This window comes from Bos taurus, chromosome Y, assembly GCF_002263795.3.
Source record: "Bos taurus isolate L1 Dominette 01449 registration number 42190680 breed Hereford chromosome Y, ARS-UCD2.0, whole genome shotgun sequence".
NCBI classification, from domain to species: Eukaryota; Metazoa; Chordata; class Mammalia; order Artiodactyla; family Bovidae; genus Bos; species Bos taurus.
The window spans coordinates 9412675-9481937 of NC_082638.1; the positions used below are offsets into that span (position 1 = coordinate 9412675).

A 69263-nucleotide genomic window follows, 5' to 3' on the forward strand; every position below is an offset into this window, starting at 1 on the left:
TGGCACCCCTGCGTATCCCTTGGATACTCAGGGAGAGCTCTCAGTTATTGCCAGTCCCAGGGGACACAGGAGTGTGCGGTTCGGACTGCGGAGCAGGAACCCGTGCTTGGAATTTCCAGAGCCAGGTCAATGACAGCGCCTGGGGCTAGCCCGGCCACATGCAAAACCCTGTCCCTCCCTGGAGCAGAATCTGGCCACGTGGGGGCGCTGGAGCAGCACAGGAACCCCGGAAGATGCCCTCCGGTCTGGGGGCGTGTCCATAAGAGTGCCGCCCACTACCCTGTCGGCCATTGGTCTAGATTTGGGCCAGCAGTCTGTGCATGGCTCACAGCCTAGGCCCCCGCCTGTTCGCCGGATCTCCTAGGGCCCGTTCACCCCGTCCTGCGTTTCTGGCACCCCTTTCTTCGGCCTCACGCCAACACCCCCACACAGCAGCCCCCGCCTTCTGACAATCCCCCTCACTCCCCGCCCCCAAAAGAGCTAGTCGGTCCCACAGGTTTACTGCAGCCTGGGCCGCCATTACGCCCCACTTGTTGTGCTCTTATGTCGCGTCCCTTCGCCTCTGCCCCAGCTCGGGGTCACCGCCAAGGCCAAGAGGAACGTGAGAGGCGGTCAGAGGAAGGCGGGAGCGTCCCGGGACCCCGCACCTTCCAAGCTGTGAGCCCAGGTACTCAGGGGGCAGGGCCCCGCCCCCACCCCCCCTCCCCCACCCCGCAGCCTGCCGTCGTGATGCAGTGCGCAGCTGGGACCTTGTCACCAGCAGTTGTCACGCCAGGCCAAGAGGCCACCCTCTTCAGGGTGGAGGCGGTGGAGGAGGGCGAGGCCCTGGTGGACGGAGACGTGGCGGGGATCGGGCGGGAGTTCCAGCTGCTTGCGGAAGACATCGTGGAGGAGGTGGAGGTTGTGGCGGATGAGGAGCAGGAACAGCGGCCCTCCCAGGAGCTAGAGGAGAAGACGGTGGAGGAGCAGGGCCAGGAAAGGCCCGGAGGCCCTTGTGAGCGCCAGGAGCTGGATGCCCTGCAGGCACTGGCCGCCCTGCAGGTAGAACTGAGCTCTGAGCGTGAGCAAAACCGCAGGGCTTACGTTCAGTTCATGCGCAAGAACCATCAGAGGAGGAAGCGTCACTTGGCTCGGAGGAGCACCATCATCCAGGGCATCCCTGGCTTCTGGGCCAAAGCTGTATCCTTTGCGCTGCTCCTTGGGGTCCGCTGCTCAGGAGGACGAGGAAGGGGAGAAGGGGCAGGAGCAGGCGGAGGGGGTGGAGGCGAGGGCACAGGAAGGGCGCCGGAGGCCACTGAAGGAAATGCGGTCCTGGGCAATTGGCAGGCTCCAAAGGCACAGCCGAGTAGGGCCTGGGCAGGGCCACAGGTGGACGTGTCGCAGCCATGCCTTTGAGTGTCTCCTTCAGGCCTGCATCTGAGGAGGCGCAGCCCCCGAGGCCTCTAAGTCAACATTGACCAGAGACGGTACACAAGAGCAGCGTTCGCAGACAGTTATTGGTGTAAATGTGGGTGATCCCGGCACATTGCTGGGGCATGTGAGTCATTCACACACACACGCACACACGCACACGCACACGCACACACACACACACGTACACATAAACACACACACACATACCCAAGAAGCCCTTTACTTTCAGACACGGTTTGTCACAAGGACTGCAAGTCTGACCGTATAAGCAGTGACAGGCCACTACCCAGCATACACAGGTCTGGAGGAGCAGAGTAGCGGTCAGAAACAGTCCCTGCTTGGGGAATGCAGATGCACACCATCCCAAGGGGCCCAGAGCCATGAGCGTGTCTGATGGTATGGCAGGTCCTGAGGATATCAGCAGTGGCCGGGCAAGAGGCAGTGCCCGCCAAGCTCCTTGCAGATGCGTGTTCCAGTATCCTTGTTCCACCCCAGACTAGGGCTGATGCTCCTGGCTCTTCTTGGCCGGCATGTGGCCTGAATGGCTCCTTGACCTAAAGCAGATTATGAGCCACCCTCAAGTCTCCGTCCTGATCAGCGACCAAGATCAAGACTTTCTCGGCTACATGATGGACTTGAAGGTCAGTGAGGGAGACTGAGGAAGGGTGGGTATGGGACCTGGCGGGGAGTGGGAGGAACGTGTTAGCCATGTTCCTGTGCTGTGAGACTTTGGAGAGGCATCGGGGAAGCTGATCATGCCTGCCTTGGAGGCAAGCTGAGGCCCCTAGAAGCTTGCACCTTTTCCCTCCTCGCTATCCTGGCAGGTGCAGGTGCGGAGCCATCCGCCGTCCCGCTGCAAGCTGATCTTTTCCTTTCGGGACAACCCCTACTTCTTGAACTCGGTGATCATTAAGGAGTATTACCTTGACATCACTGGTAAAAGGTGGCTCCCGGGGTGATGAGTGTGGGTGTGCAAGCGTGTGGATGATGCACCTGCGGTGTCCACCCCAGTCTCCCCTGTCTGTCTGCAGGGTACAGGGCACGTCGATCCACTCCAGTCCACTGGTTCTGGGACTTTGAACGGGGAGCCCCCAGCCGCAGGCTGGACACCAGGAGCCTTAACTTTCTCAACTGGCTGTCAGGCCACAACGGCCCAGAATCGAACAGGATTGCTGAGGTGGGGTTGCTTTGGGCTTGCACACAGTTGGTGGTTGATGTTGGAGTTCTTGGCTGCTCATGGGAGGGTTGGGAGCCTGGTCAGCCCCTGGCTGACCTTGCTCGTGTTGCCTGCAGATCATCAGCGAAGACGTGTGGGACGATCCCCTGAAGTACTACCTCAGGGAGGAAGGTTCGTCCATGAGAGACAACTGACAGAAGCACATGTGGTGATGGGGTCTGGAGGTAGGCCCCGTAGGGACAGCCGAATAGTAGCTGGGGCACAGTACTTTCTTTCGCAAGTGGGGATGCTCAGGCTCATGCAAACTGGCTGCAGAGCCAGAGCCTGAGTCAAGCATGTAGCAGGTGACTTGCTGAGACTGGGGGCTGGGGGGGACTCGGTGTGTCCGAGAGCGCAGTAAGTCCCCCTCCAGTCAGCTGTGGTGGCAGCGCGAGAGTCCTAGGTGATACGACTAGAGGCAGGGTGAATTAAGTGCCTGTGTCAGAATCATCTGTCCTTGGGTCCTGCCATTCCCCCGGCGTCCTTCCTCTCACTGAGTTTGAGAATGCCTGGGCCCTTCACTTCCGCCCCTTAACCTAGGATGGCCTGTCATTGAAAGGGCGTCCTGTCCAGGGCCCCAGTGCACCTGTGCGCTGACTTTGGGATCTTGTGTGAATTTCCACATCCAATACTCTGATCTCACCAGCACCACACCTGCTGAGCTTGAAGTTGCTTCAGGGAAAATCCGGACGTCTCTGGGAGGAGGTGGACAGGGAGCCCCAAGGGCAGGACATGGTGCCTAGTGACACCATCTCCGTCATTGCTGGACACGGGTCTTCGGCTCCTGAAACCCCTGTGTTCCCTGTTTGCGTCCGTGTCCACGTGCCAAGCATGTGTGTGTGTACACGCGTGTGCTTGTGTCACCTGTCTTTATGCGGGGGTGTGTGTGTGTGTCCGGCCCAGGGCGGACGCAGAGATGAAGGCGGCGGGAGAGGAGGTGACGAGCGACCAGAAGAGGAGGCACGAGGCGTCCCCAGGCTGACGGAGGTTGGTCACCGACTCTCCGCATGACCGTATCCGGGATGGGAATGAGGAAAAGATGGCCAGTGATACCTGCGGACCATGGCTCGAGAAATCCGCAATTAGACCAAATCCAAAACACGCTCGCCACTTCTAACTTGTGGTTGTGTGTGCTTGGACCAGGGAGAGGGAAGTGCATGGTCTGAGGATTCCGCGAGGGCAAATCAGGTGGGGCGGGGCTTTGAAACCGCTGCCTGAGGAGCCCTCAGTCCATGGGGACGTGGGCCGGCCTCTGGAAATGGTGGGCGAGGGTACGGCTGGACCCGGGGTGGAGAGGAGGCCAAGTTCCTGTAGAGAAGAGCAGAGACCCGAAGGAGAAAGAGGCACAGATTGCCTGCTGCACTGGGGACTTGTTCCACACACGGAAGAAGGAGACCCGGGAGGGCCCTGGGCCAGTGCTGCCCAGGATCGGCCCATCGGCCCGCACGCTGTCTCCACGAGGGTGGCACACACTGGCATGATGCGAAACACAACGCAAGATGTGCTAAGCTAGGCTGTCCGTGCAAAGCCACAGGCACGCGAGGAGAGACAGGGTGTGAGCGTGGCAGACGTCCAGGCATTTCCAGCCTCCTCGGCAGGGCAGAAAGGCGAGGGAGGCGCAGGTGTGGGTGTACGTGTGCGTCCCTCTGCCGGAGTGTGCCTGTGAGGGAGGGAAGAGGGAGGAAGCAAGGACGGTGGGCTACTTGCATGTGCCAAGGGACCTCGGGAGAATGGCAGACAGGGAAGCCCCTGGGGGCGGTTGAGAGCCTGCTGGTGGACTTCAGGGCCCAGGGGCTAGGCATTAGCGGCCCTGCCAAAGACACCCCATGGGTCATGCTCCAAGTCCTGACGTGAATTCCTTCCTTCCTCTGGGGTCTTGCCCCCGGCTGTGGGGGTGGGGGGGGGCAGAGGGGCTAAGGGGCGCGTCTGCCCCAGACGGAGGTTTCTGGCAGCGTCGCTGGAGCAGAATCTCTGATTCTGTCGTAGGGCATCTGCACCAGATGACACTCAGAGGCACCCTGCCTTCCAGGTGACCGTCTTGGATGTCCCCGGGCCCAAGCGGGGACTGGCTTCCTTGGCATGTGGGCTGTGTAGGCAAGCAGGGATGCCTGACTGTCGGGAATTCTAGCTGGGCCTAATGAGAGCAACTGAAAGAGAGTCTTGGCATTTAGCAAAGCAGTGAGGCCCGGGTGGTACAAGGCCTCTTGGTGCCTTTGAGGTAGCAAAGCTGCTTTCTGCCCAGGGAGGCATGAGCTGTGGGCCCAGACAGGGCCGGGTGCCCAGGGCAGCATCGGTTCAGGGACTGAGTGCGTCTGGGTAGTGTTAAAGAGAAGGGACGGCGTGTAGGGTTGCCGCCTTACCTTTACGGCCTCAGGTTCCGTGCCTTGTATCGGAAGAGTGCCTGTATCCACGTGCTCCTTCTTCACAAGATTGGATCAGACCCAGGCCTGTCACAGTCTCTTGGGGCCCTTGCAGGCCCGGGCGTCTCTTTGGCCTTTTCCTGCTACAGGGAGACAGGGAGACAGGTGCACTCAGCAAGCTACACAGGTGGGAAGCACAGGGGCCTCACTCGGAGTGTTGTGGGCCCTGACGGCTGGTGGGCTAGCAACAGGGCCACGCCATTGACAAGGAACGACCTAGATAGATGCACACGGAGAAAGCGGTTCTCCAAGTCAGCGGAGGCCAGCGCTCCTTGTTTTCTGGTTCCCTGAGGGAAGGCACAGACAATGGATCCGGCCAACGTGACTGGTACTGTGAAGCTGTCCAAGGTGATGGGAGAAGGCAGAACACAGGCGCCTGTCACTCAGCTGGCCACAGCGAGCAAATCCTGGGTCCTGCCCTTGCCCAAACCCCCGACAAATACTCCTGAGCGCACATCTCGGTTCCTGCACCGAACCAGGCCAGGTCCTGCACTTCTTCAAGCCCCCGACCGACACTCCTGGGCCAGCATCGGACTCTCAGGCTTGTTCCTGGCCTTAGTCAAGCCCCCGGAACACATTCCTGAGCCCACAACGCGCTCTGTACCCCTGAACTACGGTGTGTCCTCCCCTTGTTCAAGCCCCCAGGAAACACTACTGAGCCCGCATCTCACTCGCTGCATTGAACCTGGCTGGCTCCTTGTCTTGTTCAAGCCCCCGACAGATACTCCGGAACCCACATCTCGGTCCCTGCACTGATCCCGGCTGGGTGCTGCCCTTGTTCCCGACCCCGACAAATACTCCTGAGCCCACATCTCGGGCCCTGCACTGAATCGGGTGGGCCCTGCCCATCTTCCAGCCCCGACAAACTCTCCTGAGCCCACATCCCGGTCCCTGCACTGAAGCAGGCTGGGTGCTTCCCATGTTCAAGCCCCGACAAGCACTCCTGAGCCCACATCTCGGTCCATGCAACTGAATCGGGTCGGCCCTGCCCATGCCCAAGCTCTTTGTAGAACGCATATATCGTGTGTCAGGACTATAGGATGGCTGGTTTAGCTTGATCCTCTTGCTGCTCCAGGCCCCACAGGCTTGGGCCACAGGGCAGGCTGGGATGTGTTCTCACATGGAGAACAGAACCACTTTGAAAGGGCCTCCATAGGGTCGATGGCAGCCGTGCATGTCTCCGACACCGGTGAGTCGTGGGACTTAACGGGGAGCTGTCCTTAGCGTCTCCCTGGCCGGCATTCGCACAAGGTTCAGGGGGGGGTCCCTCATGCCAGCAGAGCGGGCCTCGTTTCTCCCTCTGCGCACAGTGTGGCCACGGCACCTCAGGCTTGTGCAGCTTTCACGTCGGCCCAGCGAGGGAGGGAGGGTCGCCCGTCCCCTTCTGCGCTTCAGCAGTGACCGCCCACTGTTGGCTTTCAAGGTCGAGAAAGCACTCTCCGAACGTGTGGACTAAAACCCTCTGAACTCCCACCGGTGAAACTCACTCAGGACGAGAAGGGCTTGCCTTCACGCCAAGGATAAGCGTCTCTTCTGAGCGCTGGTGTCCACAGAGTTGCAGACGGCAACAGCACTACTTAGAGAGACGGAGACACACAGACACCAGCGCCTGCTACACACGCGGAAGGATTGCCCAACACAGTGCTATGCCAGAAGCAAAGATACAGAGACACAGAGCGAGCGCTGTACACTAAGGCGCTGGTGTTCCCGAACAGTGGAGATCCACTGTAGCACTGTAGGTGGGGTTCTTCCCTACTCCCCTAGCATCCGGACAGCAGCAGGCTCTCTGTCCCTTGAAGAAAAGTATCCAGCCCCTTGGCACCCCTGCGTATCCCTTGGATACTCAGGGAGAGCTCTCAGTTATTGCCAGTCCCAGGGGACACAGGAGTGTGCGGTTCGGACTGCGGAGCAGGAACCCGTGCTTGGAATTTCCAGAGCCAGGTCAATGACAGCGCCTGGGGCTAGCCCGGCCACATGCAAAACCCTGTCCCTCCCTGGAGCAGAATCTGGCCACGTGGGGGCGCTGGAGCAGCACAGGAACCCCGGAAGATGCCCTCCGGTCTGGGGGCGTGTCCATAAGAGTGCCGCCCACTACCCTGTCGGCCATTGGTCTAGATTTGGGCCAGCAGTCTGTGCATGGCTCACAGCCTAGGCCCCCGCCTGTTCGCCGGATCTCCTAGGGCCCGTTCACCCCGTCCTGCGTTTCTGGCACCCCTTTCTTCGGCCTCACGCCAACACCCCCACACAGCAGCCCCCGCCTTCTGACAATCCCCCTCACTCCCCGCCCCCAAAAGAGCTAGTCGGTCCCACAGGTTTACTGCAGCCTGGGCCGCCATTACGCCCCACTTGTTGTGCTCTTATGTCGCGTCCCTTCGCCTCTGCCCCAGCTCGGGGTCACCGCCAAGGCCAAGAGGAACGTGAGAGGCGGTCAGAGGAAGGCGGGAGCGTCCCGGGACCCCGCACCTTCCAAGCTGTGAGCCCAGGTACTCAGGGGGCAGGGCCCCGCCCCCACCCCCCCTCCCCCACCCCGCAGCCTGCCGTCGTGATGCAGTGCGCAGCTGGGACCTTGTCACCAGCAGTTGTCACGCCAGGCCAAGAGGCCACCCTCTTCAGGGTGGAGGCGGTGGAGGAGGGCGAGGCCCTGGTGGACGGAGACGTGGCGGGGATGGGGCGGGAGTTCCAGCTGCTTGCGGAAGACATCGTGGAGGAGGTGGAGGTTGTGGCGGATGAGGAGCAGGAACAGCGGCCCTCCCAGGAGCTAGAGGAGAAGACGGTGGAGGAGCAGGGCCAGGAAAGGCCCGGAGGCCCTTGTGAGCGCCAGGAGCTGGATGCCCTGCAGGCACTGGCCGCCCTGCAGGTAGAACTGAGCTCTGAGCGTGAGCAAAACCGCAGGGCTTACGTTCAGTTCATGCGCAAGAACCATCAGAGGAGGAAGCGTCACTTGGCTCGGAGGAGCGCCATCATCCAGGGCATCCCTGGCTTCTGGGCCAAAGCTGTATCCTTTGCGCTGCTCCTTGGGGTCCGCTGCTCAGGAGGACGAGGAAGGGGAGAAGGGGCAGGAGCAGGCGGAGGGGGTGGAGGCGAGGGCACAGGAAGGGCGCCGGAGGCCACTGAAGGAAATGCGGTCCTGGGCAGTTGGCAGGCTCCAAAGGCACAGCCGAGTAGGGCCTGGGCAGGGCCACAGGTGGACGTGTCGCAGCCATGCCTTTGAGTGTCTCCTTCAGGCCTGCATCTGAGGAGGCGCAGCCCCAGAGGCCTCTAAGTCAACATTGACCAGAGACGGTACACAAGAGCAGCGTTCGCAGACAGTTATTGGTGTAAATGTGGGTGATCCCGGCACATTGCTGGGGCATGTGAGTCATTCACACACACACGCACACACGCACACGCACACGCACACACACACACACGTACACATAAACACACACACACATACCCAAGAAGCCCTTTACTTTCAGACACGGTTTGTCACAAGGACTGCAAGTCTGACCGTATAAGCAGTGACAGGCCACTACCCAGCATACACAGGTCTGGAGGAGCAGAGTAGCGGTCAGAAACAGCCCCTGCTTGGGGAATGCAGATGCACACCATCCCAAGGGGCCCAGAGCCATGAGCGTGTCTGATGGTATGGCAGGTCCTGAGGATATCAGCAGTGGCCGGGCAAGAGGCAGTGCCCGCCAAGCTCCTTGCAGATGCGTGTTCCAGTATCCTTGTTCCACCCCAGACTAGGGCTGATGCTCCTGGCTCTTCTTGGCCGGCATGTGGCCTGAATGGCTCCTTGACCTAAAGCAGATTATGAGCCACCCTCAAGTCTCCGTCCTGATCAGCGACCAAGATCAAGACTTTCTCGGCTACATGATGGACTTGAAGGTCAGTGAGGGAGACTGAGGAAGGGTGGGTATGGGACCTGGCGGGGAGTGGGAGGAACGTGTTAGCCATGTTCCTGTGCTGTGAGACTTTGGAGAGGCATCGGGGAAGCTGATCATGCCTGCCTTGGAGGCAAGCTGAGGCCCCTAGAAGCTTGCACCTTTTCCCTCCTCGCTATCCTGGCAGGTGCAGGTGCGGAGCCATCCGCCGTCCCGCTGCAAGCTGATCTTTTCCTTTCGGGACAACCCCTACTTCTTGAACTCGGTGATCATTAAGGAGTATTACCTTGACATCACTGGTAAAAGGTGGCTCCCGGGGTGATGAGTGTGGGTGTGCAAGCGTGTGGATGATGCACCTGCGGTGTCCACCCCAGTCTCCCCTGTCTGTCTGCAGGGTACAGGGCACGTCGATCCACTCCAGTCCACTGGTTCTGGGACTTTGAACGGGGAGCCCCCAGCCGCAGGCTGGACACCAGGAGCCTTAACTTTCTCAACTGGCTGTCAGGCCACAACGGCCCAGAATCGAACAGGATTGCTGAGGTGGGGTTGCTTTGGGCTTGCACACAGTTGGTGGTTGATGTTGGAGTTCTTGGCTGCTCATGGGAGGGTTGGGAGCCTGGTCAGCCCCTGGCTGACCTTGCTCGTGTTGCCTGCAGATCATCAGCGAAGACGTGTGGGACGATCCCCTGAAGTACTACCTCAGGGAGGAAGGTTCGTCCATGAGAGACAACTGACAGAAACACATGTGGTGATGGGGTCTGGAGGTAGGCCCCGTAGGGACAGCCGAATAGTAGCTGGGACACAGTACTTTCTTTCGCAAATGGGGATGCTCAGGCTCATGCAAACTGGCTGCAGAGCCAGAGCCTGAGTCAAGCATGCAGCAGGTGACTTGCTGAGACTGGGGGCTGGGGGGGACTCGGTGTGTCCGAGAGCGCAGTAAGTCCCCCTCCAGTCAGCTGTGGTGGCAGCGCGAGAGTCCTAGGTGATACGACTAGAGGCAGGGTGAATTAAGTGCCTGTGTCAGAATCATCTGTCCTTGGGTCCTGCCATTCCCCCGGCGTCCTTCCTCTCACTGAGTTTGAGAATGCCTGGGCCCTTCACTTCCGCCCCTTAACCTAGGATGGCCTGTCATTGAAAGGGCGTCCTGTCCAGGGCCCCAGTGCACCTGTGCGCTGACTTTGGGATCTTGTGTGAATTTCCACATCCAATACTCTGATCTCACCAGCACCACACCTGCTGAGCTTGAAGTTGCTTCAGGGAAAATCCGGACGTCTCTGGGAGGAGGTGGACAGGGAGCCCCAAGGGCAGGACATGGTGCCTAGTGACACCATCTCCGTCATTGCTGGACACGGGTCTTCGGCTCCTGAAACCCCTGTGTTCCCTGTTTGCGTCCGTGTCCACGTGCCAAGCATGTGTGTGTGTACACGCGTGTGCTTGTGTCACCTGTCTTTATGCGGGGGTGTGTGTGTGTGTCCGGCCCAGGGCGGACGCAGAGATGAAGGCGACGGGAGAGGAGGTGACGAGCGACCAGAAGAGGAGGCACGAGGCGTCCCCAGGCTGACGGAGGTTGGTCACCGACTCTCCGCATGACCGTATCCGGGATGGGAATGAGGAAAAGATGGCCAGTGATACCTGCGGACCGTGGCTCGAGAAATCCGCAATTAGACCAAATCCAAAACACGCTCGCCACTTCTAACTTGTGGTTGTGTGTGCTTGGACCAGGGAGAGGGAAGTGCATGGTCTGAGGATTCCGCGAGGGCAAATCAGGTGGGGCGGGGCTTTGAAACCGCTGCCTGAGGAGCCCTCAGTCCATGGGGACGTGGGCCGGCCTCTGGAAATGGTGGGCGAGGGTACGGCTGGACCCGGGGTGGAGAGGAGGCCAAGTTCCTGTAGAGAAGAGCAGAGACCCGAAGGAGAAAGAGGCACAGATTGCCTGCTGCACTGGGGACTTGTTCCACACACGGAAGAAGGAGACCCGGGAGGGCCCTGGGCCAGTGCTGCCCAGGATCGGCCCATCGGCCCGCACGCTGTCTCCACGAGGGTGGCACACACTGGCATGATGCGAAACACAACGCAAGATGTGCTAAGCTAGGCTGTCCGTGCAAAACCACAGGCACGCGAGGAGAGACAGAGTGTGAGCGTGGCAGACGTCCAGGCATTTCCAGCCTCCTCGGCAGGGCAGAAAGGCGAGGGAGGCGCAGGTGTGGGTGTACGTGTGCGTCCCTCTGCTGGAGTGTGCCTGTGAGGGAGGGAAGAGGGAGGAAGCAAGGACGGTGGGCTACTTGCATGTGCCAAGGGACCTCGGGAGAATGGCAGACAGGGAAGCCCCTGGGGGCGGTTGAGAGCCTGCTGGTGGATTTCAGGGCCCAGGGGCTAGGCATTAGCGGCCCTGCCAAAGACACCCCATGGGTCGTGCTCCAAGTCCTGACGTGAATTCCTTCCTTCCTCTGGGGTCTTGCCCCCGGCTGTGGGGGTGGGGGGTGGGGGGGGCCAGAGGGGCTAAGGGGCGCGTCTGCCCCAGACGGAGGTTTCTGGCAGCGTCGCTGGAGCAGAATCTCTGATTCTGTCGTAGGGCATCTGCACCAGATGACACTCAGAGGCACCCTGCCTTCCAGGTGACCGTCTTGGATGTCCCCGGGCCCAAGCGGGGACTGGCTTCCTTGGCATGTGGGCTGTGTAGGCAAGCAGGGATGCCTGACTGTCGGGAATTCTAGCTGGGCCTAATGAGAGCAACTGAAAGAGAGTCTTGGCATTTAGCAAAGCAGTGAGGCCCGGGTGGTACAAGGCCTCTTGGTGCCTTTGAGGTAGCAAAGCTGCTTTCTGCCCAGGGAGGCATGAGCTGTGGGCCCAGACAGGGCCGGGTGCCCAGGGCAGCATCGGTTCAGGGACTGAGTGCGTCTGGGTAGTGTTAAAGAGAAGGGACGGCGTGTAGGGTTGCCGCCTTACCTTTACGGCCTCAGGTTCCGTGCCTTGTATCGGAAGAGTGCCTGTATCCACGTGCTCCTTCTTCACAAGACTGGATCAGACCCAGGCCTGTCACAGTCTCTTGGGGCCCTTGCAGGCCCGGGCGTCTCTTTGGCCTTTTCCTGCTACAGGGAGACAGGGAGACAGGTGCACTCAGCAAGCTACACAGGTGGGAAGCACAGGGGCCTCACTCGGAGTGTTGTGGGCCCTGACGGCTGGTGGGCTAGCAACAGGGCCACGCCATTGACAAGGAACGACCTAGATAGATGCACACGGAGAAAGCGGTTCTCCAAGTCAGCGGAGGCCAGCGCTCCTTGTTTTCTGGTTCCCTGAGGGAAGGCACAGACAATGGATCCGGCCAACGTGACTGGTACTGTGAAGCTGTCCAAGGTGATGGGAGAAGGCAGAACACAGGCGCCTGTCACTCAGCTGGCCACAGCGAGCAAATCCTGGGTCCTGCCCTTGCCCAAACCCCCGACAAATACTCCTGAGCGCACATCTCGGTTCCCTGCACCGAACCAGGCCAGGTCCTGCACTTCTTCAAGCCCCCGACCGACACTCCTGGGCCAGCATCGGACTCTCAGGCTTGTTCCTGGCCTTAGTCAAGCCCCCGGAACACATTCCTGAGCCCACAACGCGCTCTGTACCCCTGAACTACGGTGTGTCCTCCCCTTGTTCAAGCCCCCAGGAAACACTACTGAGCCCGCATCTCACTCGCTGCATTGAACCTGGCTGGCTCCTTGTCTTGTTCAAGCCCCCGACAGATACTCCGGAACCCACATCCCGGTCCCTGCACTGAAGCAGCCTGGGTGCTTCCCATGTTCAAGCCCCGACAAGCACTCCTGAGCCCACATCTCGGGCCCTGCACCGACGCAGTCTGGGTCCTGCCCTTGTTCAAGCCGCTGAACAAATACCCCTGAGCCGGCTTCTCTGTCCCTGCCGTGAACCAGGCCAGGAGCTGCAAGTGTTGAAGCCACTGACCAACACTTCTGGGCCTGCCTCTGATTCTCAGGCTGGTTCCTGGCCTGAGGTAAGCCCCCAGCAAACAGTATTGAGCCCACAGCTGGCTCCCTGCTCCTGAACTCAACTAAGGTGTGTCCTCCCCTTGTTAAACCACCCTCCCCCCCCCCCCCACCCCCCAGGAAACACCACTGTGCCCGCATCTCACTCGCTGCATTGAACCAGGCTGGGTCCTGCGCTTGTTCAAACCCCCGACAAATCCTCCTGAGCCCACCCCTCGGTCCCTGCACTGAACCAGGCTGGATCCTCCCTTTGTTCAAGCCCCTGACAAACACACCTGACACCACCTCTCGGTCCCGTCATCGAGCCAGGCTGGGTCCTGCCCATGATCAAGCAGCCGATAAACACTCCTTGGAGCACATCTCGGTCCCTGCACTGATCCAGGCTGGATCCTGCCCTTGTTCATCCCGACAGACACTCCCGAGGCCACAGCACAGTCCCTGTCATGACCCAGGCTGGGTCCTGCCTTTGTTCAAGCCCCTGACAAACACTCTTGAGCCCACATCTCGGTCCATGCAACTGAATCGGGTCGGCCCTGCCCATGCCCAGGCTCTTTGTAGAACGCATATATCGTGTGTCAGGACTATAGGATGGCTGGTTTAGCTTGATCCTCTTGCTGCTCCAGGCCCCACAGGCTTGGGCCACAGGGCAGGCTGGGATGTGTTCTCACATGGAGAACAGAACCACTTTGAAAGGGCCTCCATAGGGTCGATGGCAGCCGTGCATGTCTCCGACACCGGTGAGTCGTGGGACTTAACGGGGAGCTGTCCTTAGCGTCTCCCTGGCCGGCATTCGCACAAGGTTCAGGGGGGGGTCCCTCATGCCAGCAGAGCGGGCCTCGTTTCTCCCTCTGCGCACAGTGTGGCCACGGCACCTCAGGCTTGTGCAGCTTTCACGTCGGCCCAGCGAGGGAGGGAGGGTCGCCCGTCCCCTTCTGCGCTTCACCAGTGACCGCCCACTGTTGGCTTTCAAGGTCGAGAAAGCACTCTCCGAACGTGTGGACTAAAACCCTCTGAACTCCCACCGGTGAAACTCACTCAGGACGAGAAGGGCTTGCCTTCACGCCAAGGATAAGCGTCTCTTCTGAGCGCTGGTGTCCACAGAGTTGCAGACGGCAACAGCACTACTTAGAGAGACGGAGACACACAGACACCAGCGCCTGCTACACACGCGGAAGGACTGCCCAACACAGTGCTATGCCAGAAGCAAAGATACAGAGACACAGAGCGAGCGCTGTACACTAAGGCGCTGGTGTTCCCGAACAGTGGAGATCCACTGTAGCACTGTAGGTGGGGTTCTTCCCTACTCCCCTAGCATCCGGACAGCAGCAGGCTCTCTGTCCCTTGAAGAAAAGTATCCAGCCCCTTGGCACCCCTGCGTATCCCTTGGATACTCAGGGAGAGCTCTCAGTTATTGCCAGTCCCAGGGGACACAGGAGTGTGCGGTTCGGACTGCGGAGCAGGAACCCGTGCTTGGAATTTCCAGAGCCAGGTCAATGACAGCGCCTGGGGCTAGCCCGGCCACATGCAAAACCCTGTCCCTCCCTGGAGCAGAATCTGGCCACGTGGGGGCGCTGGAGCAGCACAGGAACCCCGGAAGATGCCCTCCGGTCTGGGGGCGTGTCCATAAGAGTGCCGCCCACTACCCTGTCGGCCATTGGTCTAGATTTGGGCCAGCAGTCTGTGCATGGCTCACAGCCTAGGCCCCCGCCTGTTCGCCGGATCTCCTAGGGCCCGTTCACCCCGTCCTGCGTTTCTGGCACCCCTTTCTTCGGCCTCACGCCAACACCCCCACACAGCAGCCCCCGCCTTCTGACAATCCCCCTCACTCCCCGCCCCCAAAAGAGCTAGTCGGTCCCACAGGTTTACTGCAGCCTGGGCCGCCATTACGCCCCACTTGTTGTGCTCTTATGTCGCGTCCCTTCGCCTCTGCCCCAGCTCGGGGTCACCGCCAAGGCCAAGAGGAACGTGAGAGGCGGTCAGAGGAAGGCGGGAGCGTCCCGGGACCCCGCACCTTCCAAGTTGTGAGCCCAGGTACTCAGGGGGCAGGGCCCCGCCCCCACCCCCCCTCCCCCACCCCGCAGCCTGCCGTCGTGATGCAGTGCGCAGCTGGGACCTTGTCACCAGCAGTTGTCACGCCAGGCCAAGAGGCCACCCTCTTCAGGGTGGAGGCGGTGGAGGAGGGTGAGGCCCTGGTGGACGGAGACGTGGCGGGGATCGGGCGGGAGTTCCAGCTGCTTGCGGAAGACATCGTGGAGGAGGTGGAGGTTGTGGCGGATGAGGAGCAGGAACAGCGGCCCTCCCAGGAGCTAGAGGAGAAGACGGTGGAGGAGCAGGGCCAGGAAAGGCCCGGAGGCCCTTGTGAGCGCCAGGAGCTGGATGCCCTGCAGGCACTGGCCGCCCTGCAGGTAGAACTGAGCTCTGAGCGTGAGCAAAACCGCAGGGCTTACGTTCAGTTCATGCGCAAGAACCATCAGAGGAGGAAGCGTCACTTGGCTCGGAGGAGCACCATCATCCAGGGCATCCCTGGCTTCTGGGCCAAAGCTGTATCCTTTGCGCTGCTCCTTGGGGTCCGCTGCTCAGGAGGACGAGGAAGGGGAGAAGGGGCAGGAGCAGGCGGAGGGGGTGGAGGCGAGGGCACAGGAAGGGCGCCGGAGGCCACTGAAGGAAATGCGGTCCTGGGCAATTGGCAGGCTCCAAAGGCACAGCCGAGTAGGGCCTGGGCAGGGCCACAGGTGGACGTGTCGCAGCCATGCCTTTGAGTGTCTCCTTCAGGCCTGCATCTGAGGAGGCGCAGCCCCCGAGGCCTCTAAGTCAACATTGACCAGAGACGGTACACAAGAGCAGCGTTCGCAGACAGTTATTGGTGTAAATGTGGGTGATCCCGGCACATTGCTGGGGCATGTGAGTCATTCACACACACACGCACACACGCACACGCACACGCACACACACACACACGTACACATAAACACACACACACATACCCAAGAAGCCCTTTACTTTCAGACACGGTTTGTCACAAGGACTGCAAGTCTGACCGTATAAGCAGTGACAGGCCACTACCCAGCATACACAGGTCTGGAGGAGCAGAGTAGCGGTCAGAAACAGCCCCTGCTTGGGGAATGCAGATGCACACCATCCCAAGGGGCCCAGAGCCATGAGCGTGTCTGATGGTATGGCAGGTCCTGAGGATATCAGCAGTGGCCGGGCAAGAGGCAGTGCCCGCCAAGCTCCTTGCAGATGCGTGTTCCAGTATCCTTGTTCCACCCCAGACTAGGGCTGATGCTCCTGGCTCTTCTTGGCCGGCATGTGGCCTGAATGGCTCCTTGACCTAAAGCAGATTATGAGCCACCCTCAAGTCTCCGTCCTGATCAGCGACCAAGATCAAGACTTTCTCGGCTACATGATGGACTTGAAGGTCAGTGAGGGAGACTGAGGAAGGGTGGGTATGGGACCTGGCGGGGAGTGGGAGGAACGTGTTAGCCATGTTCCTGTGCTGTGAGACTTTGGAGAGGCATCGGGGAAGCTGATCATGCCTGCCTTGGAGGCAAGCTGAGGCCCCTAGAAGCTTGCACCTTTTCCCTCCTCGCTATCCTGGCAGGTGCAGGTGCGGAGCCATCCGCCGTCCCGCTGCAAGCTGATCTTTTCCTTTCGGGACAACCCCTACTTCTTGAACTCGGTGATCATTAAGGAGTATTACCTTGACATCACTGGTAAAAGGTGGCTCCCGGGGTGATGAGTGTGGGTGTGCAAGCGTGTGGATGATGCACATGCGGTGTCCACCCCAGTCTCCCCTGTCTGTCTGCAGGGTACAGGGCACGTCGATCCACTCCAGTCCACTGGTTCTGGGACTTTGAACGGGGAGCCCCCAGCCGCAGGCTGGACACCAGGAGCCTTAACTTTCTCAACTGGCTGTCAGGCCACAACGGCCCAGAATCGAACAGGATTGCTGAGGTGGGGTTGCTTTGGGCTTGCACACAGTTGGTGGTTGATGTTGGAGTTCTTGGCTGCTCATGGGAGGGTTGGGAGCCTGGTCAGCCCCTGGCTGACCTTGCTCGTGTTGCCTGCAGATCATCAGCGAAGACGTGTGGGACGATCCCCTGAAGTACTACCTCAGGGAGGAAGGTTCGTCCGTGAGAGACAACTGACAGAAACACATGTGGTGATGGGGTCTGGAGGTAGGCCCCGTAGGGACAGCCGAATAGTAGCTGGGGCACAGTACTTTCTTTCGCAAGTGGGGATGCTCAGGCTCATGCAAACTGGCTGCAGAGCCAGAGCCTGAGTCAAGCATGTAGCAGGTGACTTGCTGAGACTGGGGGCTGGGGGGGACTCGGTGTGTCCGAGAGCGCAGTAAGTCCCCCTCCAGTCAGCTGTGGTGGCAGCGCGAGAGTCCTAGGTGATACGACTAGAGGCAGGGTGAATTAAGTGCCTGTGTCAGAATCATCTGTCCTTGGGTCCTGCCATTCCCCCGGCGTCCTTCCTCTCACTGAGTTTGAGAATGCCTGGGCCCTTCACTTCCGCCCCTTAACCTAGGATGGCCTGTCATTGAAAGGGCGTCCTGTCCAGGGCCCCAGTGCACCTGTGCGCTGACTTTGGGATCTTGTGTGAATTTCCAGATCCAATACTCTGATCTCACCAGCACCACACCTGCTGAGCTTAAAGTTGCTTCAGGGAAAATCCGGACGTCTCTGGGAGGAGGTGGACAGGGAGCCCCAAGGGCAGGACATGGTGCCTAGTGACACCATCTCCGTCATTGCTGGACACGGGTCTTCGGCTCCTGAAACCCCTGTGTTCCCTGTTTGCGTCCGTGTCCACGTGCCAAGCATGTGTGTGTGTACACGCGTGTGCTTGTGTCACCTGTCTTTATGCGGGGGTGTGTGTGTGTGTCCGGCCCAGGGCGGACGCAGAGATGAAGGCGGCGGGAGAGGAGGTGACGAGCGACCAGAAGAGGAGGCACGAGGCGTCCCCAGGCTGACGGAGGTTGGTCACCGACTCTCCGCATGACCGTATCCGGGATGGGAATGAGGAAAAGATGGCCAGTGATACCTGCGGACCGTGGCTCGAGAAATCCGCAATTAGACCAAATCCAAAACACGCTCGCCACTTCTAACTTGTGGTTGTTTGTGCTTGGACCAGGGAGAGGGAAGTGCATGGTCTGAGGATTCCGCGAGGGCAAATCAGGTGGGGCGGGGCTTTGAAACCGCTGCCTGAGGAGCCCTCAGTCCATGGGGACGTGGGCCGGCCTCTGGAAATGGTGGGCGAGGGTACGGCTGGACCCGGGGTGGAGAGGAGGCCAAGTTCCTGTAGAGAAGAGCAGAGACCCGAAGGAGAAAGAGGCACAGATTGCCTGCTGCACTGGGGACTTGTTCCACACACGGAAGAAGGAGACCCGGGAGGGCCCTGGGCCAGTGCTGCCCAGGATCGGCCCATCGGCCCGCACGCTGTCTCCACGAGGGTGGCACACACTGGCATGATGCGAAACACAACGCAAGATGTGCTAAGCTAGGCTGTCCGTGCAAAACCACAGGCACGCGAGGAGAGACAGGGTGTGAGCGTGGCAGACGTCCAGGCATTTCCAGCCTCCTCGGCAGGGCAGAAAGGCGAGGGAGGCGCAGGTGTGGGTGTACGTGTGCGTCCCTCTGCCGGAGTGTGCCTGTGAGGGAGGGAAGAGGGAGGAAGCAAGGACGGTGGGCTACTTGCATGTGCCAAGGGACCTCGGGAGAATGGCAGACAGGGAAGCCCCTGGGGGCGGTTGAGAGCCTGCTGGTGGATTTCAGGGCCCAGGGGCTAGGCATTAGCGGCCCTGCCAAAGACACCCCATGGGTCGTGCTCCAAGTCCTGACGTGAATTCCTTCCTTCCTCTGGGGTCTTGCCCCCGGCTGTGGGGGTGGGGGGTGGGGGGTGCCAGAGGGGCTAAGGGGCGCGTCTGCCCCAGACGGAGGTTTCTGGCAGCGTCGCTGGAGCAGAATCTCTGATTCTGTCGTAGGGCATCTGCACCAGATGACACTCAGAGGCACCCTGCCTTCCAGGTGACCGTCTTGGATGTCCCCGGGCCCAAGCGGGGACTGGCTTCCTTGGCATGTGGGCTGTGTAGGCAAGCAGGGATGCCTGACTGTCGGGAATTCTAGCTGGGCCTAATGAGAGCAACTGAAAGAGAGTCTTGGCATTTAGCAAAGCAGTGAGGCCCGGGTGGTACAAGGCCTCTTGGTGCCTTTGAGGTAGCAAAGCTGCTTTCTGCCCAGGGAGGCATGAGCTGTGGGCCCAGACAGGGCCGGGTGCCCAGGGCAGCATCGGTTCAGGGACTGAGTGCGTCTGGGTAGTGTTAAAGAGAAGGGACGGCGTGTAGGGTTGCCGCCTTACCTTTACGGCCTCAGGTTCCGTGCCTTGTATCGGAAGAGTGCCTGTATCCACGTGCTCCTTCTTCACAAGATTGGATCAGACCCAGGCCTGTCACAGTCTCTTGGGGCCCTTGCAGGCCCGGGCGTCTCTTTGGCCTTTTCCTGCTACAGGGAGACAGGGAGACAGGTGCACTCAGCAAGCTACACAGGTGGGAAGCACAGGGGCCTCACTCGGAGTGTTGTGGGCCCTGACGGCTGGTGGGCTAGCAACAGGGCCACGCCATTGACAAGGAACGACCTAGATAGATGCACACGGAGAAAGCGGTTCTCCAAGTCAGCGGAGGCCAGCGCTCCTTGTTTTCTGGTTCCCTGAGGGAAGGCACAGACAATGGATCCGGCCAACGTGACTGGTACTGTGAAGCTGTCCAAGGTGATGGGAGAAGGCAGAACACAGGCGCCTGTCACTCAGCTGGCCACAGCGAGCAAATCCTGGGTCCTGCCCTTGCCCAAACCCCCGACAAATACTCCTGAGCGCACATCTCGGTTCCCTGCACCGAACCAGGCCAGGTCCTGCACTTCTTCAAGCCCCCGACCGACACTCCTGGGCCAGCATCGGACTCTCAGGCTTGTTCCTGGCCTTAGTCAAGCCCCCGGAACACATTCCTGAGCCCACAACGCGCTCTGTACCCCTGAACTACGGTGTGTCCTCCCCTTGTTCAAGCCCCCAGGAAACACTACTGAGCCCGCATCTCACTCGCTGCATTGAACCTGGCTGGCTCCTTGTCTTGTTCAAGCCCCCGACAGATACTCCGGAACCCACATCTCGGTCCCTGAACTGATCCCGGCTGGGTGCTGCCCTTGTTCCCGACCCCGACAAATACTCCTGAGCCCACATCTCGGGCCCTGCACTGAATCGGGTGGGCCCTGCCCATCTTCCAGCCCCGACAAACTCTCCTGAGCCCACATCACGGTCCCTGCACTGAAGCAGGCTGGGTGCTTCCCATGTTCAAGCCCCGACAAGCACTCCTGAGCCCACATCTCGGGCCCTGCACCGACGCAGTCTGGGTCCTGCCCTTGTTCAAGCCGCTGAACAAATACCCCTGAGCCGGCTTCTCTGTCCCTGCCGTGAACCAGGCCAGGAGCTGCACGTGTTGAAGCCACTGACCAACACTTCTGGGCCTGCCTCTGATTCTCAGGCTGGTTCCTGGCCTGAGGTAAGCCCCCAGCAAACAGTATTGAGCCCACAGCTGGCTCCCTGCTCCTGAACTCAACTAAGGTGTGTCCTCCCCTTGTTCAACCACCCTCCCCACCCCCACCCCCCAGGAAACACCACTGTGCCCGCATCTCACTCGCTGCATTGAACCAGGCTGGGTCCTGCGCTTGTTCAAACCCCCGACAAATCCTCCTGAGCCCACCCCTCGGTCCCTGCACTGAACCAGGCTGGATCCTCCCTTTGTTCAAGCCCCTGACAAACACACCTGACACCACCTCTCGGTCCCGTCATCGAGCCAGGCTGGGTCCTGCCCATGATCAAGCAGCCGATAAACACTCCTTGGAGCACATCTCGGTCCCTGCACTGATCCAGGCTGGATCCTGCCCTTGTTCATCCCGACAGACACTCCCGAGGCCACAGCACAGTCCCTGTCATGACCCAGGCTGGGTCCTGCCTTTGTTCAAGCCCCTGACAAACACTCTTGAGCCCACATCTCGGTCCATGCAACTGAATCGGGTCGGCCCTGCCCATGCCCAAGCTCTTTGTAGAACGCATATATCGTGTGTCAGGACTATAGGATGGCTGGTTTAGCTTGATCCTCTTGCTGCTCCAGGCCCCACAGGCTTGGGCCACAGGGCAGGCTGGGATGTGTTCTCACATGGAGAACAGAACCACTTTGAAAGGGCCTCCATAGGGTCGATGGCAGCCGTGCATGTCTCCGACACCGGTGAGTCGTGGGACTTAACGGGGAGCTGTCCTTAGCGTCTCCCTGGCCGGCATTCGCACAAGGTTCAGGGGGGGGTCCCTCATGCCAGCAGAGCGGGCCTCGTTTCTCCCTCTGCGCACAGTGTGGCCACGGCACCTCAGGCTTGTGCAGCTTTCACGTCGGCCCAGCGAGGGAGGGAGGGTCGCCCGTCCCCTTCTGCGCTTCAGCAGTGACCGCCCACTGTTGGCTTTCAAGGTCGAGAAAGCACTCTCCGAACGTGTGGACTAAAACCCTCTGAACTCCCACCGGTGAAACTCACTCAGGACGAGAAGGGCTTGCCTTCACGCCAAGGATAAGCGTCTCTTCTGAGCGCTGGTGTCCACAGAGTTGCAGACGGCAACAGCACTACTTAGAGAGACGGAGACACACAGACACCAGCGCCTGCTACACACGCGGAAGGATTGCCCAACACAGTGCTATGCCAGAAGCAAAGATACAGAGACACAGAGCGAGCGCTGTACACTAAGGCGCTGGTGTTCCCGAACAGTGGAGATCCACTGTAGCACTGTAGGTGGGGTTCTTCCCTACTCCCCTAGCATCCGGACAGCAGCAGGCTCTCTGTCCCTTGAAGAAAAGTATCCAGCCCCTTGGCACCCCTGCGTATCCCTTGGATACTCAGGGAGAGCTCTCAGTTATTGCCAGTCCCAGGGGACACAGGAGTGTGCGGTTCGGACGGCGGAGCAGGAACCCGTGCTTGGAATTTCCAGAGCCAGGCCAATGACAGCGCCTGGGGCTAGCCCGGCCACATGCAAAACCCTGTCCCTCCCTGGAGCAGAATCTGGCCACGTGGGGGCGCTGGAGCAGCACAGGAACCCCGGAAGATGCCCTCCGGTCTGGGGGCGTGTCCATAAGAGTGCCGCCCACTACCCTGTCGGCCATTGGTCTAGATTTGGGCCAGCAGTCTGTGCATGGCTCACAGCCTAGGCCCCCGCCTGTTCGCCGGATCTCCTAGGGCCCGTTCACCCCGTCCTGCGTTTCTGGCACCCCTTTCTTCGGCCTCACGCCAACACCCCCACACAGCAGCCCCCGCCTTCTGACAATCCCCCTCACTCCCCGCCCCCAAAAGAGCTAGTCGGTCCCACAGGTTTACTGCAGCCTGGGCCGCCATTACGCCCCACTTGTTGTGCTCTTATGTCGCGTCCCTTCGCCTCTGCCCCAGCTCGGGGTCACCGCCAAGGCCAAGAGGAACGTGAGAGGCGGTCAGAGGAAGGCGGGAGCGTCCCGGGACCCCGCACCTTCCAAGTTGTGAGCCCAGGTACTCAGGGGGCAGGGCCCCGCCCCCACCCCCCCTCCCCCACCCCGCAGCCTGCCGTCGTGATGCAGTGCGCAGCTGGGACCTTGTCACCAGCAGTTGTCACGCCAGGCCAAGAGGCCACCCTCTTCAGGGTGGAGGCGGTGGAGGAGGGCGAGGCCCTGGTGGACGGAGACGTGGCGGGGATCGGGCGGGAGTTCCAGCTGCTTGCGGAAGACATCGTGGAGGAGGTGGAGGTTGTGGCGGATGAGGAGCAGGAACAGCGGCCCTCCCAGGAGCTAGAGGAGAAGACGGTGGAGGAGCAGGGCCAGGAAAGGCCCGGAGGCCCTTGTGAGCGCCAGGAGCTGGATGCCCTGCAGGCACTGGCCGCCCTGCAGGTAGAACTGAGCTCTGAGCGTGAGCAAAACCGCAGGGCTTACGTTCAGTTCATGCGCAAGAACCATCAGAGGAGGAAGCGTCACTTGGCTCGGAGGAGCGCCATCATCCAGGGCATCCCTGGCTTCTGGGCCAAAGCTGTATCCTTTGCGCTGCTCCTTGGGGTCCGCTGCTCAGGAGGACGAGGAAGGGGAGAAGGGGCAGGAGCAGGCGGAGGGGGTGGAGGCGAGGGCACAGGAAGGGCGCCGGAGGCCACTGAAGGAAATGCGGTCCTGGGCAATTGGCAGGCTCCAAAGGCACAGCCGAGTAGGGCCTGGGCAGGGCCACAGGTGGACGTGTCGCAGCCATGCCTTTGAGTGTCTCCTTCAGGCCTGCATCTGAGGAGGCGCAGCCCCCGAGGCCTCTAAGTCAACATTGACCAGAGACGGTACACAAGAGCAGCGTTCGCAGACAGTTATTGGTGTAAATGTGGGTGATCCCGGCACATTGCTGGGGCATGTGAGTCATTCACACACACACGCACACACGCACACGCACACGCACACACACACACACGTACACATAAACACACACACACATACCCAAGAAGCCCTTTACTTTCAGACACGGTTTGTCACAAGGACTGCAAGTCTGACCGTATAAGCAGTGACAGGCCACTACCCAGCATACACAGGTCTGGAGGAGCAGAGTAGCGGTCAGAAACAGCCCCTGCTTGGGGAATGCAGATGCACACCATCCCAAGGGGCCCAGAGCCATGAGCGTGTCTGATGGTATGGCAGGTCCTGAGGATATCAGCAGTGGCCGGGCAAGAGGCAGTGCCCGCCAAGCTCCTTGCAGATGCGTGTTCCAGTATCCTTGTTCCACCCCAGACTAGGGCTGATGCTCCTGGCTCTTCTTGGCCGGCATGTGGCCTGAATGGCTCCTTGACCTAAAGCAGATTATGAGCCACCCTCAAGTCTCCGTCCTGATCAGCGACCAAGATCAAGACTTTCTCGGCTACATGATGGACTTGAAGGTCAGTGAGGGAGACTGAGGAAGGGTGGGTATGGGACCTGGCGGGGAGTGGGAGGAACGTGTTAGCCATGTTCCTGTGCTGTGAGACTTTGGAGAGGCATCGGGGAAGCTGATCATGCCTGCCTTGGAGGCAAGCTGAGGCCCCTAGAAGCTTGCACCTTTTCCCTCCTCGCTATCCTGGCAGGTGCAGGTGCGGAGCCATCCGCCGTCCCGCTGCAAGCTGATCTTTTCCTTTCGGGACAACCCCTACTTCTTGAACTCGGTGATCATTAAGGAGTATTACCTTGACATCACTGGTAAAAGGTGGCTCCCGGGGTGATGAGTGTGGGTGTGCAAGCGTGTGGATGATGCACCTGCGGTGTCCACCCCAGTCTCCCCTGTCTGTCTGCAGGGTACAGGGCACGTCGATCCACTCCAGTCCACTGGTTCTGGGACTTTGAACGGGGAGCCCCCAGCCGCAGGCTGGACACCAGGAGCCTTAACTTTCTCAACTGGCTGTCAGGCCACAACGGCCCAGAATCGAACAGGATTGCTGAGGTGGGGTTGCTTTGGGCTTGCACACAGTTGGTGGTTGATGTTGGAGTTCTTGGCTGCTCATGGGAGGGTTGGGAGCCTGGTCAGCCCCTGGCTGACCTTGCTCGTGTTGCCTGCAGATCATCAGCGAAGACGTGTGGGACGATCCCCTGAAGTACTACCTCAGGGAGGAAGGTTCGTCCATGAGAGACAACTGACAGAAACACATGTGGTGATGGGGTCTGGAGGTAGGCCCCGTAGGGACAGCCGAATAGTAGCTGGGACACAGTACTTTCTTTCGCAAGTGGGGATGCTCAGGCTCATGCAAACTGGCTGCAGAGCCAGAGCCTGAGTCAAGCATGTAGCAGGTGACTTGCTGAGACTGGGGGCTGGGGGGGACTCGGTGTGTCCGAGAGCGCAGTAAGTCCCCCTCCAGTCAGCTGTGGTGGCAGCGCGAGAGTCCTAGGTGATACGACTAGAGGCAGGGTGAATTAAGTGCCTGTGTCAGAATCATCTGTCCTTGGGTCCTGCCATTCCCCCGGCGTCCTTCCTCTCACTGAGTTTGAGAATGCCTGGGCCCTTCACTTCCGCCCCTTAACCTAGGATGGCCTGTCATTGAAAGGGCGTCCTGTCCAGGGCCCCAGTGCACCTGTGCGCTGACTTTGGGATCTTGTGTGAATTTCCACATCCAATACTCTGATCTCACCAGCACCACACCTGCTGAGCTTGAAGTTGCTTCAGGGAAAATCCGGACGTCTCTGGGAGGAGGTGGACAGGGAGCCCCAAGGGCAGGACATGGTGCCTAGTGACACCATCTCCGTCATTGCTGGACACGGGTCTTCGGCTCCTGAAACCCCTGTGTTCCCTGTTTGCGTCCGTGTCCACGTGCCAAGCATGTGTGTGTGTACACGCGTGTGCTTGTGTCACCTGTCTTTATGCGGGGGTGTGTGTGTGTGTCCGGCCCAGGGCGGACGCAGAGATGAAGGCGACGGGAGAGGAGGTGACGAGCGACCAGAAGAGGAGGCACGAGGCGTCCCCAGGCTGACGGAGGTTGGTCACCGACTCTCCGCATGACCGTATCCGGGATGGGAATGAGGAAAAGATGGCCAGTGATACCTGCGGACCGTGGCTCGAGAAATCCGCAATTAGACCAAATCCAAAACACGCTCGCCACTTCTAACTTGTGGTTGTGTGTGCTTGGACCAGGGAGAGGGAAGTGCATGGTCTGAGGATTCCGCGAGGGCAAATCAGGTGGGGCGGGGCTTTGAAACCGCTGCCTGAGGAGCCCTCAGTCCATGGGGACGTGGGCCGGCCTCTGGAAATGGTGGGCGAGGGTACGGCTGGACCCGGGGTGGAGAGGAGGCCAAGTTCCTGTAGAGAAGAGCAGAGACCCGAAGGAGAAAGAGGCACAGATTGCCTGCTGCACTGGGGACTTGTTCCACACACGGAAGAAGGAGACCCGGGAGGGCCCTGGGCCAGTGCTGCCCAGGATCGGCCCATCGGCCCGCACGCTGTCTCCGCGAGGGTGGCACACACTGGCATGATGCGAAACACAACGCAAGATGTGCTAAGCTAGGCTGTCCGTGCAAAACCACAGGCACGCGAGGAGAGACAGGGTGTGAGCGTGGCAGACGTCCAGGCATTTCCAGCCTCCTCGGCAGGGCAGAAAGGCGAGGGAGGCGCAGGTGTGGGTGTACGTGTGCGTCCCTCTGCCGGAGTGTGCCTGTGAGGGAGGGAAGAGGGAGGAAGCAAGGACGGTGGGCTACTTGCATGTGCCAAGGGACCTCGGGAGAATGGCAGACAGGGAAGCCCCTGGGGGCGGTTGAGAGCCTGCTGGTGGATTTCAGGGCCCAGGGGCTAGGCATTAGCGGCCCTGCCAAAGACACCCCATGGGTCGTGCTCCAAGTCCTGACGTGAATTCCTTCCTTCCTCTGGGGTCTTGCCCCCGGCTGTGGGGGTGGGGGGTGGGGGGGGGCCAGAGGGGCTAAGGGGCGCGTCTGCCCCAGACGGAGGTTTCTGGCAGCGTCGCTGGAGCAGAATCTCTGATTCTGTCGTAGGGCATCTGCACCAGATGACACTCAGAGGCACCCTGCCTTCCAGGTGACCGTCTTGGATGTCCCCGGGCCCAAGCGGGGACTGGCTTCCTTGGCATGTGGGCTGTGTAGGCAAGCAGGGATGCCTGACTGTCGGGAATTCTAGCTGGGCCTAATGAGAGCAACTGAAAGAGAGTCTTGGCATTTAGCAAAGCAGTGAGGCCCGGGTGGTACAAGGCCTCTTGGTGCCTTTGAGGTAGCAAAGCTGCTTTCTGCCCAGGGAGGCATGAGCTGTGGGCCCAGACAGGGCCGGGTGCCCAGGGCAGCATCGGTTCAGGGACTGAGTGGGTCTGGGTAGTGTTAAAGAGAAGGGACGGCGTGTAGGGTTGCCGCCTTACCTTTACGGCCTCAGGTTCCGTGCCTTGTATCGGAAGAGTGCCTGTATCCACGTGCTCCTTCTTCACAAGACTGGATCAGACCCAGGCCTGTCACAGTCTCTTGGGGCCCTTGCAGGCCCGGGCGTCTCTTTGGCCTTTTCCTGCTACAGGGAGACAGGGAGACAGGTGCACTCAGCAAGCTACACAGGTGGGAAGCACAGGGGCCTCACTCGGAGTGTTGTGGGCCCTGACGGCTGGTGGGCTAGTAACAGGGCCACGCCATTGACAAGGAACGACCTAGATAGATGCACACGGAGAAAGCGGTTCTCCAAGTCAGCGGAGGCCAGCGCTCCTTGTTTTCTGGTTCCCTGAGGGAAGGCACAGACAATGGATCCGGCCAACGTGACTGGTACTGTGAAGCTGTCCAAGGTGATGGGAGAAGGCAGAACACAGGCGCCTGTCACTCAGCTGGCCACAGCGAGCAAATCCTGGGTCCTGCCCTTGCCCAAACCCCCGACAAATACTCCTGAGCGCACATCTCGGTTCCCTGCACCGAACCAGGCCAGGTCCTGCACTTCTTCAAGCCCCCGACCGACACTCCTGGGCCAGCATCGGACTCTCAGGCTTGTTCCTGGCCTTAGTCAAGCCCCCGGAACACATTCCTGAGCCCACAACGCGCTCTGTACCCCTGAACTACGGTGTGTCCTCCCCTTGTTCAAGCCCCCAGGAAACACTACTGAGCCCGCATCTCACTCGCTGCATTGAACCTGGCTGGCTCCTTGTCTTGTTCAAGCCCCCGACAGATACTCCGGAACCCACATCCCGGTCCCTGCACTGAAGCAGCCTGGGTGCTTCCCATGTTCAAGCCCCGACAAGCACTCCTGAGCCCACATCTCGGGCCCTGCACCGACGCAGTCTGGGTCCTGCCCTTGTTCAAGCCGCTGAACAAATACCCCTGAGCCGGCTTCTCTGTCCCTGCCGTGAACCAGGCCAGGAGCTGCACGTGTTGAAGCCACTGACCAACACTTCTGGGCCTGCCTCTGATTCTCAGGCTGGTTCCTGGCCTGAGGTAAGCCCCCAGCAAACAGTATTGAGCCCACAGCTGGCTCCCTGCTCCTGAACTCAACTAAGGTGTGTCCTCCCCTTGTTCAACCACCCTCCCCCCCCCCCACCCCCCAGGAAACACCACTGTGCCCGCATCTCACTCGCTGCATTGAACCAGGCTGGGTCCTGCGCTTGTTCAAACCCCCGACAAATCCTCCTGAGCCCACCCCTCGGTCCCTGCACTGAACCAGGCTGGATCCTCCCTTTGTTCAAGCCCCTGACAAACACACCTGACACCACCTCTCGGTCCCGTCATCGAGCCAGGCTGGGTCCTGCCCATGATCAAGCAGCCGATAAACACTCCTTGGAGCACATCTCGGTCCCTGCACTGATCCAGGCTGGATCCTGCCCTTGTTCATCCCGACAGACACTCCCGAGGCCACAGCACAGTCCCTGTCATGACCCAGGCTGGGTCCTGCCTTTGTTCAAGCCCCTGACAAACACTCTTGAGCCCACATCTCGGTCCATGCAACTGAATCGGGTCGGCCCTGCCCATGCCCAAGCTCTTTGTAGAACGCATATATCGTGTGTCAGGACTATAGGATGGCTGGTTTAGCTTGATCCTCTTGCTGCTCCAGGCCCCACAGGCTTGGGCCACAGGGCAGGCTGGGATGTGTTCTCACATGGAGAACAGAACCACTTTGAAAGGGCCTCCATAGGGTCGATGGCAGCCGTGCATGTCTCCGACACCGGTGAGTCGTGGGACTTAACGGGGAGCTGTCCTTAGCGTCTCCCTGGCCGGCATTCGCACAAGGTTCAGGGGGGGGTCCCTCATGCCAGCAGAGCGGGCCTCGTTTCTCCCTCTGCGCACAGTGTGGCCACGGCACCTCAGGCTTGTGCAGCTTTCACGTCGGCCCAGCGAGGGAGGGAGGGTCGCCCGTCCCCTTCTGCGCTTCAGCAGTGACCGCCCACTGTTGGCTTTCAAGGTCGAGAAAGCACTCTCCGAACGTGTGGACTAAAACCCTCTGAACTCCCACCGGTGAAACTCACTCAGGACGAGAAGGGCTTGCCTTCACGCCAAGGATAAGCGTCTCTTCTGAGCGCTGGTGTCCACAGAGTTGCAGACGGCAACAGCACTACTTAGAGAGACGGAGACACACAGACACCAGCGCCTGCTACACACGCGGAAGGATTGCCCAACACAGTGCTATGCCAGAAGCAAAGATACAGAGACACAGAGCGAGCGCTGTACACTAAGGCGCTGGTGTTCCCGAACAGTGGAGATCCACTGTAGCACTGTAGGTGGGGTTCTTCCCTACTCCCCTAGCATCCGGACAGCAGCAGGCTCTCTGTCCCTTGAAGAAAAGTATCCAGCCCCTTGGCACCCCTGCGTATCCCTTGGATACTCAGGGAGAGCTCTCAGTTATTGCCAGTCCCAGGGGACACAGGAGTGTGCGGTTCGGACGGCGGAGCAGGAACCCGTGCTTGGAATTTCCAGAGCCAGGCCAATGACAGCGCCTGGGGCTAGCCCGGCCACATGCAAAACCCTGTCCCTCCCTGGAGCAGAATCTGGCCACGTGGGGGCGCTGGAGCAGCACAGGAACCCCGGAAGATGCCCTCCGGTCTGGGGGCGTGTCCATAAGAGTGCCGCCCACTACCCTGTCGGCCATTGGTCTAGATTTGGGCCAGCAGTCTGTGCATGGCTCACAGCCTAGGCCCCCGCCTGTTCGCCGGATCTCCTAGGGCCCGTTCACCCCGTCCTGCGTTTCTGGCACCCCTTTCTTCGGCCTCACGCCAACACCCCCACACAGCAGCCCCCGCCTTCTGACAATCCCCCTCACTCCCCGCCCCCAAAAGAGCTAGTCGGTCCCACAGGTTTACTGCAGCCTGGGCCGCCATTACGCCCCACTTGTTGTGCTCTTATGTCGCGTCCCTTCGCCTCTGCCCCAGCTCGGGGTCACCGCCAAGGCCAAGAGGAACGTGAGAGGCGGTCAGAGGAAGGCGGGAGCGTCCCGGGACCCCGCACCTTCCAAGTTGTGAGCCCAGGTACTCAGGGGGCAGGGCCCCGCCCCCACCCCCCCTCCCCCACCCCGCAGCCTGCCGTCGTGATGCAGTGCGCAGCTGGGACCTTGTCACCAGCAGTTGTCACGCCAGGCCAAGAGGCCACCCTCTTCAGGGTGGAGGCGGTGGAGGAGGGCGAGGCCCTGGTGGACGGAGACGTGGCGGGGATCGGGCGGGAGTTCCAGCTGCTTGCGGAAGACATCGTGGAGGAGGTGGAGGTTGTGGCGGATGAGGAGCAGGAACAGCGGCCCTCCCAGGAGCTAGAGGAGAAGACGGTGGAGGAGCAGGGCCAGGAAAGGCCCGGAGGCCCTTGTGAGCGCCAGGAGCTGGATGCCCTGCAGGCACTGGCCGCCCTGCAGGTAGAACTGAGCTCTGAGCGTGAGCAAAACCGCAGGGCTTACGTTCAGTTCATGCGCAAGAACCATCAGAGGAGGAAGCGTCACTTGGCTCGGAGGAGCGCCATCATCCAGGGCATCCCTGGCTTCTGGGCCAAAGCTGTATCCTTTGCGCTGCTCCTTGGGGTCCGCTGCTCAGGAGGACGAGGAAGGGGAGAAGGGGCAGGAGCAGGCGGAGGGGGTGGAGGCGAGGGCACAGGAAGGGCGCCGGAGGCCACTGAAGGAAATGCGGTCCTGGGCAATTGGCAGGCTCCAAAGGCACAGCCGAGTAGGGCCTGGGCAGGGCCACAGGTGGACGTGTCGCAGCCATGCCTTTGAGTGTCTCCTTCAGGCCTGCATCTGAGGAGGCGCAGCCCCCGAGGCCTCTAAGTCAACATTGACCAGAGACGGTACACAAGAGCAGCGTTCGCAGACAGTTATTGGTGTAAATGTGGGTGATCCCGGCACATTGCTGGGGCATGTGAGTCATTCACACACACACGCACACACGCACACGCACACGCACACACACACACACGTACACATAAACACACACACACATACCCAAGAAGCCCTTTACTTTCAGACACGGTTTGTCACAAGGACTGCAAGTCTGACCGTATAAGCAGTGACAGGCCACTACCCAGCATACACAGGTCTGGAGGAGCAGAGTAGCGGTCAGAAACAGCCCCTGCTTGGGGAATGCAGATGCACACCATCCCAAGGGGCCCAGAGCCATGAGCGTGTCTGATGGTATGGCAGGTCCTGAGGATATCAGCAGTGGCCGGGCAAGAGGCAGTGCCCGCCAAGCTCCTTGCAGATGCGTGTTCCAGTATCCTTGTTCCACCCCAGACTAGGGCTGATGCTCCTGGCTCTTCTTGGCCGGCATGTGGCCTGAATGGCTCCTTGACCTAAAGCAGATTATGAGCCACCCTCAAGTCTCCGTCCTGATCAGCGACCAAGATCAAGACTTTCTCGGCTACATGATGGACTTGAAGGTCAGTGAGGGAGACTGAGGAAGGGTGGGTATGGGACCTGGCGGGGAGTGGGAGGAACGTGTTAGCCATGTTCCTGTGCTGTGAGACTTTGGAGAGGCATCGGGGAAGCTGATCATGCCTGCCTTGGAGGCAAGCTGAGGCCCCTAGAAGCTTGCACCTTTTCCCTCCTCGCTATCCTGGCAGGTGCAGGTGCGGAGCCATCCGCCGTCCCGCTGCAAGCTGATCTTTTCCTTTCGGGACAACCCCTACTTCTTGAACTCGGTGATCATTAAGGAGTATTACCTTGACATCACTGGTAAAAGGTGGCTCCCGGGGTGATGAGTGTGGGTGTGCAAGCGTGTGGATGATGCACCTGCGGTGTCCACCCCAGTCTCCCCTGTCTGTCTGCAGGGTACAGGGCACGTCGATCCACTCCAGTCCACTGGTTCTGGGACTTTGAACGGGGAGCCCCCAGCCGCAGGCTGGACACCAGGAGCCTTAACTTTCTCAACTGGCTGTCAGGCCACAACGGCCCAGAATCGAACAGGATTGCTGAGGTGGGGTTGCTTTGGGCTTGCACACAGTTGGTGGTTGATGTTGGAGTTCTTGGCTGCTCATGGGAGGGTTGGGAGCCTGGTCAGCCCCTGGCTGACCTTGCTCGTGTTGCCTGCAGATCATCAGCGAAGACGTGTGGGACGATCCCCTGAAGTACTACCTCAGGGAGGAAGGTTCGTCCATGAGAGACAACTGACAGAAACACATGTGGTGATGGGGTCTGGAGGTAGGCCCCGTAGGGACAGCCGAATAGTAGCTGGGACACAGTACTTTCTTTCGCAAGTGGGGATGCTCAGGCTCATGCAAACTGGCTGCAGAGCCAGAGCCTGAGTCAAGCATGTAGCAGGTGACTTGCTGAGACTGGGGGCTGGGGGGGACTCGGTGTGTCCGAGAGCGCAGTAAGTCCCCCTCCAGTCAGCTGTGGTGGCAGCGCGAGAGTCCTAGGTGATACGACTAGAGGCAGGGTGAATTAAGTGCCTGTGTCAGAATCATCTGTCCTTGGGTCCTGCCATTCCCCCGGCGTCCTTCCTCTCACTGAGTTTGAGAATGCCTGGGCCCTTCACTTCCGCCCCTTAACCTAGGATGGCCTGTCATTGAAAGGGCGTCCTGTCCAGGGCCCCAGTGCACCTGTGCGCTGACTTTGGGATCTTGTGTGAATTTCCACATCCAATACTCTGATCTCACCAGCACCACACCTGCTGAGCTTGAAGTTGCTTCAGGGAAAATCCGGACGTCTCTGGGAGGAGGTGGACAGGGAGCCCCAAGGGCAGGACATGGTGCCTAGTGACACCATCTCCGTCATTGCTGGACACGGGTCTTCGGCTCCTGAAACCCCTGTGTTCCCTGTTTGCGTCCGTGTCCACGTGCCAAGCATGTGTGTGTGTACACGCGTGTGCTTGTGTCACCTGTCTTTATGCGGGGGTGTGTGTGTGTGTCCGGCCCAGGGCGGACGCAGAGATGAAGGCGACGGGAGAGGAGGTGACGAGCGACCAGAAGAGGAGGCACGAGGCGTCCCCAGGCTGACGGAGGTTGGTCACCGACTCTCCGCATGACCGTATCCGGGATGGGAATGAGGAAAAGATGGCCAGTGATACCTGCGGACCGTGGCTCGAGAAATCCGCAATTAGACCAAATCCAAAACACGCTCGCCACTTCTAACTTGTGGTTGTGTGTGCTTGGACCAGGGAGAGGGAAGTGCATGGTCTGAGGATTCCGCGAGGGCAAATCAGGTGGGGCGGGGCTTTGAAACCGCTGCCTGAGGAGCCCTCAGTCCATGGGGACGTGGGCCGGCCTCTGGAAATGGTGGGCGAGGGTACGGCTGGACCCGGGGTGGAGAGGAGGCCAAGTTCCTGTAGAGAAGAGCAGAGACCCGAAGGAGAAAGAGGCACAGATTGCCTGCTGCACTGGGGACTTGTTCCACACACGGAAGAAGGAGACCCGGGAGGGCCCTGGGCCAGTGCTGCCCAGGATCGGCCCATCGGCCCGCACGCTGTCTCCACGAGGGTGGCACACACTGGCATGATGCGAAACACAACGCAAGATGTGCTAAGCTAGGCTGTCCGTGCAAAACCACAGGCACGCGAGGAGAGACAGGGTGTGAGCGTGGCAGACGTCCAGGCATTTCCAGCCTCCTCGGCAGGGCAGAAAGGCGAGGGAGGCGCAGGTGTGGGTGTACGTGTGCGTCCCTCTGCCGGAGTGTGCCTGTGAGGGAGGGAAGAGGGAGGAAGCAAGGACGGTGGGCTACTTGCATGTGCCAAGGGACCTCGGGAGAATGGCAGACAGGGAAGCCCCTGGGGGCGGTTGAGAGCCTGCTGGTGGATTTCAGGGCCCAGGGGCTAGGCATTAGCGGCCCTGCCAAAGACACCCCATGGGTCGTGCTCCAAGTCCTGACGTGAATTCCTTCCTTCCTCTGGGGTCTTGCCCCCGGCTGTGGGGGTGGGGGGTGGGGGGGGCCAGAGGGGCTAAGGGGCGCGTCTGCCCCAGACGGAGGTTTCTGGCAGCGTCGCTGGAGCAGAATCTCTGATTCTGTCGTAGGGCATCTGCACCAGATGACACTCAGAGGCACCCTGCCTTCCAGGTGACCGTCTTGGATGTCCCCGGGCCCAAGCGGGGACTGGCTTCCTTGGCATGTGGGCTGTGTAGGCAAGCAGGGATGCCTGACTGTCGGGAATTCTAGCTGGGCCTAATGAGAGCAACTGAAAGAGAGTCTTGGCATTTAGCAAAGCAGTGAGGCCCGGGTGGTACAAGGCCTCTTGGTGCCTTTGAGGTAGCAAAGCTGCTTTCTGCCCAGGGAGGCATGAGCTGTGGGCCCAGACAGGGCCGGGTGCCCAGGGCAGCATCGGTTCAGGGACTGAGTGCGTCTGGGTAGTGTTAAAGAGAAGGGACGGCGTGTAGGGTTGCCGCCTTACCTTTACGGCCTCAGGTTCCGTGCCTTGTATCGGAAGAGTGCCTGTATCCACGTGCTCCTTCTTCACAAGACTGGATCAGACCCAGGCCTGTCACAGTCTCTTGGGGCCCTTGCAGGCCCGGGCGTCTCTTTGGCCTTTTCCTGCTACAGGGAGACAGGGAGACAGGTGCACTCAGCAAGCTACACAGGTGGGAAGCACAGGGGCCTCACTCGGAGTGTTGTGGGCCCTGACGGCTGGTGGGCTAGCAACAGGGCCACGCCATTGACAAGGAACGACCTAGATAGATGCACACGGAGAAAGCGGTTCTCCAAGTCAGCGGAGGCCAGCGCTCCTTGTTTTCTGGTTCCCTGAGGGAAGGCACAGACAATGGATCCGGCCAACGTGACTGGTACTGTGAAGCTGTCCAAGGTGATGGGAGAAGGCAGAACACAGGCGCCTGTCACTCAGCTGGCCACAGCGAGCAAATCCTGGGTCCTGCCCTTGCCCAAACCCCCGACAAATACTCCTGAGCGCACATCTCGGTTCCCTGCACCGAACCAGGCCAGGTCCTGCACTTCTTCAAGCCCCCGACCGACACTCCTGGGCCAGCATCGGACTCTCAGGCTTGTTCCTGGCCTTAGTCAAGCCCCCGGAACACATTCCTGAGCCCACAACGCGCTCTGTACCCCTGAACTACGGTGTGTCCTCCCCTTGTTCAAGCCCCCAGGAAACACTACTGAGCCCGCATCTCACTCGCTGCATTGAACCTGGCTGGCTCCTTGTCTTGTTCAAGCCCCCGACAGATACTCCGGAACCCACATCCCGGTCCCTGCACTGAAGCAGCCTGGGTGCTTCCCATGTTCAAGCCCCGACAAGCACTCCTGAGCCCACATCTCGGGCCCTGCACCGACGCAGTCTGGGTCCTGCCCTTGTTCAAGCCGCTGAACAAATACCCCTGAGCCGGCTTCTCTGTCCCTGCCGTGAACCAGGCCAGGAGCTGCACGTGTTGAAGCCACTGACCAACACTTCTGGGCCTGCCTCTGATTCTCAGGCTGGTTCCTGGCCTGAGGTAAGCCCCCAGCAAACAGTATTGAGCCCACAGCTGGCTCCCTGCTCCTGAACTCAACTAAGGTGTGTCCTCCCCTTGTTCAACCACCCTCCCCCCCCCCACCCCCCAGGAAACACCACTGTGCCCGCATCTCACTCGCTGCATTGAACCAGGCTGGGTCCTGCGCTTGTTCAAACCCCCGACAAATCCTCCTGAGCCCACCCCTCGGTCCCTGCACTGAACCAGGCTGGATCCTCCCTTTGTTCAAGCCCCTGACAAACACACCTGACACCACCTCTCGGTCCCGTCATCGAGCCAGGCTGGGTCCTGCCCATGATCAAGCAGCCGATAAACACTCCTTGGAGCACATCTCGGTCCCTGCACTGATCCAGGCTGGATCCTGCCCTTGTTCATCCCGACAGACACTCCCGAGGCCACAGCACAGTCCCTGTCATGACCCAGGCTGGGTCCTGCCTTTGTTCAAGCCCCTGACAAACACTCTTGAGCCCACATCTCGGTCCATGCAACTGAATCGGGTCGGCCCTGCCCATGCTCAAGCTCTTTGTAGAACGCATATATCGTGTGTCAGGACTATAGGATGGCTGGTTTAGCTTGATCCTCTTGCTGCTCCAGGCCCCACAGGCTTGGGCCACAGGGCAGGCTGGGATGTGTTCTCACATGGAGAACAGAACCACTTTGAAAGGGCCTCCATAGGGTCGATGGCAGCCGTGCATGTCTCCGACACCGGTGAGTCGTGGGACTTAACGGGGAGCTGTCCTTAGCGTCTCCCTGGCCGGCATTCGCACAAGGTTCAGGGGGGGGTCCCTCATGCCAGCAGAGCGGGCCTCGTTTCTCCCTCTGCGCACAGTGTGGCCACGGCACCTCAGGCTTGTGCAGCTTTCACGTCGGCCCAGCGAGGGAGGGAGGGTCGCCCGTCCCCTTCTGCGCTTCAGCAGTGACCGCCCACTGTTGGCTTTCAAGGTCGAGAAAGCACTCTCCGAACGTGTGGACTAAAACCCTCTGAACTCCCACCGGTGAAACTCACTCAGGACGAGAAGGGCTTGCCTTCACGCCAAGGATAAGCGTCTCTTCTGAGCGCTGGTGTCCACAGAGTTGCAGACGGCAACAGCACTACTTAGAGAGACGGAGACACACAGACACCAGCGCCTGCTACACACGCGGAAGGATTGCCCAACACAGTGCTATGCCAGAAGCAAAGATACAGAGACACAGAGCGAGCGCTGTACACTAAGGCGCTGGTGTTCCCGAACAGTGGAGATCCACTGTAGCACTGTAGGTGGGGTTCTTCCCTACTCCCCTAGCATCCGGACAGCAGCAGGCTCTCTGTCCCTTGAAGAAAAGTATCCAGCCCCTTGGCACCCCTGCGTATCCCTTGGATACTCAGGGAGAGCTCTCAGTTATTGCCAGTCCCAGGGGACACAGGAGTGTGCGGTTCGGACTGCGGAGCAGGAACCCGTGCTTGGAATTTCCAGAGCCAGGTCAATGACAGCGCCTGGGGCTAGCCCGGCCACATGCAAAACCCTGTCCCTCCCTGGAGCAGAATCTGGCCACGTGGGGGCGCTGGAGCAGCACAGGAACCCCGGAAGATGCCCTCCGGTCTGGGGGCGTGTCCATAAGAGTGCCGCCCACTACCCTGTCGGCCATTGGTCTAGATTTGGGCCAGCAGTCTGTGCATGGCTCACAGCCTAGGCCCCCGCTTGTTCGCCGGATCTCCTAGGGCCCGTTCACCCCGTCCTGCGTTTCTGGCACCCCTTTCTTCGGCCTCACGCCAACACCCCCACACAGCAGCCCCCGCCTTCTGACAATCCCCCTCACTCCCCGCCCCCAAAAGAGCTAGTCGGTCCCACAGGTTTACTGCAGCCTGGGCCGCCATTACGCCCCACTTGTTGTGCTCTTATGTCGCGTCCCTTCGCCTCTGCCCCAGCTCGGGGTCACCGCCAAGGCCAAGAGGAACGTGAGAGGCGGTCAGAGGAAGGCGGGAGCGTCCCGGGACCCCGCACCTTCCAAGTTGTGAGCCCAGGTACTCAGGGGGCAGGGCCCCGCCCCCACCCCCCCTCCCCCACCCCGCAGCCTGCCGTCGTGATGCAGTGCGCAGCTGGGACCTTGTCACCAGCAGTTGTCACGCCAGGCCAAGAGGCCACCCTCTTCAGGGTGGAGGCGGTGGAGGAGGGCGAGGCCCTGGTGGACGGAGACGTGGCGGGGATCGGGCGGGAGTTCCAGCTGCTTGCGGAAGACATCGTGGAGGAGGTGGAGGTTGTGGCGGATGAGGAGCAGGAACAGCGGCCCTCCCAGGAGCTAGAGGAGAAGACGGTGGAGGAGCAGGGCCAGGAAAGGCCCGGAGGCCCTTGTGAGCGCCAGGAGCTGGATGCCCTGCAGGCACTGGCCGCCCTGCAGGTAGAACTGAGCTCTGAGCGTGAGCAAAACCGCAGGGCTTACGTTCAGTTCATGCGCAAGAACCATCAGAGGAGGAAGCGTCACTTGGCTCGGAGGAGCGCCATCATCCAGGGCATCCCTGGCTTCTGGGCCAAAGCTGTATCCTTTGCGCTGCTCCTTGGGGTCCGCTGCTCAGGAGGACGAGGAAGGGGAGAAGGGGCAGGAGCAGGCGGAGGGGGTGGAGGCGAGGGCACAGGAAGGGCGCCGGAGGCCACTGAAGGAAATGCGGTCCTGGGCAATTGGCAGGCTCCAAAGGCACAGCCGAGTAGGGCCTGGGCAGGGCCACAGGTGGACGTGTCGCAGCCATGCCTTTGAGTGTCTCCTTCAGGCCTGCATCTGAGGAGGCGCAGCCCCCGAGGCCTCTAAGTCAACATTGACCAGAGACGGTACACAAGAGCAGCGTTCGCAGACAGTTATTGGTGTAAATGTGGGTGATCCCGGCACATTGCTGGGGCATGTGAGTCATTCACACACACACGCACACACGCACACGCACACGCACACACACACACACGTACACATAAACACACACACACATACCCAAGAAGCCCTTTACTTTCAGACACGGTTTGTCACAAGGACTGCAAGTCTGACCGTATAAGCAGTGACAGGCCACTACCCAGCATACACAGGTCTGGAGGAGCAGAGTAGCGGTCAGAAACAGCCCCTGCTTGGGGAATGCAGATGCACACCATCCCAAGGGGCCCAGAGCCATGAGCGTGTCTGATGGTATGGCAGGTCCTGAGGATATCAGCAGTGGCCGGGCAAGAGGCAGTGCCCGCCAAGCTCCTTGCAGATGCGTGTTCCAGTATCCTTGTTCCACCCCAGACTAGGGCTGATGCTCCTGGCTCTTCTTGGCCGGCATGTGGCCTGAATGGCTCCTTGACCTAAAGCAGATTATGAGCCACCCTCAAGTCTCCGTCCTGATCAGCGACCAAGATCAAGACTTTCTCGGCTACATGATGGACTTGAAGGTCAGTGAGGGAGACTGAGGAAGGGTGGGTATGGGACCTGGCGGGGAGTGGGAGGAACGTGTTAGCCATGTTCCTGTGCTGTGAGACTTTGGAGAGGCATCGGGGAAGCTGATCATGCCTGCCTTGGAGGCAAGCTGAGGCCCCTAGAAGCTTGCACCTTTTCCCTCCTCGCTATCCTGGCAGGTGCAGGTGCGGAGCCATCCGCCGTCCCGCTGCAAGCTGATCTTTTCCTTTCGGGACAACCCCTACTTCTTGAACTCGGTGATCATTAAGGAGTATTACCTTGACATCACTGGTAAAAGGTGGCTCCCGGGGTGATGAGTGTGGGTGTGCAAGCGTGTGGATGATGCACCTGCGGTGTCCACCCCAGTCTCCCCTGTCTGTCTGCAGGGTACAGGGCACGTCGATCCACTCCAGTCCACTGGTTCTGGGACTTTGAACGGGGAGCCCCCAGCCGCAGGCTGGACACCAGGAGCCTTAACTTTCTCAACTGGCTGTCAGGCCACAACGGCCCAGAATCGAACAGGATTGCTGAGGTGGGGTTGCTTTGGGCTTGCACACAGTTGGTGGTTGATGTTGGAGTTCTTGGCTGCTCATGGGAGGGTTGGGAGCCTGGTCAGCCCCTGGCTGACCTTGCTCGTGTTGCCTGCAGATCATCAGCGAAGACGTGTGGGACGATCCCCTGAAGTACTACCTCAGGGAGGAAGGTTCGTCCGTGAGAGACAACTGACAGAAACACATGTGGTGATGGGGTCTGGAGGTAGGCCCCGTAGGGACAGCCGAATAGTAGCTGGGGCACAGTACTTCCTTTCGCAAGTGGGGATGCTCAGGCTCATGCAAACTGGCTGCAGAGCCAGAGCCTGAGTCAAGCATGTAGCAGGTGACTTGCTGAGACTGGGGGCTGGGGGGGACTCGGTGTGTCCGAGAGCGCAGTAAGTCCCCCTCCAGTCAGCTGTGGTGGCAGCGCGAGAGTCCTAGGTGATACGACTAGAGGCAGGGTGAATTAAGTGCCTGTGTCAGAATCATCTGTCCTTGGGTCCTGCCATTCCCCCGGCGTCCTTCCTCTCACTGAGTTTGAGAATGCCTGGGCCCTTCACTTCCGCCCCTTAACCTAGGATGGCCTGTCATTGAAAGGGCGTCCTGTCCAGGGCCCCAGTGCACCTGTGCGCTGACTTTGGGATCTTGTGTGAATTTCCACATCCAATACTCTGATCTCACCAGCACCACACCTGCTGAGCTTGAAGTTGCTTCAGGGAAAATCCGGACGTCTCTGGGAGGAGGTGGACAGGGAGCCCCAAGGGCAGGACATGGTGCCTAGTGACACCATCTCCGTCATTGCTGGACACGGGTCTTCGGCTCCTGAAACCCCTGTGTTCCCTGTTTGCGTCCGTGTCCACGTGCCAAGCATGTGTGTGTGTACACGCGTGTGCTTGTGTCACCTGTCTTTATGCGGGGGTGTGTGTGTGTGTCCGGCCCAGGGCGGACGCAGAGATGAAGGCGACGGGAGAGGAGGTGACGAGCGACCAGAAGAGGAGGCACGAGGCGTCCCCAGGCTGACGGAGGTTGGTCACCGACTCTCCGCATGACCGTATCCGGGATGGGAATGAGGAAAAGATGGCCAGTGATACCTGCGGACCGTGGCTCGAGAAATCCGCAATTAGACCAAATCCAAAACACGCTCGCCACTTCTAACTTGTGGTTGTGTGTGCTTGGACCAGGGAGAGGGAAGTGCATGGTCTGAGGATTCCGCGAGGGCAAATCAGGTGGGGCGGGGCTTTGAAACCGCTGCCTGAGGAGCCCTCAGTCCATGGGGACGTGGGCCGGCCTCTGGAAATGGTGGGCGAGGGTACGGCTGGACCCGGGGTGGAGAGGAGGCCAAGTTCCTGTAGAGAAGAGCAGAGACCCGAAGGAGAAAGAGGCACAGATTGCCTGCTGCACTGGGGACTTGTTCCACACACGGAAGAAGGAGACCCGGGAGGGCCCTGGGCCAGTGCTGCCCAGGATCGGCCCATCGGCCCGCACGCTGTCTCCGCGAGGGTGGCACACACTGGCATGATGCGAAACACAACGCAAGATGTGCTAAGCTAGGCTGTCCGTGCAAAACCACAGGCACGCGAGGAGAGACAGGGTGTGAGCGTGGCAGACGTCCAGGCATTTCCAGCCTCCTCGGCAGGGCAGAAAGGCGAGGGAGGCGCAGGTGTGGGTGTACGTGTGCGTCCCTCTGCCGGAGTGTGCCTGTGAGGGAGGGAAGAGGGAGGAAGCAAGGACGGTGGGCTACTTGCATGTGCCAAGGGACCTCGGGAGAATGGCAGACAGGGAAGCCCCTGGGGGCGGTTGAGAGCCTGCTGGTGGATTTCAGGGCCCAGGGGCTAGGCATTAGCGGCCCTGCCAAAGACACCCCATGGGTCGTGCTCCAAGTCCTGACGTGAATTCCTTCCTTCCTCTGGGGTCTTGCCCCCGGCTGTGGGGGTGGGGGGTGGGGGGGGCCAGAGGGGCTAAGGGGCGCGTCTGCCCCAGACGGAGGTTTCTGGCAGCGTCGCTGGAGCAGAATCTCTGATTCTGTCGTAGGGCATCTGCACCAGATGACACTCAGAGGCACCCTGCCTTCCAGGTGACCGTCTTGGATGTCCCCGGGCCCAAGCGGGGACTGGCTTCCTTGGCATGTGGGCTGTGTAGGCAAGCAGGGATGCCTGACTGTCGGGAATTCTAGCTGGGCCTAATGAGAGCAACTGAAAGAGAGTCTTGGCATTTAGCAAAGCAGTGAGGCCCGGGTGGTACAAGGCCTCTTGGTGCCTTTGAGGTAGCAAAGCTGCTTTCTGCCCAGGGAGGCATGAGCTGTGGGCCCAGACAGGGCCGGGTGCCCAGGGCAGCATCGGTTCAGGGACTGAGTGGGTCTGGGTAGTGTTAAAGAGAAGGGACGGCGTGTAGGGTTGCCGCCTTACCTTTACGGCCTCAGGTTCCGTGCCTTGTATCGGAAGAGTGCCTGTATCCACGTGCTCCTTCTTCACAAGACTGGATCAGACCCAGGCCTGTCACAGTCTCTTGGGGCCCTTGCAGGCCCGGGCGTCTCTTTGGCCTTTTCCTGCTACAGGGAGACAGGGAGACAGGTGCACTCAGCAAGCTACACAGGTGGGAAGCACAGGGGCCTCACTCGGAGTGTTGTGGGCCCTGACGGCTGGTGGGCTAGCAACAGGGCCACGCCATTGACAAGGAACGACCTAGATAGATGCACACGGAGAAAGCGGTTCTCCAAGTCAGCGGAGGCCAGCGCTCCTTGTTTTCTGGTTCCCTGAGGGAAGGCACAGACAATGGATCCGGCCAACGTGACTGGTACTGTGAAGCTGTCCAAGGTGATGGGAGAAGGCAGAACACAGGCGCCTGTCACTCAGCTGGCCACAGCGAGCAAATCCTGGGTCCTGCCCTTGCCCAAACCCCCGACAAATACTCCTGAGCGCACATCTCGGTTCCCTGCACCGAACCAGGCCAGGTCCTGCACTTCTTCAAGCCCCCGACCGACACTCCTGGGCCAGCATCGGACTCTCAGGCTTGTTCCTGGCCTTAGTCAAGCCCCCGGAACACATTCCTGAGCCCACAACGCGCTCTGTACCCCTGAACTACGGTGTGTCCTCCCCTTGTTCAAGCCCCCAGGAAACACTACTGAGCCCGCATCTCACTCGCTGCATTGAACCTGGCTGGCTCCTTGTCTTGTTCAAGCCCCCGACAGATACTCCGGAACCCACATCCCGGTCCCTGCACTGAAGCAGCCTGGGTGCTTCCCATGTTCAAGCCCCGACAAGCACTCCTGAGCCCACATCTCGGGCCCTGCACCGACGCAGTCTGGGTCCTGCCCTTGTTCAAGCCGCTGAACAAATACCCCTGAGCCGGCTTCTCTGTCCCTGCCGTGAACCAGGCCAGGAGCTGCACGTGTTGAAGCCACTGACCAACACTTCTGGGCCTGCCTCTGATTCTCAGGCTGGTTCCTGGCCTGAGGTAAGCCCCCAGCAAACAGTATTGAGCCCACAGCTGGCTCCCTGCTCCTGAACTCAACTAAGGTGTGTCCTCCCCTTGTTCAACCACCCTCCCCCCCCCCACCCCCCAGGAAACACCACTGTGCCCGCATCTCACTCGCTGCATTGAACCAGGCTGGGTCCTGCGCTTGTTCAAACCCCCGACAAATCCTCCTGAGCCCACCCCTCGGTCCCTGCACTGAACCAGGCTGGATCCTCCCTTTGTTCAAGCCCCTGACAAACACACCTGACACCACCTCTCGGTCCCGTCATCGAGCCAGGCTGGGTCCTGCCCATGATCAAGCAGCCGATAAACACTCCTTGGAGCACATCTCGGTCCCTGCACTGATCCAGGCTGGATCCTGCCCTTGTTCATCCCGACAGACACTCCCGAGGCCACAGCACAGTCCCTGTCATGACCCAGGCTGGGTCCTGCCTTTGTTCAAGCCCCTGACAAACACTCTTGAGCCCACATCTCGGTCCATGCAACTGAATCGGGTCGGCCCTGCCCATGCCCAAGCTCTTTGTAGAACGCATATATCGTGTGTCAGGACTATAGGATGGCTGGTTTAGCTTGATCCTCTTGCTGCTCCAGGCCCCACAGGCTTGGGCCACAGGGCAGGCTGGGATGTGTTCTCACATGGAGAACAGAACCACTTTGAAAGGGCCTCCATAGGGTCGATGGCAGCCGTGCATGTCTCCGACACCGGTGAGTCGTGGGACTTAACGGGGAGCTGTCCTTAGCGTCTCCCTGGCCGGCATTCGCACAAGGTTCAGGGGGGGGTCCCTCATGCCAGCAGAGCGGGCCTCGTTTCTCCCTCTGCGCACAGTGTGGCCACGGCACCTCAGGCTTGTGCAGCTTTCACGTCGGCCCAGCGAGGGAGGGAGGGTCGCCCGTCCCCTTCTGCGCTTCAGCAGTGACCGCCCACTGTTGGCTTTCAAGGTCGAGAAAGCACTCTCCGAACGTGTGGACTAAAACCCTCTGAACTCCCACCGGTGAAACTCACTCAGGACGAGAAGGGCTTGCCTTCACGCCAAGGATAAGCGTCTCTTCTGAGCGCTGGTGTCCACAGAGTTGCAGACGGCAACAGCACTACTTAGAGAGACGGAGACACACAGACACCAGCGCCTGCTACACACGCGGAAGGATTGCCCAACACAGTGCTATGCCAGAAGCAAAGATACAGAGACACAGAGCGAGCGCTGTACACTAAGGCGCTGGTGTTCCCGAACAGTGGAGATCCACTGTAGCACTGTAGGTGGGGTTCTTCCCTACTCCCCTAGCATCCGGACAGCAGCAGGCTCTCTGTCCCTTGAAGAAAAGTATCCAGCCCCTTGGCACCCCTGCGTATCCCTTGGATACTCAGGGAGAGCTCTCAGTTATTGCCAGTCCCAGGGGACACAGGAGTGTGCGGTTCGGACTGCGGAGCAGGAACCCGTGCTTGGAATTTCCAGAGCCAGGTCAATGACAGCGCCTGGGGCTAGCCCGGCCACATGCAAAACCCTGTCCCTCCCTGGAGCAGAATCTGGCCACGTGGGGGCGCTGGAGCAGCACAGGAACCCCGGAAGATGCCCTCCGGTCTGGGGGCGTGTCCATAAGAGTGCCGCCCACTACCCTGTCGGCCATTGGTCTAGATTTGGGCCAGCAGTCTGTGCATGGCTCACAGCCTAGGCCCCCGCTTGTTCGCCGGATCTCCTAGGGCCCGTTCACCCCGTCCTGCGTTTCTGGCACCCCTTTCTTCGGCCTCACGCCAACACCCCCACACAGCAGCCCCCGCCTTCTGACAATCCCCCTCACTCCCCGCCCCCAAAAGAGCTAGTCGGTCCCACAGGTTTACTGCAGCCTGGGCCGCCATTACGCCCCACTTGTTGTGCTCTTATGTCGCGTCCCTTCGCCTCTGCCCCAGCTCGGGGTCACCGCCAAGGCCAAGAGGAACGTGAGAGGCGGTCAGAGGAAGGCGGGAGCGTCCCGGGACCCCGCACCTTCCAAGTTGTGAGCCCAGGTACTCAGGGGGCAGGGCCCCGCCCCCACCCCCCCTCCCCCACCCCGCAGCCTGCCGTCGTGATGCAGTGCGCAGCTGGGACCTTGTCACCAGCAGTTGTCACGCCAGGCCAAGAGGCCACCCTCTTCAGGGTGGAGGCGGTGGAGGAGGGCGAGGCCCTGGTGGACGGAGACGTGGCGGGGATCGGGCGGGAGTTCCAGCTGCTTGCGGAAGACATCGTGGAGGAGGTGGAGGTTGTGGCGGATGAGGAGCAGGAACAGCGGCCCTCCCAGGAGCTAGAGGAGAAGACGGTGGAGGAGCAGGGCCAGGAAAGGCCCGGAGGCCCTTGTGAGCGCCAGGAGCTGGATGCCCTGCAGGCACTGGCCGCCCTGCAGGTAGAACTGAGCTCTGAGCGTGAGCAAAACCGCAGGGCTTACGTTCAGTTCATGCGCAAGAACCATCAGAGGAGGAAGCGTCACTTGGCTCGGAGGAGCGCCATCATCCAGGGCATCCCTGGCTTCTGGGCCAAAGCTGTATCCTTTGCGCTGCTCCTTGGGGTCCGCTGCTCAGGAGGACGAGGAAGGGGAGAAGGGGCAGGAGCAGGCGGAGGGGGTGGAGGCGAGGGCACAGGAAGGGCGCCGGAGGCCACTGAAGGAAATGCGGTCCTGGGCAATTGGCAGGCTCCAAAGGCACAGCCGAGTAGGGCCTGGGCAGGGCCACAGGTGGACGTGTCGCAGCCATGCCTTTGAGTGTCTCCTTCAGGCCTGCATCTGAGGAGGCGCAGCCCCCGAGGCCTCTAAGTCAACATTGACCAGAGACGGTACACAAGAGCAGCGTTCGCAGACAGTTATTGGTGTAAATGTGGGTGATCCCGGCACATTGCTGGGGCATGTGAGTCATTCACACACACACGCACACACGCACACGCACACGCACACACACACACACGTACACATAAACACACACACACATACCCAAGAAGCCCTTTACTTTCAGACACGGTTTGTCACAAGGACTGCAAGTCTGACCGTATAAGCAGTGACAGGCCACTACCCAGCATACACAGGTCTGGAGGAGCAGAGTAGCGGTCAGAAACAGCCCCTGCTTGGGGAATGCAGATGCACACCATCCCAAGGGGCCCAGAGCCATGAGCGTGTCTGATGGTATGGCAGGTCCTGAGGATATCAGCAGTGGCCGGGCAAGAGGCAGTGCCCGCCAAGCTCCTTGCAGATGCGTGTTCCAGTATCCTTGTTCCACCCCAGACTAGGGCTGATGCTCCTGGCTCTTCTTGGCCGGCATGTGGCCTGAATGGCTCCTTGACCTAAAGCAGATTATGAGCCACCCTCAAGTCTCCGTCCTGATCAGCGACCAAGATCAAGACTTTCTCGGCTACATGATGGACTTGAAGGTCAGTGAGGGAGACTGAGGAAGGGTGGGTATGGGACCTGGCGGGGAGTGGGAGGAACGTGTTAGCCATGTTCCTGTGCTGTGAGACTTTGGAGAGGCATCGGGGAAGCTGATCATGCCTGCCTTGGAGGCAAGCTGAGGCCCCTAGAAGCTTGCACCTTTTCCCTCCTCGCTATCCTGGCAGGTGCAGGTGCGGAGCCATCCGCCGTCCCGCTGCAAGCTGATCTTTTCCTTTCGGGACAACCCCTACTTCTTGAACTCGGTGATCATTAAGGAGTATTACCTTGACATCACTGGTAAAAGGTGGCTCCCGGGGTGATGAGTGTGGGTGTGCAAGCGTGTGGATGATGCACCTGCGGTGTCCACCCCAGTCTCCCCTGTCTGTCTGCAGGGTACAGGGCACGTCGATCCACTCCAGTCCACTGGTTCTGGGACTTTGAACGGGGAGCCCCCAGCCGCAGGCTGGACACCAGGAGCCTTAACTTTCTCAACTGGCTGTCAGGCCACAACGGCCCAGAATCGAACAGGATTGCTGAGGTGGGGTTGCTTTGGGCTTGCACACAGTTGGTGGTTGATGTTGGAGTTCTTGGCTGCTCATGGGAGGGTTGGGAGCCTGGTCAGCCCCTGGCTGACCTTGCTCGTGTTGCCTGCAGATCATCAGCGAAGACGTGTGGGACGATCCCCTGAAGTACTACCTCAGGGAGGAAGGTTCGTCCGTGAGAGACAACTGACAGAAACACATGTGGTGATGGGGTCTGGAGGTAGGCCCCGTAGGGACAGCCGAATAGTAGCTGGGGCACAGTACTTCCTTTCGCAAGTGGGGATGCTCAGGCTCATGCAAACTGGCTGCAGAGCCAGAGCCTGAGTCAAGCATGTAGCAGGTGACTTGCTGAGACTGGGGGCTGGGGGGGACTCGGTGTGTCCGAGAGCGCAGTAAGTCCCCCTCCAGTCAGCTGTGGTGGCAGCGCGAGAGTCCTAGGTGATACGACTAGAGGCAGGGTGAATTAAGTGCCTGTGTCAGAATCATCTGTCCTTGGGTCCTGCCATTCCCCCGGCGTCCTTCCTCTCACTGAGTTTGAGAATGCCTGGGCCCTTCACTTCCGCCCCTTAACCTAGGATGGCCTGTCATTGAAAGGGCGTCCTGTCCAGGGCCCCAGTGCACCTGTGCGCTGACTTTGGGATCTTGTGTGAATTTCCACATCCAATACTCTGATCTCACCAGCACCACACCTGCTGAGCTTGAAGTTGCTTCAGGGAAAATCCGGACGTCTCTGGGAGGAGGTGGACAGGGAGCCCCAAGGGCAGGACATGGTGCCTAGTGACACCATCTCCGTCATTGCTGGACACGGGTCTTCGGCTCCTGAAACCCCTGTGTTCCCTGTTTGCGTCCGTGTCCACGTGCCAAGCATGTGTGTGTGTACACGCGTGTGCTTGTGTCACCTGTCTTTATGCGGGGGTGTGTGTGTGTGTCCGGCCCAGGGCGGACGCAGAGATGAAGGCGACGGGAGAGGAGGTGACGAGCGACCAGAAGAGGAGGCACGAGGCGTCCCCAGGCTGACGGAGGTTGGTCACCGACTCTCCGCATGACCGTATCCGGGATGGGAATGAGGAAAAGATGGCCAGTGATACCTGCGGACCGTGGCTCGAGAAATCCGCAATTAGACCAAATCCAAAACACGCTCGCCACTTCTAACTTGTGGTTGTGTGTGCTTGGACCAGGGAGAGGGAAGTGCATGGTCTGAGGATTCCGCGAGGGCAAATCAGGTGGGGCGGGGCTTTGAAACCGCTGCCTGAGGAGCCCTCAGTCCATGGGGACGTGGGCCGGCCTCTGGAAATGGTGGGCGAGGGTACGGCTGGACCCGGGGTGGAGAGGAGGCCAAGTTCCTGTAGAGAAGAGCAGAGACCCGAAGGAGAAAGAGGCACAGATTGCCTGCTGCACTGGGGACTTGTTCCACACACGGAAGAAGGAGACCCGGGAGGGCCCTGGGCCAGTGCTGCCCAGGATCGGCCCATCGGCCCGCACGCTGTCTCCGCGAGGGTGGCACACACTGGCATGATGCGAAACACAACGCAAGATGTGCTAAGCTAGGCTGTCCGTGCAAAACCACAGGCACGCGAGGAGAGACAGGGTGTGAGCGTGGCAGACGTCCAGGCATTTCCAGCCTCCTCGGCAGGGCAGAAAGGCGAGGGAGGCGCAGGTGTGGGTGTACGTGTGCGTCCCTCTGCCGGAGTGTGCCTGTGAGGGAGGGAAGAGGGAGGAAGCAAGGACGGTGGGCTACTTGCATGTGCCAAGGGACCTCGGGAGAATGGCAGACAGGGAAGCCCCTGGGGGCGGTTGAGAGCCTGCTGGTGGATTTCAGGGCCCAGGGGCTAGGCATTAGCGGCCCTGCCAAAGACACCCCATGGGTCGTGCTCCAAGTCCTGACGTGAATTCCTTCCTTCCTCTGGGGTCTTGCCCCCGGCTGTGGGGGTGGGGGGTGGGGGGGGCCAGAGGGGCTAAGGGGCGCGTCTGCCCCAGACGGAGGTTTCTGGCAGCGTCGCTGGAGCAGAATCTCTGATTCTGTCGTAGGGCATCTGCACCAGATGACACTCAGAGGCACCCTGCCTTCCAGGTGACCGTCTTGGATGTCCCCGGGCCCAAGCGGGGACTGGCTTCCTTGGCATGTGGGCTGTGTAGGCAAGCAGGGATGCCTGACTGTCGGGAATTCTAGCTGGGCCTAATGAGAGCAACTGAAAGAGAGTCTTGGCATTTAGCAAAGCAGTGAGGCCCGGGTGGTACAAGGCCTCTTGGTGCCTTTGAGGTAGCAAAGCTGCTTTCTGCCCAGGGAGGCATGAGCTGTGGGCCCAGACAGGGCCGGGTGCCCAGGGCAGCATCGGTTCAGGGACTGAGTGGGTCTGGGTAGTGTTAAAGAGAAGGGACGGCGTGTAGGGTTGCCGCCTTACCTTTACGGCCTCAGGTTCCGTGCCTTGTATCGGAAGAGTGCCTGTATCCACGTGCTCCTTCTTCACAAGACTGGATCAGACCCAGGCCTGTCACAGTCTCTTGGGGCCCTTGCAGGCCCGGGCGTCTCTTTGGCCTTTTCCTGCTACAGGGAGACAGGGAGACAGGTGCACTCAGCAAGCTACACAGGTGGGAAGCACAGGGGCCTCACTCGGAGTGTTGTGGGCCCTGACGGCTGGTGGGCTAGCAACAGGGCCACGCCATTGACAAGGAACGACCTAGATAGATGCACACGGAGAAAGCGGTTCTCCAAGTCAGCGGAGGCCAGCGCTCCTTGTTTTCTGGTTCCCTGAGGGAAGGCACAGACAATGGATCCGGCCAACGTGACTGGTACTGTGAAGCTGTCCAAGGTGATGGGAGAAGGCAGAACACAGGCGCCTGTCACTCAGCTGGCCACAGCGAGCAAATCCTGGGTCCTGCCCTTGCCCAAACCCCCGACAAATACTCCTGAGCGCACATCTCGGTTCCCTGCACCGAACCAGGCCAGGTCCTGCACTTCTTCAAGCCCCCGACCGACACTCCTGGGCCAGCATCGGACTCTCAGGCTTGTTCCTGGCCTTAGTCAAGCCCCCGGAACACATTCCTGAGCCCACAACGCGCTCTGTACCCCTGAACTACGGTGTGTCCTCCCCTTGTTCAAGCCCCCAGGAAACACTACTGAGCCCGCATCTCACTCGCTGCATTGAACCTGGCTGGCTCCTTGTCTTGTTCAAGCCCCCGACAGATACTCCGGAACCCACATCCCGGTCCCTGCACTGAAGCAGCCTGGGTGCTTCCCATGTTCAAGCCCCGACAAGCACTCCTGAGCCCACATCTCGGGCCCTGCACCGACGCAGTCTGGGTCCTGCCCTTGTTCAAGCCGCTGAACAAATACCCCTGAGCCGGCTTCTCTGTCCCTGCCGTGAACCAGGCCAGGAGCTGCACGTGTTGAAGCCACTGACCAACACTTCTGGGCCTGCCTCTGATTCTCAGGCTGGTTCCTGGCCTGAGGTAAGCCCCCAGCAAACAGTATTGAGCCCACAGCTGGCTCCCTGCTCCTGAACTCAACTAAGGTGTGTCCTCCCCTTGTTCAACCACCCTCCCCCCCCCCACCCCCCAGGAAACACCACTGTGCCCGCATCTCACTCGCTGCATTGAACCAGGCTGGGTCCTGCGCTTGTTCAAACCCCCGACAAATCCTCCTGAGCCCACCCCTCGGTCCCTGCACTGAACCAGGCTGGATCCTCCCTTTGTTCAAGCCCCTGACAAACACACCTGACACCACCTCTCGGTCCCGTCATCGAGCCAGGCTGGGTCCTGCCCATGATCAAGCAGCCGATAAACACTCCTTGGAGCACATCTCGGTCCCTGCACTGATCCAGGCTGGATCCTGCCCTTGTTCATCCCGACAGACACTCCCGAGGCCACAGCACAGTCCCTGTCATGACCCAGGCTGGGTCCTGCCTTTGTTCAAGCCCCTGACAAACACTCTTGAGCCCACATCTCGGTCCATGCAACTGAATCGGGTCGGCCCTGCCCATGCCCAAGCTCTTTGTAGAACGCATATATCGTGTGTCAGGACTATAGGATGGCTGGTTTAGCTTGATCCTCTTGCTGCTCCAGGCCCCACAGGCTTGGGCCACAGGGCAGGCTGGGATGTGTTCTCACATGGAGAACAGAACCACTTTGAAAGGGCCTCCATAGGGTCGATGGCAGCCGTGCATGTCTCCGACACCGGTGTGTCGTGGGACTTAACGGGGAGCTGTCCTTAGCGTCTCCCTGGCCGGCATTCGCACAAGGTTCAGGGGGGGGTCCCTCATGCCAGCAGAGCGGGCCTCGTTTCTCCCTCTGCGCACAGTGTGGCCACGGCACCTCAGGCTTGTGCAGCTTTCACGTCGGCCCAGCGAGGGAGGGAGGGTCGCCCGTCCCCTTCTGCGCTTCAGCAGTGACCGCCCACTGTTGGCTTTCAAGGTCGAGAAAGCACTCTCCGAACGTGTGGACTAAAACCCTCTGAACTCCCACCGGTGAAACTCACTCAGGACGAGAAGGGCTTGCCTTCACGCCAAGGATAAGCGTCTCTTCTGAGCGCTGGTGTCCACAGAGTTGCAGACGGCAACAGCACTACTTAGAGAGACGGAGACACACAGACACCAGCGCCTGCTACACACGCGGAAGGATTGCCCAACACAGTGCTATGCCAGAAGCAAAGATACAGAGACACAGAGCGAGCGCTGTACACTAAGGCGCTGGTGTTCCCGAACAGTGGAGATCCACTGTAGCACTGTAGGTGGGGTTCTTCCCTACTCCCCTAGCATCCGGACAGCAGCAGGCTCTCTGTCCCTTGAAGAAAAGTATCCAGCCCCTTGGCACCCCTGCGTATCCCTTGGATACTCAGGGAGAGCTCTCAGTTATTGCCAGTCCCAGGGGACACAGGAGTGTGCGGTTCGGATGGCGGAGCAGGAACCCGTGCTTGGAATTTCCAGAGCCAGGTCAATGACAGCGCCTGGGGCTAGCCCGGCCACATGCAAAACCCTGTCCCTCCCTGGAGCAGAATCTGGCCACGTGGGGGCGCTGGAGCAGCACAGGAACCCCGGAAGATGCCCTCCGGTCTGGGGGCGTGTCCATAAGAGTGCCGCCCACTACCCTGTCGGCCATTGGTCTAGATTTGGGCCAGCAGTCTGTGCATGGCTCACAGCCTAGGCCCCCGCCTGTTCGCCGGATCTCCTAGGGCCCGTTCACCCCGTCCTGCGTTTCTGGCACCCCTTTCTTCGGCCTCACGCCAACACCCCCACACAGCAGCCCCCGCCTTCTGACAATCCCCCTCACTCCCCGCCCCCAAAAGAGCTAGTCGGTCCCACAGGTTTACTGCAGCCTGGGCCGCCATTACGCCCCACTTGTTGTGCTCTTATGTCGCGTCCCTTCGCCTCTGCCCCAGCTCGGGGTCACCGCCAAGGCCAAGAGGAACGTGAGAGGCGGTCAGAGGAAGGCGGGAGCGTCCCGGGACCCCGCACCTTCCAAGTTGTGAGCCCAGGTACTCAGGGGGCAGGGCCCCGCCCCCACCCCCCCTCCCCCACCCCGCAGCCTGCCGTCGTGATGCAGTGCGCAGCTGGGACCTTGTCACCAGCAGTTGTCACGCCAGGCCAAGAGGCCACCCTCTTCAGGGTGGAGGCGGTGGAGGAGGGCGAGGCCCTGGTGGACGGAGACGTGGCGGGGATCGGGCGGGAGTTCCAGCTGCTTGCGGAAGACATCGTGGAGGAGGTGGAGGTTGTGGCGGATGAGGAGCAGGAACAGCGGCCCTCCCAGGAGCTAGAGGAGAAGACGGTGGAGGAGCAGGGCCAGGAAAGGCCCGGAGGCCCTTGTGAGCGCCAGGAGCTGGATGCCCTGCAGGCACTGGCCGCCCTGCAGGTAGAACTGAGCTCTGAGCGTGAGCAAAACCACAGGGCTTACGTTCAGTTCATGCGCAAGAACCATCAGAGGAGGAAGCGTCACTTGGCTCGGAGGAGCGCCATCATCCAGGGCATCCCTGGCTTCTGGGCCAAAGCTGTATCCTTTGCGCTGCTCCTTGGGGTCCGCTGCTCAGGAGGACGAGGAAGGGGAGAAGGGGCAGGAGCAGGCGGAGGGGGTGGAGGCGAGGGCACAGGAAGGGCGCCGGAGGCCACTGAAGGAAATGCGGTCCTGGGCAATTGGCAGGCTCCAAAGGCACAGCCGAGTAGGGCCTGGGCAGGGCCACAGGTGGACGTGTCGCAGCCATGCCTTTGAGTGTCTCCTTCAGGCCTGCATCTGAGGAGGCGCAGCCCCCGAGGCCTCTAAGTCAACATTGACCAGAGACGGTACACAAGAGCAGCGTTCGCAGACAGTTATTGGTGTAAATGTGGGTGATCCCGGCACATTGCTGGGGCATGTGAGTCATTCACACACACACGCACACACGCACACGCACACACACACACACGTACACATAAACACACACACACATACCCAAGAAGCCCTTTACTTTCAGACACGGTTTGTCACAAGGACTGCAAGTCTGACCGTATAAGCAGTGACAGGCCACTACCCAGCATACACAGGTCTGGAGGAGCAGAGTAGCGGTCAGAAACAGCCCCTGCTTGGGGAATGCAGATGCACACCATCCCAAGGGGCCCAGAGCCATGAGCGTGTCTGATGGTATGGCAGGTCCTGAGGATATCAGCAGTGGCCGGGCAAGAGGCAGTGCCCGCCAAGCTCCTTGCAGATGCGTGTTCCAGTATCCTTGTTCCACCCCAGACTAGGGCTGATGCTCCTGGCTCTTCTTGGCCGGCATGTGGCCTGAATGGCTCCTTGACCTAAAGCAGATTATGAGCCACCCTCAAGTCTCCGTCCTGATCAGCGACCAAGATCAAGACTTTCTCGGCTACATGATGGACTTGAAGGTCAGTGAGGGAGACTGAGGAAGGGTGGGTATGGGACCTGGCGGGGAGTGGGAGGAACGTGTTAGCCATGTTCCTGTGCTGTGAGACTTTGGAGAGGCATCGGGGAAGCTGATCATGCCTGCCTTGGAGGCAAGCTGAGGCCCCTAGAAGCTTGCACCTTTTCCCTCCTCGCTATCCTGGCAGGTGCAGGTGCGGAGCCATCCGCCGTCCCGCTGCAAGCTGATCTTTTCCTTTCGGGACAACCCCTACTTCTTGAACTCGGTGATCATTAAGGAGTATTACCTTGACATCACTGGTAAAAGGTGGCTCCCGGGGTGATGAGTGTGGGTGTGCAAGCGTGTGGATGATGCACCTGCGGTGTCCACCCCAGTCTCCCCTGTCTGTCTGCAGGGTACAGGGCACGTCGATCCACTCCAGTCCACTGGTTCTGGGACTTTGAACGGGGAGCCCCCAGCCGCAGGCTGGACACCAGGAGCCTTAACTTTCTCAACTGGCTGTCAGGCCACAACGGCCCAGAATCGAACAGGATTGCTGAGGTGGGGTTGCTTTGGGCTTGCACACAGTTGGTGGTTGATGTTGGAGTTCTTGGCTGCTCATGGGAGGGTTGGGAGCCTGGTCAGCCCCTGGCTGACCTTGCTCGTGTTGCCTGCAGATCATCAGCGAAGACGTGTGGGACGATCCCCTGAAGTACTACCTCAGGGAGGAAGGTTCGTCCATGAGAGACAACTGACAGAAACACATGTGGTGATGGGGTCTGGAGGTAGGCCCCGTAGGGACAGCCGAATAGTAGCTGGGGCACAGTACTTTCTTTCGCAAGTGGGGATGCTCAGGCTCATGCAAACTGGCTGCAGAGCCAGAGCCTGAGTCAAGCATGTAGCAGGTGACTTGCTGAGACTGGGGGCTGGGGGGGACTCGGTGTGTCCGAGAGCGCAGTAAGTCCCCCTCCAGTCAGCTGTGGTGGCAGCGCGAGAGTCCTAGGTGATACGACTAGAGGCAGGGTGAATTAAGTGCCTGTGTCAGAATCATCTGTCCTTGGGTCCTGCCATTCCCCCGGCGTCCTTCCTCTCACTGAGTTTGAGAATGCCTGGGCCCTTCACTTCCGCCCCTTAACCTAGGATGGCCTGTCATTGAAAGGGCGTCCTGTCCAGGGCCCCAGTGCACCTGTGCGCTGACTTTGGGATCTTGTGTGAATTTCCACATCCAATACTCTGATCTCACCAGCACCACACCTGCTGAGCTTGAAGTTGCTTCAGGGAAAATCCGGACGTCTCTGGGAGGAGGTGGACAGGGAGCCCCAAGGGCAGGACATGGTGCCTAGTGACACCATCTCCGTCATTGCTGGACACGGGTCTTCGGCTCCTGAAACCCCTGTGTTCCCTGTTTGCGTCCGTGTCCACGTGCCAAGCATGTGTGTGTGTACACGCGTGTGCTTGTGTCACCTGTCTTTATGCGGGGGTGTGTGTGTGTGTCCGGCCCAGGGCGGACGCAGAGATGAAGGCGGCGGGAGAGGAGGTGACGAGCGACCAGAAGAGGAGGCACGAGGCGTCCCCAGGCTGACGGAGGTTGGTCACCGACTCTCCGCATGACCGTATCCGGGATGGGAATGAGGAAAAGATGGCCAGTGATACCTGCGGACCATGGCTCGAGAAATCCGCAATTAGACCAAATCCAAAACACGCTCGCCACTTCTAACTTGTGGTTGTGTGTGCTTGGACCAGGGAGAGGGAAGTGCATGGTCTGAGGATTCCGCAAGGGCAAATCAGGTGGGGCGGGGCTTTGAAACCGCTGCCTGAGGAGCCCTCAGTCCATGAGGACGTGGGCCGGCCTCTGGAAATGGTGGGCAAGGGTACGGCTGGACCCGGGGTGGAGAGGAGGCCAAGTTCCTGTAGAGAAGAGCAGAGACCCGAAGGAGAAAGAGGCACAGATTGCCTGCTGCACTGGGGACTTGTTCCACACACGGAAGAAGGAGACCCGGGAGGGCCCTGGGCCAGTGCTGCCCTGGATCGGCCCATCGGCCCGCACGCTGTCTCCACGAGGGTGGCACACACTGGCATGATGCGAAACACAACGCAAGATGTGCTAAGCTAGGCTGTCCGTGCAAAACCACAGGCACGCGAGGAGAGACAGGGTGTGAGCGTGGCAGACGTCCAGGCATTTCCAGCCTCCTCGGCAGGGCAGAAAGGCGAGGGAGGCGCAGGTGTGGGTGTACGTGTGCGTCCCTCTGCCGGAGTGTGCCTGTGAGGGAGGGAAGAGGGAGGAAGCAAGGACGGTGGGCTACTTGCATGTGCCAAGGGACCTCGGGAGAATGGCAGACAGGGAAGCCCCTGGGGGCGGTTGAGAGCCTGCTGGTGGATTTCAGGGCCCAGGGGCTAGGCATTAGCGGCCCTGCCAAAGACACCCCATGGGTCATGCTACAAGTCCTGACGTGAATTCCTTCCTTCCTCTGGGGTCTTGCCCCCGGCTGTGGGGGTGGGGGGGGCCAGAGGGGCTAAGGGGTGCGTCTGCCCCAGACGGAGGTTTCTGGCAGCGTCGCTGGAGCAGAATCTCTGATTCTGTCGTAGGGCATCTGCACCAGATGACACTCAGAGGCACCCTGCCTTCCAGGTGACCGTCTTGGATGTCCCCGGGCCCAAGCGGGGACTGGCTTCCTTGGCATGTGGGCTGTGTAGGCAAGCAGGGATGCCTGACTGTCGGGAATTCTAGCTGGGCCTAATGAGAGCAACTGAAAGAGAGTCTTGGCATTTAGCAAAGCAGTGAGGCCCGGGTGGTACAAGGCCTCTTGGTGCCTTTGAGGTAGCAAAGCTGCTTTCTGCCCAGGGAGGCATGAGCTGTGGGCCCAGACAGGGCCGGGTGCCCAGGGCAGCATCGGTTCAGGGACTGAGTGCGTCTGGGTAGTGTTAAAGAGAAGGGACGGCGTGTAGGGTTGCCACCTTACCTTTACGGCCTCAGGTTCCGTGCCTTGTATCGGAAGAGTGCCTGTATCCACGTGCTCCTTCTTCACAAGATTGGATCAGACCCAGGCCTGTCACAGTCTCTTGGGGCCCTTGCAGGCCCGGGCGTCTCTTTGGCCTTTTCCTGCTACAGGGAGACAGGGAGACAGGTGCACTCAGCAAGCTACACAGGTGGGAAGCACAGGGGCCTCACTCGGAGTGTTGTGGGCCCTGACGGCTGGTGGGCTAGCAACAGGGCCACGCCATTGACAAGGAACGACCTAGATAGATGCACACGGAGAAAGCGGTTCTCCAAGTCAGCGGAGGCCAGCGCTCCTTGTTTTCTGGTTCCCTGAGGGAAGGCACAGACAATGGATCCGGCCAACGTGACTGGTACTGTGAAGCTGTCCAAGGTGATGGGAGAAGGCAGAACACAGGCACCTGTCACTCAGCTGGCCACAGCGAGCAAATCCTGGGTCCTGCCCTTGCCCAAACCCCCGACAAATACTCCTGAGCTCACATCTCGGTTCCCTGCACCGAACCAGGCCAGGTCCTGCACTTCTTCAAGCCCCCGACCGACACTCCTGGGCCAGCATCGGACTCTCAGGCTTGTTCCTGGCCTTAGTCAAGCCCCCGGAACACATTCCTGAGCCCACAACGCGCTCTGTACCCCTGAACTACGGTGTGTCCTCCCCTTGTTCAAGCCCCCAGGAAACACTACTGAGCCCGCATCTCACTCGCTGCATTGAACCTGGCTGGCTCCTTGTCTTGTTCAAGCCCCCGACAGATACTCCGGAACCCACATCCCGGTCCCTGTACTGAAGCAGCCTGGGTGCTTCCCATGTTCAAGCCCCGACAAGCACTCCTGAGCCCACATCTCGAGCCCTGCACCGACGCAGTCTGGGTCCTGCCCTTGTTCAAGCCGCTGAACAAATACCCCTGAGCCGGCTTCTCTGTCCCTGCCGTGAACCAGGCCAGGAGCTGCACGTGTTGAAGCCACTGACCAACACTTCTGGGCCTGCATCTGATTCTCAGGCTGGTTCCTGGCCTGAGGTAAGCCCCCAGCAAACAGTATTGAGCCCACAGCTGGCTCCCTGCTCCTGAACTCAACTAAGGTGTGTCCTCCCCTTGTTCAACCACCCTCCCCCCCCCCACCCCCCAGGAAACACCACTGTGCCCGCATCTCACTCGCTGCATTGAACCAGGCTGGGTCCTGCGCTTGTTCAAACCCCCGACAAATCCTCCTGAGCCCACCCCTCGGTCCCTGCACTGAACCAGGCTGGATCCTCCCTTTGTTCAAGCCCCTGACAAACACACCTGACACCACCTCTCGGTCCCGTCATCGAGCCAGGCTGGGTCCTGCCCATGATCAAGCAGCCGATAAACACTCCTTGGAGCACATCTCGGTCCCTGCACTGATCCAGGCTGGATCCTGCCCTTGTTCATCCCGACAGACACTCCCGAGGCCACAGCACAGTCCCTGTCATGACCCAGGCTGGGTCCTGCCTTTGTTCAAGCCCCTGACAAACACTCTTGAGCCCACATCTCGGTCCATGCAACTGAATCGGGTCGGCCCTGCCCATGCCCAAGCTCTTTGTAGAACGCATATATCGTGTGTCAGGACTATAGGATGGCTGGTTTAGCTTGATCCTCTTGCTGCTCCAGGCCCCACAGGCTTGGGCCACAGGGCAGGCTGGGATGTGTTCTCACATGGAGAACAGAACCACTTTGAAAGGGCCTCCATAGGGTCGATGGCAGCCGTGCATGTCTCCGACACCGGTGTGTCGTGGGACTTAACGGGGAGCTGTCCTTAGCGTCTCCCTGGCCGGCATTCGCACAAGGTTCAGGGGGGGGTCCCTCATGCCAGCAGAGCGGGCCTCGTTTCTCCCTCTGCGCACAGTGTGGCCACGGCACCTCAGGCTTGTGCAGCTTTCACGTCGGCCCAGCGAGGGAGGGAGGGTCGCCCGTCCCCTTCTGCGCTTCAGCAGTGACCGCCCACTGTTGGCTTTCAAGGTCGAGAAAGCACTCTCCGAACGTGTGGACTAAAACCCTCTGAACTCCCACCGGTGAAACTCACTCAGGACGAGAAGGGCTTGCCTTCACGCCAAGGATAAGCGTCTCTTCTGAGCGCTGGTGTCCACAGAGTTGCAGACGGCAACAGCACTACTTAGAGAGACGGAGACACACAGACACCAGCGCCTGCTACACACGCGGAAGGATTGCCCAACACAGTGCTATGCCAGAAGCAAAGATACAGAGACACAGAGCGAGCGCTGTACACTAAGGCGCTGGTGTTCCCGAACAGTGGAGATCCACTGTAGCGCTGTAGGTGGGGTTCTTCCCTACTCCCCTAGCATCCGGACAGCAGCAGGCTCTCTGTCCCTTGAAGAAAAGTATCCAGCCCCTTGGCACCCCTGCGTATCCCTTGGATACTCAGGGAGAGCTCTCAGTTATTGCCAGTCCCAGGGGACACAGGAGTGTGCGGTTCGGACTGCGGAGCAGGAACCCGTGCTTGGAATTTCCAGAGCCAGGTCAATGACAGCGCCTGGGGCTAGCCCGGCCACATGCAAAACCCTGTCCCTCCCTGGAGCAGAATCTGGCCACGTGGGGGCGCTGGAGCAGCACAGGAACCCCGGAAGATGCCCTCCGGTCTGGGGGCGTGTCCATAAGAGTGCCGCCCACTACCCTGTCGGCCATTGGTCTAGATTTGGGCCAGCAGTCTGTGCATGGCTCACAGCCTAGGCCCCCGCCTGTTCGCCGGATCTCCTAGGGCCCGTTCACCCCGTCCTGCGTTTCTGGCACCCCTTTCTTCGGCCTCACGCCAACACCCCCACACAGCAGCCCCCGCCTTCTGACAATCCCCCTCACTCCCCGCCCCCAAAAGAGCTAGTCGGTCCCACAGGTTTACTGCAGCCTGGGCCGCCATTACGCCCCACTTGTTGTGCTCTTATGTCGCGTCCCTTCGCCTCTGCCCCAGCTCGGGGTCACCGCCAAGGCCAAGAGGAACGTGAGAGGCGGTCAGAGGAAGGCGGGAGCGTCCCGGGACCCCGCACCTTCCAAGCTGTGAGCCCAGGTACTCAGGGGGCAGGGCCCCGCCCCCACCCCCCCTCCCCCACCCCGCAGCCTGCCGTCGTGATGCAGTGCGCAGCTGGGACCTTGTCACCAGCAGTTGTCACGCCAGGCCAAGAGGCCACCCTCTTCAGGGTGGAGGCGGTGGAGGAGGGCGAGGCCCTGGTGGACGGAGACGTGGCGGGGATCGGGCGGGAGTTCCAGCTGCTTGCGGAAGACATCGTGGAGGAGGTGGAGGTTGTGGCGGATGAGGAGCAGGAACAGCGGCCCTCCCAGGAGCTAGAGGAGAAGACGGTGGAGGAGCAGGGCCAGGAAAGGCCCGGAGGCCCTTGTGAGCGCCAGGAGCTGGATGCCCTGCAGGCACTGGCCGCCCTGCAGGTAGAACTGAGCTCTGAGCGTGAGCAAAACCGCAGGGCTTACGTTCAGTTCATGCGCAAGAACCATCAGAGGAGGAAGCGTCACTTGGCTCGGAGGAGCACCATCATCCAGGGCATCCCTGGCTTCTGGGCCAAAGCTGTATCCTTTGCGCTGCTCCTTGGGGTCCGCTGCTCAGGAGGACGAGGAAGGGGAGAAGGGGCAGGAGCAGGCGGAGGGGGTGGAGGCGAGGGCACAGGAAGGGCGCCGGAGGCCACTGAAGGAAATGCGGTCCTGGGCAATTGGCAGGCTCCAAAGGCACAGCCGAGTAGGGCCTGGGCAGGGCCACAGGTGGACGTGTCGCAGCCATGCCTTTGAGTGTCTCCTTCAGGCCTGCATCTGAGGAGGCGCAGCCCCCGAGGCCTCTAAGTCAACATTGACCAGAGACGGTACACAAGAGCAGCGTTCGCAGACAGTTATTGGTGTAAATGTGGGTGATCCCGGCACATTGCTGGGGCATGTGAGTCATTCACACACACACGCACACACGCACACGCACACGCACACACACACACACGTACACATAAACACACACACACATACCCAAGAAGCCCTTTACTTTCAGACACGGTTTGTCACAAGGACTGCAAGTCTGACCGTATAAGCAGTGACAGGCCACTACCCAGCATACACAGGTCTGGAGGAGCAGAGTAGCGGTCAGAAACAGTCCCTGCTTGGGGAATGCAGATGCACACCATCCCAAGGGGCCCAGAGCCATGAGCGTGTCTGATGGTATGGCAGGTCCTGAGGATATCAGCAGTGGCCGGGCAAGAGGCAGTGCCCGCCAAGCTCCTTGCAGATGCGTGTTCCAGTATCCTTGTTCCACCCCAGACTAGGGCTGATGCTCCTGGCTCTTCTTGGCCGGCATGTGGCCTGAATGGCTCCTTGACCTAAAGCAGATTATGAGCCACCCTCAAGTCTCCGTCCTGATCAGCGACCAAGATCAAGACTTTCTCGGCTACATGATGGACTTGAAGGTCAGTGAGGGAGACTGAGGAAGGGTGGGTATGGGACCTGGCGGGGAGTGGGAGGAACGTGTTAGCCATGTTCCTGTGCTGTGAGACTTTGGAGAGGCATCGGGGAAGCTGATCATGCCTGCCTTGGAGGCAAGCTGAGGCCCCTAGAAGCTTGCACCTTTTCCCTCCTCGCTATCCTGGCAGGTGCAGGTGCGGAGCCATCCGCCGTCCCGCTGCAAGCTGATCTTTTCCTTTCGGGACAACCCCTACTTCTTGAACTCGGTGATCATTAAGGAGTATTACCTTGACATCACTGGTAAAAGGTGGCTCCCGGGGTGATGAGTGTGGGTGTGCAAGCGTGTGGATGATGCACCTGCGGTGTCCACCCCAGTCTCCCCTGTCTGTCTGCAGGGTACAGGGCACGTCGATCCACTCCAGTCCACTGGTTCTGGGACTTTGAACGGGGAGCCCCCAGCCGCAGGCTGGACACCAGGAGCCTTAACTTTCTCAACTGGCTGTCAGGCCACAACGGCCCAGAATCGAACAGGATTGCTGAGGTGGGGTTGCTTTGGGCTTGCACACAGTTGGTGGTTGATGTTGGAGTTCTTGGCTGCTCATGGGAGGGTTGGGAGCCTGGTCAGCCCCTGGCTGACCTTGCTCGTGTTGCCTGCAGATCATCAGCGAAGACGTGTGGGACGATCCCCTGAAGTACTACCTCAGGGAGGAAGGTTCGTCCGTGAGAGACAACTGACAGAAACACATGTGGTGATGGGGTCTGGAGGTAGGCCCCGTAGGGACAGCCGAATAGTAGCTGGGGCACAGTACTTCCTTTCGCAAGTGGGGATGCTCAGGCTCATGCAAACTGGCTGCAGAGCCAGAGCCTGAGTCAAGCATGTAGCAGGTGACTTGCTGAGACTGGGGGCTGGGGGGGACTCGGTGTGTCCGAGAGCGCAGTAAGTCCCCCTCCAGTCAGCTGTGGTGGCAGCGCGAGAGTCCTAGGTGATACGACTAGAGGCAGGGTGAATTAAGTGCCTGTGTCAGAATCATCTGTCCTTGGGTCCTGCCATTCCCCCGGCGTCCTTCCTCTCACTGAGTTTGAGAATGCCTGGGCCCTTCACTTCCGCCCCTTAACCTAGGATGGCCTGTCATTGAAAGGGCGTCCTGTCCAGGGCCCCAGTGCACCTGTGCGCTGACTTTGGGATCTTGTGTGAATTTCCACATCCAATACTCTGATCTCACCAGCACCACACCTGCTGAGCTTGAAGTTGCTTCAGGGAAAATCCGGACGTCTCTGGGAGGAGGTGGACAGGGAGCCCCAAGGGCAGGACATGGTGCCTAGTGACACCATCTCCGTCATTGCTGGACACGGGTCTTCGGCTCCTGAAACCCCTGTGTTCCCTGTTTGCGTCCGTGTCCACGTGCCAAGCATGTGTGTGTGTACACGCGTGTGCTTGTGTCACCTGTCTTTATGCGGGGGTGTGTGTGTGTGTCCGGCCCAGGGCGGACGCAGAGATGAAGGCGGCGGGAGAGGAGGTGACGAGCGACCAGAAGAGGAGGCACGAGGCGTCCCCAGGCTGACGGAGGTTGGTCACCGACTCTCCGCATGACCGTATCCGGGATGGGAATGAGGAAAAGATGGCCAGTGATACCTGCGGACCGTGGCTCGAGAAATCCGCAATTAGACCAAATCCAAAACACGCTCGCCACTTCTAACTTGTGGTTGTGTGTGCTTGGACCAGGGAGAGGGAAGTGCATGGTCTGAGGATTCCGCGAGGGCAAATCAGGTGGGGCGGGGCTTTGAAACCGCTGCCTGAGGAGCCCTCAGTCCATGGGGACGTGGGCCGGCCTCTGGAAATGGTGGGCGAGGGTACGGCTGGACCCGGGGTGGAGAGGAGGCCAAGTTCCTGTAGAGAAGAGCAGAGACCCGAAGGAGAAAGAGGCACAGATTGCCTGCTGCACTGGGGACTTGTTCCACACACGGAAGAAGGAGACCCGGGAGGGCCCTGGGCCAGTGCTGCCCAGGATCGGCCCATCGGCCCGCACGCTGTCTCCACGAGGGTGGCACACACTGGCATGATGCGAAACACAACGCAAGATGTGCTAAGCTAGGCTGTCCGTGCAAAGCCACAGGCACGCGAGGAGAGACAGGGTGTGAGCGTGGCAGACGTCCAGGCATTTCCAGCCTCCTCGGCAGGGCAGAAAGGCGAGGGAGGCGCAGGTGTGGGTGTACGTGTGCGTCCCTCTGCCGGAGTGTGCCTGTGAGGGAGGGAAGAGGGAGGAAGCAAGGACGGTGGGCTACTTGCATGTGCCAAGGGACCTCGGGAGAATGGCAGACAGGGAAGCCCCTGGGGGCGGTTGAGAGCCTGCTGGTGGATTTCAGGGCCCAGGGGCTAGGCATTAGCGGCCCTGCCAAAGACACCCCATGGGTCATGCTCCAAGTCCTGACGTGAATTCCTTCCTTCCTCTGGGGTCTTGCCCCCGGCTGTGGGGGTGGGGGGGGGCAGAGGGGCTAAGGGGCGCGTCTGCCCCAGACGGAGGTTTCTGGCAGCGTCGCTGGAGCAGAATCTCTGATTCTGTCGTAGGGCATCTGCACCAGATGACACTCAGAGGCACCCTGCCTTCCAGGTGACCGTCTTGGATGTCCCCGGGCCCAAGCGGGGACTGGCTTCCTTGGCATGTGGGCTGTGTAGGCAAGCAGGGATGCCTGACTGTCGGGAATTCTAGCTGGGCCTAATGAGAGCAACTGAAAGAGAGTCTTGGCATTTAGCAAAGCAGTGAGGCCCGGGTGGTACAAGGCCTCTTGGTGCCTTTGAGGTAGCAAAGCTGCTTTCTGCCCAGGGAGGCATGAGCTGTGGGCCCAGACAGGGCCGGGTGCCCAGGGCAGCATCGGTTCAGGGACTGAGTGCGTCTGGGTAGTGTTAAAGAGAAGGGACGGCGTGTAGGGTTGCCGCCTTACCTTTACGGCCTCAGGTTCCGTGCCTTGTATCGGAAGAGTGCCTGTATCCACGTGCTCCTTCTTCACAAGATTGGATCAGACCCAGGCCTGTCACAGTCTCTTGGGGCCCTTGCAGGCCCGGGCGTCTCTTTGGCCTTTTCCTGCTACAGGGAGACAGGGAGACAGGTGCACTCAGCAAGCTACACAGGTGGGAAGCACAGGGGCCTCACTCGGAGTGTTGTGGGCCCTGACGGCTGGTGGGCTAGCAACAGGGCCACGCCATTGACAAGGAACGACCTAGATAGATGCACACGGAGAAAGCGGTTCTCCAAGTCAGCGGAGGCCAGCGCTCCTTGTTTTCTGGTTCCCTGAGGGAAGGCACAGACAATGGATCCGGCCAACGTGACTGGTACTGTGAAGCTGTCCAAGGTGATGGGAGAAGGCAGAACACAGGCGCCTGTCACTCAGCTGGCCACAGCGAGCAAATCCTGGGTCCTGCCCTTGCCCAAACCCCCGACAAATACTCCTGAGCGCACATCTCGGTTCCTGCACCGAACCAGGCCAGGTCCTGCACTTCTTCAAGCCCCCGACCGACACTCCTGGGCCAGCATCGGACTCTCAGGCTTGTTCCTGGCCTTAGTCAAGCCCCCGGAACACATTCCTGAGCCCACAACGCGCTCTGTACCCCTGAACTACGGTGTGTCCTCCCCTTGTTCAAGCCCCCAGGAAACACTACTGAGCCCGCATCTCACTCGCTGCATTGAACCTGGCTGGCTCCTTGTCTTGTTCAAGCCCCCGACAGATACTCCGGAACCCACATCTCGGTCCCTGCACTGATCCCGGCTGGGTGCTGCCCTTGTTCCCGACCCCGACAAATACTCCTGAGCCCACATCTCGGGCCCTGCACTGAATCGGGTGGGCCCTGCCCATCTTCCAGCCCCGACAAACTCTCCTGAGCCCACATCCCGGTCCCTGCACTGAAGCAGGCTGGGTGCTTCCCATGTTCAAGCCCCGACAAGCACTCCTGAGCCCACATCTCGGTCCATGCAACTGAATCGGGTCGGCCCTGCCCATGCCCAAGCTCTTTGTAGAACGCATATATCGTGTGTCAGGACTATAGGATGGCTGGTTTAGCTTGATCCTCTTGCTGCTCCAGGCCCCACAGGCTTGGGCCACAGGGCAGGCTGGGATGTGTTCTCACATGGAGAACAGAACCACTTTGAAAGGGCCTCCATAGGGTCGATGGCAGCCGTGCATGTCTCCGACACCGGTGAGTCGTGGGACTTAACGGGGAGCTGTCCTTAGCGTCTCCCTGGCCGGCATTCGCACAAGGTTCAGGGGGGGGTCCCTCATGCCAGCAGAGCGGGCCTCGTTTCTCCCTCTGCGCACAGTGTGGCCACGGCACCTCAGGCTTGTGCAGCTTTCACGTCGGCCCAGCGAGGGAGGGAGGGTCGCCCGTCCCCTTCTGCGCTTCAGCAGTGACCGCCCACTGTTGGCTTTCAAGGTCGAGAAAGCACTCTCCGAACGTGTGGACTAAAACCCTCTGAACTCCCACCGGTGAAACTCACTCAGGACGAGAAGGGCTTGCCTTCACGCCAAGGATAAGCGTCTCTTCTGAGCGCTGGTGTCCACAGAGTTGCAGACGGCAACAGCACTACTTAGAGAGACGGAGACACACAGACACCAGCGCCTGCTACACACGCGGAAGGATTGCCCAACACAGTGCTATGCCAGAAGCAAAGATACAGAGACACAGAGCGAGCGCTGTACACTAAGGCGCTGGTGTTCCCGAACAGTGGAGATCCACTGTAGCACTGTAGGTGGGGTTCTTCCCTACTCCCCTAGCATCCGGACAGCAGCAGGCTCTCTGTCCCTTGAAGAAAAGTATCCAGCCCCTTGGCACCCCTGCGTATCCCTTGGATACTCAGGGAGAGCTCTCAGTTATTGCCAGTCCCAGGGGACACAGGAGTGTGCGGTTCGGACTGCGGAGCAGGAACCCGTGCTTGGAATTTCCAGAGCCAGGTCAATGACAGCGCCTGGGGCTAGCCCGGCCACATGCAAAACCCTGTCCCTCCCTGGAGCAGAATCTGGCCACGTGGGGGCGCTGGAGCAGCACAGGAACCCCGGAAGATGCCCTCCGGTCTGGGGGCGTGTCCATAAGAGTGCCGCCCACTACCCTGTCGGCCATTGGTCTAGATTTGGGCCAGCAGTCTGTGCATGGCTCACAGCCTAGGCCCCCGCCTGTTCGCCGGATCTCCTAGGGCCCGTTCACCCCGTCCTGCGTTTCTGGCACCCCTTTCTTCGGCCTCACGCCAACACCCCCACACAGCAGCCCCCGCCTTCTGACAATCCCCCTCACTCCCCGCCCCCAAAAGAGCTAGTCGGTCCCACAGGTTTACTGCAGCCTGGGCCGCCATTACGCCCCACTTGTTGTGCTCTTATGTCGCGTCCCTTCGCCTCTGCCCCAGCTCGGGGTCACCGCCAAGGCCAAGAGGAACGTGAGAGGCGGTCAGAGGAAGGCGGGAGCGTCCCGGGACCCCGCACCTTCCAAGCTGTGAGCCCAGGTACTCAGGGGGCAGGGCCCCGCCCCCACCCCCCCTCCCCCACCCCGCAGCCTGCCGTCGTGATGCAGTGCGCAGCTGGGACCTTGTCACCAGCAGTTGTCACGCCAGGCCAAGAGGCCACCCTCTTCAGGGTGGAGGCGGTGGAGGAGGGCGAGGCCCTGGTGGACGGAGACGTGGCGGGGATGGGGCGGGAGTTCCAGCTGCTTGCGGAAGACATCGTGGAGGAGGTGGAGGTTGTGGCGGATGAGGAGCAGGAACAGCGGCCCTCCCAGGAGCTAGAGGAGAAGACGGTGGAGGAGCAGGGCCAGGAAAGGCCCGGAGGCCCTTGTGAGCGCCAGGAGCTGGATGCCCTGCAGGCACTGGCCGCCCTGCAGGTAGAACTGAGCTCTGAGCGTGAGCAAAACCGCAGGGCTTACGTTCAGTTCATGCGCAAGAACCATCAGAGGAGGAAGCGTCACTTGGCTCGGAGGAGCGCCATCATCCAGGGCATCCCTGGCTTCTGGGCCAAAGCTGTATCCTTTGCGCTGCTCCTTGGGGTCCGCTGCTCAGGAGGACGAGGAAGGGGAGAAGGGGCAGGAGCAGGCGGAGGGGGTGGAGGCGAGGGCACAGGAAGGGCGCCGGAGGCCACTGAAGGAAATGCGGTCCTGGGCAGTTGGCAGGCTCCAAAGGCACAGCCGAGTAGGGCCTGGGCAGGGCCACAGGTGGACGTGTCGCAGCCATGCCTTTGAGTGTCTCCTTCAGGCCTGCATCTGAGGAGGCGCAGCCCCCGAGGCCTCTAAGTCAACATTGACCAGAGACGGTACACAAGAGCAGCGTTCGCAGACAGTTATTGGTGTAAATGTGGGTGATCCCGGCACATTGCTGGGGCATGTGAGTCATTCACACACACACGCACACACGCACACGCACACGCACACACACACACACGTACACATAAACACACACACACATACCCAAGAAGCCCTTTACTTTCAGACACGGTTTGTCACAAGGACTGCAAGTCTGACCGTATAAGCAGTGACAGGCCACTACCCAGCATACACAGGTCTGGAGGAGCAGAGTAGCGGTCAGAAACAGCCCCTGCTTGGGGAATGCAGATGCACACCATCCCAAGGGGCCCAGAGCCATGAGCGTGTCTGATGGTATGGCAGGTCCTGAGGATATCAGCAGTGGCCGGGCAAGAGGCAGTGCCCGCCAAGCTCCTTGCAGATGCGTGTTCCAGTATCCTTGTTCCACCCCAGACTAGGGCTGATGCTCCTGGCTCTTCTTGGCCGGCATGTGGCCTGAATGGCTCCTTGACCTAAAGCAGATTATGAGCCACCCTCAAGTCTCCGTCCTGATCAGCGACCAAGATCAAGACTTTCTCGGCTACATGATGGACTTGAAGGTCAGTGAGGGAGACTGAGGAAGGGTGGGTATGGGACCTGGCGGGGAGTGGGAGGAACGTGTTAGCCATGTTCCTGTGCTGTGAGACTTTGGAGAGGCATCGGGGAAGCTGATCATGCCTGCCTTGGAGGCAAGCTGAGGCCCCTAGAAGCTTGCACCTTTTCCCTCCTCGCTATCCTGGCAGGTGCAGGTGCGGAGCCATCCGCCGTCCCGCTGCAAGCTGATCTTTTCCTTTCGGGACAACCCCTACTTCTTGAACTCGGTGATCATTAAGGAGTATTACCTTGACATCACTGGTAAAAGGTGGCTCCCGGGGTGATGAGTGTGGGTGTGCAAGCGTGTGGATGATGCACCTGCGGTGTCCACCCCAGTCTCCCCTGTCTGTCTGCAGGGTACAGGGCACGTCGATCCACTCCAGTCCACTGGTTCTGGGACTTTGAACGGGGAGCCCCCAGCCGCAGGCTGGACACCAGGAGCCTTAACTTTCTCAACTGGCTGTCAGGCCACAACGGCCCAGAATCGAACAGGATTGCTGAGGTGGGGTTGCTTTGGGCTTGCACACAGTTGGTGGTTGATGTTGGAGTTCTTGGCTGCTCATGGGAGGGTTGGGAGCCTGGTCAGCCCCTGGCTGACCTTGCTCGTGTTGCCTGCAGATCATCAGCGAAGACGTGTGGGACGATCCCCTGAAGTACTACCTCAGGGAGGAAGGTTCGTCCATGAGAGACAACTGACAGAAACACATGTGGTGATGGGGTCTGGAGGTAGGCCCCGTAGGGACAGCCGAATAGTAGCTGGGACACAGTACTTTCTTTCGCAAATGGGGATGCTCAGGCTCATGCAAACTGGCTGCAGAGCCAGAGCCTGAGTCAAGCATGCAGCAGGTGACTTGCTGAGACTGGGGGCTGGGGGGGACTCGGTGTGTCCGAGAGCGCAGTAAGTCCCCCTCCAGTCAGCTGTGGTGGCAGCGCGAGAGTCCTAGGTGATACGACTAGAGGCAGGGTGAATTAAGTGCCTGTGTCAGAATCATCTGTCCTTGGGTCCTGCCATTCCCCCGGCGTCCTTCCTCTCACTGAGTTTGAGAATGCCTGGGCCCTTCACTTCCGCCCCTTAACCTAGGATGGCCTGTCATTGAAAGGGCGTCCTGTCCAGGGCCCCAGTGCACCTGTGCGCTGACTTTGGGATCTTGTGTGAATTTCCACATCCAATACTCTGATCTCACCAGCACCACACCTGCTGAGCTTGAAGTTGCTTCAGGGAAAATCCGGACGTCTCTGGGAGGAGGTGGACAGGGAGCCCCAAGGGCAGGACATGGTGCCTAGTGACACCATCTCCGTCATTGCTGGACACGGGTCTTCGGTTCCTGAAACCCCTGTGTTCCCTGTTTGCGTCCGTGTCCACGTGCCAAGCATGTGTGTGTGTACACGCGTGTGCTTGTGTCACCTGTCTTTATGCGGGGGTGTGTGTGTGTGTCCGGCCCAGGGCGGACGCAGAGATGAAGGCGACGGGAGAGGAGGTGACGAGCGACCAGAAGAGGAGGCACGAGGCGTCCCCAGGCTGACGGAGGT

The 69263-nt window shown here is 60.1% G+C and overlaps 4 protein-coding genes across 4 annotated transcripts; all 4 read left to right on the top strand.

Moving 5' to 3' along the window:
* Positions 1-22457: 22457 nt before the first annotated feature.
* LOC132344587 (testis-specific Y-encoded protein 1-like) lies at positions 22458-24590 on the top strand (the record flags this gene model as incomplete). Its single annotated transcript, XM_059884253.1, has 6 exons — positions 22458-22473; positions 22570-22985; positions 23783-23860; positions 24044-24155; positions 24251-24396; positions 24513-24590. Coding segments are annotated over 6 exons (846 nt in total), but the record flags the coding sequence as incomplete, so codon positions are not given.
* A 5266-nt stretch (positions 24591-29856) lies between these two features.
* On the top strand, positions 29857-31989 carry LOC132344588 (testis-specific Y-encoded protein 1-like; the record flags this gene model as incomplete). Its single annotated transcript, XM_059884254.1, has 6 exons — positions 29857-29872; positions 29969-30384; positions 31182-31259; positions 31443-31554; positions 31650-31795; positions 31912-31989. Coding segments are annotated over 6 exons (846 nt in total), but the record flags the coding sequence as incomplete, so codon positions are not given.
* A 5264-nt stretch (positions 31990-37253) lies between these two features.
* LOC132344589 (testis-specific Y-encoded protein 1-like) lies at positions 37254-39386 on the top strand (the record flags this gene model as incomplete). Its single annotated transcript, XM_059884255.1, has 6 exons — positions 37254-37269; positions 37366-37781; positions 38579-38656; positions 38840-38951; positions 39047-39192; positions 39309-39386. Coding segments are annotated over 6 exons (846 nt in total), but the record flags the coding sequence as incomplete, so codon positions are not given.
* A 5264-nt stretch (positions 39387-44650) lies between these two features.
* On the top strand, positions 44651-46783 carry LOC132344590 (testis-specific Y-encoded protein 1-like; the record flags this gene model as incomplete). Its single annotated transcript, XM_059884256.1, has 6 exons — positions 44651-44666; positions 44763-45178; positions 45976-46053; positions 46237-46348; positions 46444-46589; positions 46706-46783. Coding segments are annotated over 6 exons (846 nt in total), but the record flags the coding sequence as incomplete, so codon positions are not given.
* Between the last annotated feature and the right edge of the window lie 22480 nt (positions 46784-69263).